General features: G+C 33.5%; 2 protein-coding genes across 3 annotated transcripts; one reads left to right on the top strand and one right to left on the bottom strand.

The window, feature by feature from the left end:
* Positions 1-20,038: 20,038 nt before the first annotated feature.
* LOC143255689 (trace amine-associated receptor 9-like) lies at positions 20,039-36,901 on the bottom strand. Of its 2 annotated transcripts, XM_076511746.1 has the most exons (5): positions 36,836-36,901; positions 36,198-36,459; positions 27,077-27,601; positions 25,654-25,950; positions 20,039-20,484 (listed from the first exon to the last, which is right to left on the bottom strand). In XM_076511746.1, the coding sequence occupies exons 3-5, from the start codon at positions 27,563-27,565 to the stop codon at positions 20,155-20,157; spliced, it is 1,116 nt and encodes a 371-aa protein (XP_076367861.1). In that variant the 5' UTR covers positions 27,566-27,601; positions 36,198-36,459; positions 36,836-36,901; the 3' UTR covers positions 20,039-20,154. The 2 variants fall into 2 exon arrangements, with proteins under 2 accessions (XP_076367861.1, XP_076367862.1); XM_076511747.1 differs by having other exon boundaries at positions 36,198-36,836.
* Positions 36,902-46,707: 9,806 nt separating this feature from the next.
* On the top strand, positions 46,708-69,882 carry LOC143257676 (uncharacterized). Its single transcript, XM_076516717.1, has 6 exons — positions 46,708-46,880; positions 47,016-47,256; positions 62,304-62,489; positions 64,741-64,781; positions 66,204-66,518; positions 68,308-69,882. The coding sequence occupies exons 1-6, from the start codon at positions 46,708-46,710 to the stop codon at positions 69,770-69,772; spliced, it is 2,421 nt and encodes an 806-aa protein (XP_076372832.1). The 3' UTR covers positions 69,773-69,882.
* The last annotated feature ends 2,207 nt before the right edge of the window (positions 69,883-72,089 follow it).

Raw genomic sequence — 72,089 nt, 5'->3', positions numbered from 1 at the left:
TTCCGACGCAAATCGTTTTCTTATTTATTTCTATGTACGTCTTTCTGGTTGATATTAAGACGACTAGAGTTTGTTTACTAGTCATGACACACAACTTGAAAGCTGGTCATACATCTTTTTAAATACTCCAAAACAATACAAGTTAGTCTGGACTTAAAAACAAACAAACTGGTCATACATCTTTTCAAGTATTCTACACAATGCAAATTTTCCATTTTCTTGAGCAAATTTAGTAAGTTAATTTTTGGCATTCTTTGTATTTTTGCAACTAGAGCTGAATAGGCGAACACTTTAGCTTTTATTATTTATGTATAGAGTCATTCAAGTTACGTAACGAGTAGCCACTGACTAGAAGTTAAGTGGGACAATAACTTGTTCGCTAAGTATATTTCTAATGAAAAACATGAGATTGTGTAGTCACAAACTGTTTTAATAAAAATTGTTTAGTTTTTTCTATATTTGTAAAAAATGGATATAGAATACTGATCGAAAACTATGAAATGGTCAAACTGAATTACGAACACACTTCACTATGATTGAAAGTTCTAAATGATATACTTAACAAAAAATTATTTCGAAATAAGACCTCAGTTCCTATTGCTTTGAAATTTACAGTATTCTTGATAAAACTACAAATATTTTCATTCGAATGATTTTTAAAGAGTGAAATTCTCCCTCTAAAATGTTAGAAATTAATTAATTACAAAACGTTATAATCTTTAATTTGTTAACTCAAAACATCAGTCACTTTTCTCAGACCTGAAATCTAAGACATTTTAAACTACTGCATTGAATATATTTATTTTTTATATTTATTGTTTTGTTAAAAAATCGTAACTATATATATATATATATATCTTAAAGCGTAGTTTAAATGTACTTAAATTCGTTTTCTTAATATAAGTTGTTCTGATTCATATATTACGAGTTTCTTTCAAACATTTATAACAAAGGAAAAGAAAGGCGATATATCGCATTACGTGTCTTATTTATGATCCTCTCCTAGTTTAATCCAGACGTCTAATTACACCGAGGTTAGGTTTCTTCACACAAATTATTTGGTATGTAAGGATACTAAATATGAGCGCAAAATAACTAGAAGTTTGTTTAGCGACGTTTTTCATTGCTTTATGTAACAAGTTGCATATATTACGTTTAAACACAGTCTGTTCGACTACAGAAAACACAGATTGTCAAAACGCTCTAGACACAGTGTTAACAGGTATCATCTGTACTTCTATTACAAGTCAATCAACATTTTACCAGCATCTGTTGGCCACACTTAAGGGGGCGTTTTCAGCTAATGGAAAGTGTTCTTAACGATAAACTAAGCACATATGGCTGTTTGTCATTTAAGTAGTTTCGTGTCTTCAAAGTGTGGATGTTTTAACTGTAATGTGTACTGATAAAATAAAGAGTTATTAAGGTTCAGTCAATTACGTGTAGAGATACTTGTTAGGTTGTTAATACTGACGTCAAAATATTAAAATTGAATGTTAATTCAACTCAGATTTCTACATAACATAAACTTTATTATTATCTTCGAATTAGTTTTATTAAACCTATATTTTTGAGCAGAGGTTTACGTTTTAATAATCGGTACAATATGTTGTACCTTTCTATCTACATTTAGCATGATTAAAACATATATAAACCATCTTCTCTGACTCTTATTTGGTTATTAGAATTGAATTTAAAAGATGATTTTATTTTGAGACATTACTGTACAACCATCATCTTATCTGGCATAAAATGAAGTGTATAACGGCAATTTGTCTCATTTGTTATCCATCAAGGCATTAGATTAAAAGATGAGTTCGAAATGTGAATCCGAGAAACCGCAGTTCACATCGTATTGCTACAAAAACGCGCTCCGTATTTCGGGACAATAAGAGTACATTATAAGAGAAATGAGCAAATTTCATTCTCTTCTATGGAACGGGCCTGGCATGGCCAAGCGCGTAAGGCGTGCGACTCGTAATCCGAGGGTCGCGGGTTCGCGCCCGCGTCGCGCTAAACATGCCGCCCTTTCAGCCGTGGGAGCGTTATAAAATGATAGTCAATCCGACTATTCGATGGTAAAAGAGTAGCCCAAGAGTTGGCGGTGGGTGTGATGACTAGCTGCCTTCCCTCTAGTCTTACTCTGCTAAATTAGGGACGGCTAGCACAGATAGCCCTCGTGTAGCTTTGTGCGAAATTACAAAACAAACAAACAATTTTATGGAACGTTGTTGTCTAGCTGTTTTCTCTTTAATCAGCCAGTTCAATATTGGGGTCAGCCAGCGCCCTTGGTGCATCTTTGTGCGTGTTTAGGGTGATTTTATATGAATTCTCTCGTTTCAGCAACTACACACAAATTTTCATTATTTAGTAGTTCACGTGATGGAATAACTGTAATGATTACCGGTTAAAACAACTTCTTTGCAATAAAAGTATTCGACCTCCTCAGAAATAAAATACTCAAAACACATTATAAAAGCTATAAATACGACCTACTATCACTACGTCCCAAATAAACTCTACAGAAATAGATATGAAGCTTAACGCCATTCATCTAATTAGTTCAGCCCAGTTTTCCAAAAAAAACAATATCCTTAAAATTAAACTGTCATATAAAAAATTTATAAATTCTGAACTAGATATTTTAAAGATATGTTCTCATAAGAACGCAGAGTCTAGACAAACTATGTGTAAAAAGTGGCATGAAAGAAATACACACAACTTATCAAAAATTATTTGATAAGCCAAATGCTCACTCTCATGGTCGTAAAGAGGCTCATAGGTCGATTTATTTCATTGAAAGGTATCACTGTAAGCTCTTGTTTTGTTTATACCTGAAATGAAATAAATATTTCAAATTATATTAAATTATAAAACATATCACTGCAACCAACCTAAGCAGACCGGTACAATTATCCAATTTGAAATCACACTGAATATCATCCAAGTGCATAACAAAAGGTATTATAGCAAAGCGTATCTCGTGGGAATCATTTCTGCTTGTCTAAATCGATCAGGTAATTTTGCGAAGGCTGCTAATGGACAGCAATACGTTATTAGCAATAACCATATTATATAGACCAGAAATCATCCTTCAAATCTATATTAATCAGAACGACGTCACTTGGATATCAATAAAGCTGATTCATAGAATGCACTGTTAAATCGAGAGTTTGTCATGACAAGATTAGCTTGTGATTAACGTTTGAACTCACGTAGAATTACCTAAACCTCAATCAGGTGTTTAACCTGATGAATCTCATAATTAATATTGTCAAGAGAGATTATCTGTTTAACAGCAAAGTCCAACAATAATGATATTATTTCGAAATAGTGATTTATTAAATACACTTGGTTTCAAATAACTTCATTAATTCTCAATGTTTTAAGTAGTTTTGTACTTCATCCTTGGTAATGCTCGTTATATAGTATTTTCCCTAAAGCACAACCATATAAATATGTATGTATGTATGTGTATACAGTAGTTGTTGTTGGATACAAAATTATTGATTTGGTTAGCTAACTTATCAGTTATTACTATTTAAGTCCAGACTTTCTCCGTTTTCTCCTACTGACTAAAATTTCCATGATAACTTTAGAGAAATTCTAATACCCTTAGCAAAATGGCCAGGTGGTTAAGGCACTCGACTCGAATCTCCATCACACCAAACATGCTCACCCTTTCAGCCGTGGAGGCGATATTATGTTACGGTCAATCCCACTATTCGTTGATAAAAGAGTAGCCCAAGAGTTGGTGGTGGGTGATGATGACCACCTGCCTTCCCTCTAGCCTTACACTGCAAAATTATGGACGGCTAGAGCAGATAGCCCTCGAGTAACTTTGTGCGAAATTCAAAAAACAAACAAAAACAAAAAACAAACAAACGTCTTTCTCTACTAACCGAGGTGGGTTCGTTTTCCCTTGGCGGACTCGGCAGATAGCCCGATGTGGCTTTGCTATAAGAAAATGCACACTAAATAAGGGACTGCTAGCACAATAAAACAAACAACCCTAAAGATGACGTCCTTAAAAGGATATTTTTGTACACATTGGTTATGTCGGGCGTTGTTCAACATGTGCTATAAAGTACTTCACGATTTTGAAACTATATAACACTAAAGAGTGGATGATCGTTGCCGCTTACACACACGAATCTTCTTGTCTGTTTTTTAACTGAAACATTTAAGTCGGAACAACTTTAGCATCGTTTAGTGCATTTTACACTTAGATGTGTTTCTGTGGCAGTCAAGGCAGAAATTAGGTATAATCTTCATAGCATTGATTTTCTGCGTTTGTCTGTATCAAACTAACGCAAAAAACATATTTGTAATTAATTTAGGCCAACATCTTGAGTTGCCGAATGAAACTCTAATAATTATCACCAAATATCCAGATACAGAAACTGAATGGAAGGGTTAAGCTCACCAGTGCTGTGGGTTATTTTAATGGTTCAACCCACACGTAACTCCTCCCTCGCTGGTCCTCTTTACATCGTGCAAGCTAGTCTTTAACAGAGCTATTAGAACTTGTACCACCTGCTGATGCGCGTGTAATTCGTTTTTATTGATCATTATGTTACACAGACTAACGCTAACTCCGTTATACTAGCGAAAACCTATTCCATTTCCGTGCTTTTACATCATAAAATTTTCTAACTCACTGCAACTCTTAAATTGAAACTTCAGCAAAAGCTCCACCTGTGGACGAAATAACTAATGAACGGTTAGTAAAACACATAATTAATGTAAATTGCAACTTGTAGACGGTACAAATAGAGTACTTCGATTATCACAGTTAGAATATTTTTAAACAACGTTTCAAACGAAGATTAATGAAAGGTATGATTATGAAAATTGTTAAAAACGTCCTAAAGGTAAAAGGAAAAAATAAAATAAAAGAACAAAGTTTCAGACAAACGTTTTTTGAACTGTTTGGTCAAAATCCTTTTTTCCTCTTTTGACGAACGTTTATTGTCCAATACAACATATTCACCAATTGCTTTTTTTTTCATTGTTTTTATCAGTTTTGTTCATCTTTATATTTTTAACTGTTTACAACACTCTCAGGGCTTTGACAATAACAAATTGTCAACATCCAGAAAAGAATATTGATCATGACATAATGTCAATGTATCGTTAATCCATTGTATTATTTAAAAGACTCCATGTTGAGAATAAAATGGAAAAACTATTCCAACTTTCATTTTTCACCGAAAGCCCAGCATGGTGGTTAGGATTACGGGTTCGAATATCTGCCTCAACAAAAATACTCGCCCTTTTCAGCTGTGGGGGCATTATTATGTCGAAATCAGTCCCATATTTTTTAAGAAAAGAGTAGCCCAAGAGTTTGCGGTGAGGACTAGTTGCCTCTTCTTTAGTCTTACACTGCTAAATTAGGGACGACTAGCGCAGTTAGCTCTCGTGTAGCTTTCGAGAAATTTAAAAACACACACCAAACATTCTTTACCAAATGCCAGGAACAAACAAAACATCTTTACACAAGTGTGAGTTTTTCTCATAACTAATTCACACCACTGATTTTAACATTATAAATCCGAAGACTTACAGCTGTCCCAGTGGAGGCCATTCTTATACAAATCAAGTTTTCAGTTGCTATTGTTGGGTACTGCGGCCAGTAAAAATTAAATGTTTATAAAACTGAAAAATATGAGTTTATTTACCGTCTATGTCTCTAGTTAAATATCAAGCAACCATGCTTCATTTAAGTGAAAAAGTAAGTGCATTGTTCATGACGTGTTCACAACGTCTTCTTGTTTATTTATTAAACCTAACCGTATTAAACTAAAAAGACGCTAAGATATATTAATTGAAAGTTTTTAAATGCAACTAGTTAATTAACTTGCTCTCTCTCTCGTTATTTGGGTATATTTGTGTGTGTATACCCAGGAGGATCAGGTACACTTGACCTGTTCCTTCTTCCTTTTCCTTATTAGTGTGAACTGCTTAGTATGTTAATAAGTATTACATTAGGGCCAGAGTAATTCACATTTACTCGGACCTCTTTCAGGGCAATGTCCATGTATATTGCACTACCAGTTCCTTCACTAATGTCTAGCTCATAGGTGGCTGGCCCGGCATGTCCAGTTGGGTCAAGGCGTTCGACTCGTAGTCTGAGGTATGCGGGTTCGAATCCCCGTCGCACCAAACATGCTTGCCCTTTCAGGCGTAGGAGCGTTATAATGTTACGGTCAATCCCACTATTCGTTAGTAAAAGAGTAGCCCAATAGTTGGCGGTGGGTGGTGATGACTAGCTGCCTGCAGATAGCCTTCAAGTAGCTTTGCGCGAAATTCAAAACAAACAAACATAGGTGGTCTGTTTTATTATAGCACTTAATAATAATATATGTATATATAATTTTAATTTATTTTATTGTTATTTTATAAATATTTTTATCTTAATGATCTAATGTATAAATTAATCAGGAAAATATATAATAATAATAATATATGTATATATAATTTTAATTTATTTTATTGTTATTTTTTAAATATTTTTATCTTAATGATCTAATGTATAAATTAATCAGGAAAAGGTGTTTAGGACTATCTTCATCATATATGCAGTATCTGTCGAGTTTGCATAATAGCTCATTTTTTCTCCAATTTTTATCAAAATATTTTATTGTACTATGTAGGAGTCTTTCTGCTATTGTTGATGTATTTGAATATTTATGCATAAAGTTTGAAGAGGTGGTTCTAGGTATTTATATGCTGTCGTAAGTAATGTATTTTGTAATGACTGTAATTTTGTTTTTACTTACGTTAATCCATGCTCAAGCTGCATAGTTTATTACAGGTCTTATATATGTTTTGTATATTTTAAGGATGTTTTCAGGTGTTGCTCCACTGTTTTTACCAGTTAGACTCCTAGCATAGTTTGTTCTTCGCTAAATTTTAGCTTTTATATCATTTACTTGGTTTGTCCATGTAAGTTTAGAATCATATGTTAATCCCAGATATTTTGCAGATGTAGCAGTTTGGAGAAGTGCTCCATTCATGTAAATCTGTGGCTGTACTTTCTGATGTTTTGTTGATTTTGAAAATATCACTAGTTGTGTTTTTGCTGTGTTTATTTTGATCCTATATTTTTGACAATGTTCGCATATTCTGTTTAGTTGCGGTTGTATGTTTGTGGCTGCAATTGCTGGTGTTGGGCATTTTTCCAGATTGCTACATCATCAGCGAACTGTGATGAGTATCCATCATTTGGATCTTTAAGTAGCATATTACTCATATACATGAAGAAGAGAATAGGGCTAACCACCCCTCCTTGAGAGACGCCAGCTTCTGGAGTGAAGAACTCCGAGAAAGTTCCCTCTACGTTTACTCTACATTGTCTGTTTTCCAAAAAGTTAGGTAACCAGCGAATAATACCACGCGATAGTCCCATTTCACTCTTATGGAACCGGAGACCATTGTGCTATACAGTGTCGAATACCTTCTTGATGTCGAGCAAGCATGCGACAGTGCATTCTTTCTTATTAAAGCTATCTATTATTGTTTCAGTTAACCTAACTAGATGATCTGTCGTTTGTCTAAATTATCCGAATCCGTTTTGTTCTTCAGGCTTTTTGATGTTATCTCCAAAAATGTGGAGAGTCTGTTACTTATTATTCCTTCAAGAATTTTGCCTACACAGCTGGTCAGGCTGATTGGTCAATAACTGGTTTATTAGCCGGCTGACCCTCTTTATGGAACATTAATATATTAGCTTGTTTCCAAGAAACTGACATGTAGCCAGAGTAAAGTGATAAATTAAAGATTGTTAACAGATGGTCAAATAATTTCGGAATGTCTTTTTTGATAAGAATTACTTGTATGCCGTCATTTCCTGTTTTTTTTTTTGTTTTTTTTTTTAGTTGTTAACTGCTTGTTTGAATTAACTAGCTATAGCGTTTTGCTTAAAACGTTAAAACTCCAGCGTGCGCAGGTAAGTAGTAGTACCATCTATGTAGAAGTCTTGGTTTGTTTTCAATTTCACGCAAAGCTACACGAAGACTATCTGCGTGGGCCATCCCTAATTTAGCAGTGTAAGACTAGAGGGAAAGCAGCTAGTCACCACCACCCACCGCCAATTCTGGGGCTACTCATTTACCAATGAATAGTGGGATTGACCGTCACATTATAATGCTTCCACGGCTGAAAGGGCAAGCATGTATGGTGTGATGGGGATTCGAACCCGTGACCTCAGATTACGACTCGAGTGCCTTAGCCACGTGGTCCATGCCAGTCCTCTATGTAGAAGTAGATATATTTTTTTAAATAAAGAACTTCCACAAACCAAAATTTTTCATGTATTCAGATATTAACAGCTTTATATTTTTCTTAATATTAGAATTTCGTTCTTCCATAAATATTTATAAAGATAATATTTATATTCAGTGTATTTAGTGAATTTTAGGAAAATGTCAAACAGGAAGCACTGCCTTACGAGTAGGTAACTTAAATCTTAATATGTTAGCAAATATTCATCCTAGAAAACATTAACAGCAGATTAGCCTGTTAAAGAAACTGTTCAAAATTTATCTTCCCACTCCATCTGACCTAACTATTCCCCACGACCTTTTTTTCACGCTTGTGCTTGGAATCATTATTTCTTAAAGGGTGAACATTTCGAACGCCCCTGTCTAAGGGAAGCGGAACTATACTTTTTTCAAACGGGCCCTTAATGGACGAGTGACGATGCCGCCTGTCACGATTTTGTGCAGAAAGAAAACGTTTCGAGACACTGCACGGTTGTTGAAGACACTTTAATGACTTACTATCAATTATCGTGTTGTCGATTATGAGGAACAGGGTGGAGGTAAGAATAGGGAGCATAGTACTTGTTATATCGAAAAATTATAAATGTAAAAACGCTACAAGTGGGTTTTCGCGTCATCACGGATTTGCTATATCGATTTTAATGGCTTAAAAGGTCTGCAATAATACGATTACTAATCCATTTTCTTATTGGTCTACGTGATTGAAAGATGTTATCATAACAGATTTTTACTTCGTATTATCATAAAAATTAATGTGTTTCTATCAAATCGGATCATGTGTTGCATAAACTATATTATTCCAATATCCTGGTGTTTGTATCCTTAACTTTAACTCACTTACCACCTGCTGAATACTGAAGTAGTCACGAAACAATTCATTATATTCTCGCGGCAACGGTAGAGGCGGTTCCACAAGTATTCATGTTGCAAGTAACTCACAAATAGGTTTGCAATTTAAAAGAATAAAGATAAATTGGCAGGTACCCGCGGTTACATTGTTACTAGCTGCTATTATTGCGACCACGTGATCGCTATGAGAGTTTTATTGTGTAATAAGAAATAGAGAATAATTAATAAAATCAGTCATACTTTTCTCTTATCATATTAATTATTTTGAATACGTTTTCTTTAACGACGTAGAAACATTTAAAAATAATATTTTATCAAAACAGTTTTACAGATATTTTTTTATAACACAAACCTATTTTTCCTAGAGAATTATTTATTGTTTAACAATAATGCTTTTTCCAAAAAATCTGGAGTGTTCTTCTCTTCATTGATTACTTACAAAAATATTACGTTGGTGAACAGGTTTATTTATGAACAAGTAAAACAATTTAATGTTCCAGTGAAACCTATTTTAATCCCTTCTGTATTCCCCCAGTGGCTTCGAAGTACCTTTTACCAAAAACACTGGGTTTCGATACCCGTGGTGGGCAGAGCCCGAATATTTTATTGCGTAACTTTAAGCTTCACAACAACCAAACCTTTCTCAAGATGGGGTTCATCTAAGATGAACAAAAGTGTCAGATAATTTTGAATAACACCTTCGGAAGTATTCAATAAATAAAGTATTTTATTTCGAAGATAATCTATAAACCTTTTTTATGATGTTTTTCAACAATTAATTCGAAATATAATTGATGTAAGCTGATATATAAATTTCAGTATTCAAGATTGGATGTTATACGTTGTAACCATTTATTCTATTCATGCTTCTATTTGTTAAACAGATAGCTTGAGGGCTTATACGGCTAGAGCTCGAAGCCTAATACCTGTGGTGGATAGCGCAGTAAGTCCATCGAGTAGTTTTACTCTTAAACACAAAATACACTCCAATTACTAGTATTTTTACCATAGCGCCATCTATTGGAACTTAAAGTATTGTCGAAGATCGTTCAACTTAATAGTACATAAGTAATCCATTATGTGTGTGGTGTGTATATGTATGTGCGTGTTAGCATCAATCACCCAGAGGTAGCTGGCTCAATTACAGTAATTTTCATCATGGTAACTGGAAACTATCCGACGGTGTAGAAGAGCTATCTTACTTGAGGATTTTTTGTCTGAGGAAAGTAAAAACCACCCTGAAATAGGACACATCTCCATTTTTTTGATAGACTTTTGGTTTCAAATTTATCCATTAAACGACAGCCATCATCAACGGATGTTGTTACCTACAACCTTTCCGCTGTTTAAGGGTTAAAGACGCAAACATTTAATCAGTTAAATGAGCACAGTACGAAAATAAGCAGCTAATAAGACCATTAGGGATGTAATAAAAAATAGGGAAGGGTAACAGTAAACATTGTTCTTTATATGTTTTATGTTTTGACACGTACACATGTATGTTTGACGAACATATGTTCAAAACTATGTATAGAGAATAGAATAACAACTCGTACGTTTTTGTTCGATCATACGTTAGCTTTTCTTCTACAACTCAGGCAATTACTCAATAACTACTTCATGCTTCTAGACAATAACATAAATATAGAACAGTATATGCAAACAGTTTGGCCAAGACTTTATAACCTAATACTAAAATGAGTGTCTGTGGATCTCTGTGTGTGAATGTCATAACTTCAAAAGGAAAAAACCTACAAACCTGAAAATTTGCACACAGTCTAAATTGACCCAGAGAATGTGCACTTAAGTATTATTATTTATCTAAGTGCGTGCACTTGTGCAGCATTTTGTGAGGTAATCAGATAAAAAAGCACATACCTCCAACAGGAAAGAAACCTAGAAACCTGAAAGTTGCAACCATACTTTGTGGATCTTGAGAATGTACACCTGGGTATTATTACTATTATTATTACTTATCTTATATAACAAATTCTAATATTCGATTTTGTCGATTCTTTGCATCCCCGAGTTTTAAAAATTTTTATTTATTAACAGCGCCTGGTTTATATGAAGTTTTAAATACTTTTATTCCATTTTCTTCATTACGAAACAAGAAGAGGATGCAACAGTCTGGTACAAGTCAATATAATTCGCTGCATTAAACCGATTGCTTAGTTGTTTGTTTTAGAGCAAACATACATAATGGACTATCTGTGCTTGGTCCGCCGGAAGAATCAAACTCAATATTTCAGTGTTGTTATTTATTGACATGAGAATGAGGTGAAGATGGTAATTTCATAAGTGTTCTTTTCTTATTTCATAGAACTAAAGCGTGGTACTATTTTATGTTTTATGTGTTAACTAATATTTGTATTACTTGTCTCTGATATATACAAGTATGTGTGCATATGAACCTAATCTCAAGCTTATTCTGCATGAATTTACTATGTTTAACTGCCGTTGTAATGGCTATTTACACTTAAAGCGTTATAAGAATAAAAGTATTTGTTACTGAAATGTATAGATCATTTGTCAGCACTGTAGAGCCTTGTATGTATAAAGGTGAGTAACAGATTACAAGCGTCTAATGTAAGCTTAAGGCTGAAAACAAAATCCAATACATCATTAAATACGTGAATAGGAACTCAGAAAAATCACCAAAGCACTTCATCATTTATTTATATATATAAAAATGTATGGGTTATTTAAGACATCTTCTTTTACTGGGTATTTTCCTGAACGACTATTTTCTCAAGTTCTTATTTTAACGATTTACATTTTTCGTGAGTTTAATTAAAGAAATGAAATCAAGTTGAGACGTATTGTATCGAGATATAATAAAACAATAACGATTAGTTTACAGGCAGGATTCACTCTCTCGTTTTCACTAGAACGATTAGAAACTTGAAAGATGAACATCACCAACCATAATAATGTTTTCTTGTCCAAAACACAATTTAACCCACAGAAGTACTGTACTTCTAGAACAAAGTATGGCGCTTCACTTTATTTTTAACTACTGTGTTATCAGCCATCTTATTTATAGGGTTAATTTTTTTGTAAAAAGCATTTTTGGCTAAGTCAGGGACACGGTGCTACAAAAAGATGTGCACATAAACCGAAGAGGCCTGATATGGCCTGGTGACTAAGGAACTTCAGTCGTAATCTGAGGGTCGCGGGTTCGAATCCCTATCACACCAAACATGCTCACCCTTTCATCAGCCGTGGATGCGTTATTATGTTACGATCAATCCCACTATTCTTTGGTAAAAGAGTAGCCCAAGAGTTGGCGGTGGGTGGTGATGACTATCTGCCTTCCCTTTAGTCTTACACTGCTAAATTAAGGACGGCTAGTGCAGATAGCCCTCGTGTAGCTTTGAGCAAAATTCGAAACAACTCAAGCCATAAACCTTAGAGGAGTTGTATGAATATACAAGTATATACAATTTGTTGAAGGATGACTTGTGTTTCCAAATATTTATTTATTTATATTGAATTAATAAAAGGCTACCTAATTCTCAAAAACAGTTTGCATAAACGGCATATTTGAACAATGTAATTTACTGAAATGTTTTACCTCTGGGACAAAGTATGTCGCATCGCTTTATTTTTAACTATGCAATTTTATTATCAACAGATAGCAATTTATAATTTTAATTACTGCGTGTTCACAATTATTCGGTTTTTCGATGGAATAGCGACAAATATATAGACTTAGAACGCTAAAATCCCGCTTGATATCTCACGGTGTAAACAGCAAATAGTCTAACATGGTTTTGCTCTAAAGCAAACAAAGTTGTTATACCTTTTTAGTTAAACAACAGTAACTCACGAGGTAGACTTGATTCTGGATTAGCTGACTTCATTCTGGTCTGAGAGTTCAAAATTAGAGACGACTGTGATAGATGATCGTTTGGGCAGATTTGTGCAAACATTTTATAAAAAGTAAATAAACTACCGTGAATATTTCACAGTGATCTATACTTATAAAAACATTTAATACAAGAACTACTCGTAATGATTAAAAAACTACAGTGGAGTGTTGTCCAACTCAAATTTTACTTTCCTTAAACGTTCCTCGCTGGGACAGCGATAAGTCTACGGATACATAACGTTAAAATCAGGCGTTCGATTCCCTTCGATGAACATAGCAGATAGCCCGATATGGCTTTGCTATAAGAAAAACACATGCATACTTTTCTTAAATATGTTTCGAAATATAACACGATAATTTTACAAAAATATTTTAATCCTATAATAATGTGACAAACTTACGGCAACTGTCATGTTCTAGTGATCATTTTGAACAAAGGAAAATAAGTAAACCACTTTCTGGTACCTTGCACTGTCTTAATGTTCGATCTCTTTCTTCTAAAGACACAATGAAACTCCCAATGTATTATTTTCATATCTAAGACACATTGCGCACTTAACAGAAGCAACAGCAAATCTTTTTTTTTTTCAAATATCTATTATGATTTTTCATTGGTTGAGGTCTAATCAGTCATATCCAATATTTTCTATCAGTTACTAAACGGCCTCATACAATGCAAATGGTTACAATGAGTAGAACATCAATCAGGAAGTGTAACCATCCAAAATGAACATGCTGCTCTTATCAGGGTTTGACAACAAAAGTCAAATTTATTCAAGAATATAGTACTACTTGAAAATAACCGTTTTTGAAAATAAAGAAAACACGGTTAAACAATCAAATGCCTAGCCAGAAATTCACACCAATTTAATAAACAATTTACATACAAAAAATCAGTATTATTTCTAATAATGTAATCAGGAAAAAGAAACAGTAAGAGAAAACATAAATCCAAGAAATATGAAGCAAATACAATATTCCTAAATTACTTTCAGTATCGAGTGACAAACTAATTATCTGCCTCTATCTCTGTCTCTCTCTGAGTGGAGTTTCTGATAGAGTATTTATTCATAGAGTAGGGTACGAAAACAGAACTGCATGTGGAAGTAAATTTATATGTGTCTACGCTACATTAATAATATTTGTAACTCACCACCAGGGAAGCTGGTGCCAATTTCATTATACACACACATATATTTACTCAAACTACAAAGGATTAGGTAGCAGGTGAGTTAGCGTTTTATGTAGTTAAAAATATAAGCTAAAAGATAGAAGGAAACAATAAATGAACCATAAACACAACTAATAAAAAACAAATTGCAATCTCACACTCCTTCTTCTTTGAAAAACGAAGTGACGACTTCGTATGAAATATCGTATTATTACATTACTTTTAATTCTTTATCTATGCTGAAATCATGAATCATTGATAGTTTAAGTTCAGATACCTTACAAGAAAAATACAGTTTATGTTTTTTAAACCTTCAGCTAAATCTTATGTTAGCTTCCGACTCTGGTTCGGCTTCCCAAAGTTTAACACTGAAAACCAGCTAACTATAGTAATTAACCCTGCGACGTTATGCCAATGACCTTTGCAGAGGAGATAGAGATAAATCGTCAGCGAGATCTGTTGAAGGATGAATTTGGTTTTAATTTCTCGCAAATTTACAAGAGGGGCTATCTGCGCTAGCCGTTCCTAATTTACCAGTGTAAAGACTAGAGGGAAGGTGGCTAGTCATCACCATTCACCACTATCTTTTGGGACAGTCTTTTACCAACGAATAGTGGGATTGATAATCACATAATAACGCCCACTTGGATGAAAGAGTGGACTTGTTTGGCGAGACCTCAGATTGTGAATGAGTGCCTTAGCCACTGGGCCATGCTGGGCCCATGAAGGATGAAAAGTGGACACATCAGTAGAAGCTCTTTTACTTTTGGGGGGAACTACCATCAGATCTGTTGTAATTGAAATTTTCGTCTTGCTGTAACTGCATAGAGCGATTACTATCCTCTTCACTGTCGAGAGAATAGGGAAATATATGTCTTAGAAATATGAAAGTATTGTATAATTGCACCTGATTTAAGATTTTTTATTTCATATACGTAATATGTATATATGTATATCACACACACAGGCACATAGAATTTTTGTTGTTGTTGTTATTATTAATGGTAAACATGTTATGCAAGTAGTTAAATATCTTAACTGTATTCCAACCAACAGATGGCACTACATATTTTCATAGAGACGCGACATTTTCGAAAATTGTAAAAGTTTGTTTTATAGTTAAGCACAAAGATACACCACGGGCTAATTGTTCTCTGCCAACTATAGGTATCTAAACTTGGATCATAATGTTGTAAGCTGGCAGACATACCGCTGTGCCACTAGTGGGCGAAAGCTAAAAATTAAACAAACAAAAGTATTAAAAATTATGTATTTTAAAAATGAAGTTGGAATCCTGCTACATAAAGTAATGAAACAAGAATTAAAGCCACATTCACAAATTTATAAAATTATGCTTTGATAGCTTTATATACTTATCTGTAGGCCAAAGTAAGAATTACATTTTATAGATGTGCGATTCTGTTTTTAATTATTGTAAAAAGTTATAGATATAAGAAATACGGATATACTAAAAGCTTATAGATGTTATGATTCTATGGACGTATGAAGTTGAACAGAGAAATAAAAAAATAAAATAATTTTAACAGAACGTAGAGCTGTGATACCATAAGTAACAAAAATACATTTAATATTGTATCCAAGTTATTACTAAATATATCTAGGAAAGCTTGCTTTGTTTTCAATTTCGCGTAAAACTGCGCGAGGGGCTATCTGCGCTAGTTGTTCTAATTTAGCAGTGAAAGATTAGAGGGAAGACAACTAATCACCACCCACAGCATCCTTTTAGGCTACTCAGTTACTAACGAATTAGGGAGACTGACTATCAAACTGTAGTACCCCCATGACTGAAAGGAGAATAATAGTTGGTAGGATGAAGATTCGAACCCGCGGTTCACAGAGTGAGGGGTGAGCACTCTAACCACGTGGCCATGCCAGGCCAGTAGTAATCATTGCTACAATAAAAGGTAAACAGGCAAGTTTTACTAGTTTGGTAGATTTTAAAACCAAATTAGGAATAGAAAATCGTTTTAAAAATCTATCCAACCGATATCGCTTTACTTGTTTCACTACTTTTTAGTGCAGCAGTGATCCACACTTTCCGTTAAAATGTTACTTACAGTACTAAATCACTTACTTTAAGTGAGTCTAGGTGTCTTTTGCAGTTGTAGGCTTGCCATTCTCACTTTCGAATATTTTCAATGTTGGATCTTGCCTTGTGTATGACATTTTGTAATTCTGTTGTTCGCTCATCAATTATTTTACGTATTGTTTGAGAATTTGTCAGTCCGTTCCAAGGAAGGAAGAACTCGCATTCAAAGTGAAGTTTGGCCAGCGTATAATCTGTAGAGTCATGAATAAAAGTTTTAGTGGCTTGAGAAAATTCAGATAAATGTATATTTGAAGCTCAATTAACACTTTATTTTGCTATAAACAGATATCTTTCTACCAATACTTCTATTTAATCTTTCAGTAATGTTAGATTGAGGACGACATGTAACTGTAAATGTGTTTAATTCACATAGTTTTACAAGTTTCATTCATTTAAAAGCAGAAATTGTAAGCTATTATCAGATACAGAAATCTTTCAAGTTTTGTTTAAATGTAATTGAAAACACTACAATATTATCAATATGGGCCTAGAAACATTCAGTTGTATCTGTTTAAAATCTGATCCATAAGTCTTTGGAAGGTGTCGAAGATGGCAGGTGCATTTTTAAGACCAAAAGGAATAACTTTAATTTCATAAAATCTGTTTTCTGTTATGTAGGCAGTTTCTTTTTGATCCTACATCTTAACAGATGTTTACCAATATACACTAGATACGTAATGTACTGATATGAGTTGCCCCTGACAACCATTCAACATATAACTTAAATGGGGGAATGGCTAAACTTGATCTAACTTCCTGCAGTCGCACAGAACCTAAAAAGACTGCTGGAAATGCCCAAGAAGAAATGGAGGACGCATTTAACTCATCACGAAGTACTCCACCTATTTAATCATGTAGTATTTGTAATTTAACGTGAGAATAACGATAAGGTTTACTAAGCATTAGTGTTTCTGTTGTGGTTACAATACTATGTTTAAACAAATCTGCGGGGCCAGGTTTATTATTAAGAAAATAGGCGTATTTCAGCACAAGTCTTTTTTGTTTAAATGCGAATATTGTACTTCAATCAGTACCTTTGAAGTCTCAAAGTCACGCCTCATATTTAATTCAAGAACAGTTGTGGTGAAGTTGAAGGATACTACGTTTTGTGACAGACGCCTAATCCAATAACACAAGATACAGCCGAATCTTTGACGACAACAAAACATTGGCCCACAATATTACTAGTTACTAATATTTTTATTACAAAATACCATAATGGTTAACAGTTTGTCATTCCATCTCCAAGACACATGGCACCTATACTCTAAGATTTTAGTTGGAGTGTTGGATCATTTGTCTTAATATGTTGCCATATATTTACATTTAGTACTGACTAATCCGACCCGGCATCTACATGACCTACTTTACTACTTCCACACCATTAATTTTTAGGGTTATGTGTGGTACATCTACGTTTGTTGTTGTTAAAAAGTTAATGAAGGGATTTACATTGATGGGATTCAAATCCTCCTTTGATTCATGTTCTCGTTTTTCAGCCGCTGTCCTTGATTTTTTTGTTCTCTGTTTACATATTTTACATTATTTGGACAATGCATAGATAAGTGACCTATATGATTACAAGTATAGCATCACATAGGTTTATTACGGTGCTCACTTTTAATCACTTCACTATTAAAAGTTTTATTTACTGTTCCTACGATACTCCTATTGTATAGTAAATTTAAACAGATCAGCAATAGATATAACAATTCAATACAAGCTTAAGAGTTCTTTAACCAATTCGATATTATCCAACGTATCTGGGTGCAAATTGGTTAATGTTTTTTTTTTAAATTCTCCCAAGTGTTTTAAAGCCATTTTTGACCCGAAAACCTTCCACCATTCTAGTGCCCCCCCCCAAACAAGAAGCCGAAGTTTTTACCAATTTATTATCAGGTACTTGTTACATATATAAATATCTTTTTAAACTTTTAAGATAATAAAATGCGACTTACCTCCAACTTCTCAACGAGCAGTGAAGGTGTGTTGACTGCAGTAATGTAAATCGATGAATTTTTCCAGGGGTCTATAGGTGTAGTAGACGTTTGTATTTAGGGGAGAGTGTGTGTGTGTGTTTTCTTATATCAAAGCCACATCGGGCTATCTGCCTAGTTCACCGAGAGTTGGGGGAGACTTAGGTTGTCTTGCTAGTATATCATTCACCATGAGTATTAGCATTCCCACCTGTTATGTCAATACCGACACAGACTACTGTAAGCTTACCACGTTAGACTCATTGATTTCCATCGTAACAATTATTTTCAAACGCTAGTTAACTTATACTTAACTAAGATTAACTTACTGGATGAATCGCTCGATACCAAATGGCAAAACAGAAAAAAATGTCAAACTAACATTTTTTACGAAAAAGGCCCCTGTCTAAAATGAGCACTTCGTTCCAGTCATGGTTCAATGACAAAAAAAAAACCAACATAGAACAAACAACAATTTATTCAACAATAAAAACACTAATCAACATATTCAACTCTACCAAAACACAGTTAACAAGCAAGTGTCCGGCCAGGTCTTCATGCTAATATTAAAAGCCAATTTATCAAAAATATTGATAAACCAAAATGTTATTTCAAGTAATTAAATCGGGAAAAGAGAACCAGAAAGAAGACAAAAATACAGCAAATACAACAGTCCAGCCATACTTTTGAATAACAATATCGAGTGATAAACGGCAATAAATACATAAATCTTTCCCACTTAAGCTTGTGGTAGAGTATTCATTAACATAACCTCCTGTGGTGATAAATTAAGTACATTAATAGTATATTTACTTCACCTTTAGGGAAGCTGGTGTCAGTTTCATCACAAGTGCATATTTACCCAAAGTACAAAGGATTAACTAGAAGGTGAATTAGCGTTTTAATGCAGCTTAAATTTATAGAGAATATAATATAATAAATGAAGATAAACACAACTGTAATAATAAAAATAATAACAAAGAATTTGCTACCTCACAAACAGATGAGCACAGATACATATGTTTGAGCGTTTTATTACTAATTACTGTTGAAATGCTACTAATTTCTACCACCAGTCGGACACTGTGATGACCAAAATGGTTTATATTTCCTATGTGATCAGCTCTCGACTTTAGGGATAAATGTTCTTACTTATTATGAATGTAACTGAAGAAGAATATATGCCAATCAAACTACGTCTGCAATAGCCAGTGCTGATAAAGCTTTTTGTGTGATACCAGACTAATCAGGTGAGCTGGGATAGGAGAGACATACTGGTAATCGTATCCCTTACATGTGTTATATGTGTATATACATATTATCAGTTGTCACGAACAACACTGTTATGGTGTGAAACAGATTAACAGAATAAATTGCAATTATTACACATTTCATTTAATTAATTTACAAATCAGATTTTAGGGTGACAATTAATGATACATTATTGTTATTGTATTTTAATTGTAATACATCATTTTATATTCTACCGCGTTAAATTAGTATTATTAGAAAAACATTTGGAAAGTTTTTGTTTGCTTTTTTGACATACTTCTAGCTTGCAATTATAATACGTAACATTAAGGTAAAAGGTAAGACATATCATTTTGTACGATAATGATCATTTTCCTTTTTAATCCACTCATTGCTTAGGTAGCCCATAAGAGAATGTGCAGTAAGAAAAATAGTTTTATACGATATGTTATATATTTTCCTTTATTTTGAAGAATAATAGCTTACAAAACATATCTATGTGTGGTACGAATATTTCTTCTCATGATCGCAGAATTTTATTTCATTTGTTTTATTTAATTTACAGCATAAAAAAAGATGCTGAAACAGTTAACAATGTTTAATAATTGTACTCATTGTGGTAAATTGCAAATAAAATATCATCTTCCATTTGTTTCCAGATGAGCATTGGTTGCAATGGCATTTGGATCAAAAGGACGCTGTGCCTTCCAAAATATTCTATATATGATATTGAAAGCTATTGACCTAAACGATTTGTTTAGTACACCGTAAATGATCGGATTCCAAAAACTGTTGCTGACAGCAATCCAAGTGACAGTAAACTCCAAGTCACTAGAGGGCGAGCTTTCAAGAACTGATGTAATGAGTTGTGTCATCGTCCAGGGAGTCACTCCAGCCACGAAACCTAAAGCTATCGCAGCCACTGTTAATGCTGATCGATAGTTTCTAATCTTCTCTTTCGTTTGAATCTACAAAATAATAAACAATAAACATACTAAATATCAGTATTGTGTTTAAGGCTTAGAGTTTTATAACAGAAACTTTAAGTAAGAATAAACCAGGCGTTAACGAAGTAGTTCTAGAAATTCTTTAATTATTGTGATGACAAATATTTGGTATTACTTCAAAAAATGTATCTTTTTACATTCCCCTGTGGGACAGAGTTAATTTTTAGGAACTTATAACGCTAAAATCTGTGGTTCGATTCTCCTCGATAGCTACAGCAGATATCCTAATGTGACTTTGCTTTAAAATAATCAAAAAAGCAATAATTTTACATTCCTTTTGGAACACAAACTGACCCCTGGTGGCTTAGTGGTAAAGCAGATGGTTTATAATGCTAAAATTCGATAATACACGTTGTGGGCAAAGAACAGATAACCCGTTTTGTATCTGTTTGCTTAATAACAAGCAAGCAAACAACCAGTAGAAATAAAAAAAAACACAAAACATTATCAAATATATAACCATTAAGTCTTCTGTCAGAGAAAACTGGAAATAGGATTGATATAATCCTTATCCGCGAAACAAGAATTAAATTAGTACAACGAATATTGTATTTTAATGACATATTCAAGTGATATGTTTGATATCGTTATTATATGGAAAACAGTTGTTGCACTCGTATTTGTTATTACTTCTTTGTAATTGAACATTCAATAAAAATATGTGATAAGCACTTCTACTAATGATGACTTTATTTATGATCCAAAAATACATGAAACTGTACGATTTAAAAAAAAGATAAAAATGCACTACTGTTATATTTAAATCAACATTTATTTAGAAAATGTTCTCTCTTTAATCATCTACAGTATTTCTCATGAATCAAATACATTTTATAATAGGTTTAATAACAAAGTCATTTTATTACTACCATCACGCAAAAGTAAACTTTCATTTTTTCAAATGGTTTGCTTTTGAAGCTTTCTTCTTCTACCAAATATGTTATCGAATAACTAACAAACAGATCCTAAAAAAGAACAACTGTTTTTTGTTATTGCTGATAAAAAGTGGACTATCTGCGGGAAATTTACCCTCGTATTAAGGTGGTTAAGGCACTTTGCTCGTAATCTGAAGGTCGCGGGTTCGAATTCCTGCCACACCAAACATGCTCTCCCTTTCAGCCTTGGAGATGTTATAATGTGACGATCAATCCCACTATTCGTTGGTAAAAGAGTAGCCTAAGAGTTGGCGGTGGGTGGTGATGACTAGCGACTTTTCCTCTAGTCATACAATGTTAAATTAGGGACTGCTAGAGCAGTTAGCCCTCTTGTAGCTTTGCAAGAAATCAAAACAAAACAAAACAAACCTTCGAATATTGGTAATGACGTAAAACAACAGAGTTGATCTTTACACAGCTATTCAATTGGGGGCGCTATAAATCAACTGGATTATGTGCTATAGTATAGTAATTGTAAGATAGAGCAAAATTTCACAACTTAAAGTGTTAAGTAGCCTAACAGCTGTATTATTTTTCGTTTTTTAAACACTCTACCATGTGTTTTGTACCAATCCGTAATAATATCAGTAGTCTTGTTTTCTAAGCTCAAAAAAGAAAAAAATAGTCTGAAATTTTAGATTCAAATTTCAAGGAGTCCGAACAGGGGAGGCGTAATACAACAAGGTATAATTATGAGTCAGAACTAGTCACTGAAATATTAACAATATTCTAAATATTACGTAATTTCAAACAGCGCATTGTAAAAAAAAACATTCACAAAATATGATTTGTAAACAGCTTTGTGAAACAGAAGTACTTAACGTTATTTTGACGTCAATTGTCATTGCTTTTATTTGGTAGAGGACATTTGGTCAAAATTATGCTCGCATATGTTCTAAGAGTTCCTATCTAAAGCAACAGATATAAAAAAGGTTTTCTTTATAAAAGTTACTTTTTTTCTCCAACACCTAATTAATCACTTCACCATTTCTGTGATTGAATACAATTTTAAAATCCTTCTTTTATAAACAACAAATTTAGTAATTTGTTCTTAGAAAACACAAAAGTTTACCTTAAATTTGGAAGTAGTAATAATGGTTGGGATCTAGCTGTAACATATTGTGTTCATCTAGTTTAATATAGCTTATAGAAGATGTTGTACTCTAAGGACATTTCGTGTCTAATAGGGTGTTGTTTTCAATCATTTGACCACATGTGGCAAGTAATTACGTGTACATTGTGTCAACAAAAGTTTCATGTCTTTGTTTTTACTCAAGTGGCTTTTTTATATTTGCCTAATAGAAAACTTTCATGCATTCTCCCGTACTGCCAAACCTGGTATCTAAACACTGTTGTTTTTGTTATCCTTTTTGTTATATTATATATATATCCTTAATGAATTTAAATATTTCACCGAAATTCCTAGCAATCAGTTTTCAGTTGTTTGCTGTGTCGGTTTGTAATTTGGCAGTTTTCAAGTAACATAGTTAAATTATTAAATACAGAGTTAACAATGTCAAGCACCCTAGTGACACAGTGGCATGTCTACAGATTCATATAGCCAGAAACCGGGTTTCGATACCCATGGTAAACAGAGTACGGGTGTAACTTTTGCTTAATTTTAAATAATCAATCAGAAACAATGTCAGTTTCCAACTCTACTACCGTCTGTAATTACTTTGAAAAAGAAAAACATTGATTCTACCAGCTCATTTTTCACCCACATAATTCTGATTCTCATTTCTTTAGTTATTTTCTCTGTTGAGATAGTCTATACTTGTCTTATTTTGCTATTTTCTTGTTCTAAAGCTCGATAAAGATGATATTTATGTTACCACTGTATCCTGGAATAACCCAGTTGCGTGCCAGAACCATCTGACGGAATAACCATGAATCTAAAGCAGTAGAATTACGATTTAAGAACGTAAAAAATATATATACAAGACAACTAAAAACACTAATGCTAATTGATTGTATTTAATAAATCGCTGGTTTGAGCCAAGAATAAAATTATAAAGATTAACAGAGAACAGATGTACGGTAAACTAATGGAAAACACATATTGGAAGTAACTTAAGTACGTGTTTATGATGATTGAAACTTCCCATACAACAAGTAACGCATATTATTTTATTTATTAAGAAAGCGAGTATTTGTAGCGAAGTAGTTTGGTTTTCTTTATAATTCAGCACACCTATTTCTAAATATGCTTGCTCTTTGAGTAGTGGAGGCATTATAATGTGACGGTAACTCAAACTATTGGACGATAAATATTAACCCAAGAGTTTGGTGTTCGTAGCGTCTTTACTCTAGTCTGTCTCTTCAAAATTAGAAACGACTAGCGCATTTAACTGTCGAGAAATTGCGCAAAATTTAACAAAAAAAAAAACAACAAGTCATTTCCTTTCAATACTCTAGGCAGGAGCATACCATAAGAATGACTATTCCTTTCTAGTAACGAAATACAATTTGTGTGTGTGGCATTTGAAATGTCTTTTACTAGTCACAAGAATAGTGATGTTTTGTATTTAACAGCAAAGCTGCACAATTGGATATCTGTACTATTCCTACCATTGGCATTGAACCCAGATTTTTTATTGCATAAGCTTTGAAGTTTGCCTCTGAGCTACTGAAGGGAGAAGAAATAGTAATACACTTTAAACGTTTATAGATTGCATTTTTTCGTTATCCTAATTTTGCTGTTTTTTGACCTGTTTATGTTTGGACTTTGAATATCATGATGGACTGGGACACATTTAGCAAAAAAAAAAAAAAACACGTAAATATTCATAAAATAATCGAACATTCCTTCAAAAATATGGAACTTGTAGTTAACAAATACAATATATTTTTGACAATATCGAATTAATATTGGTCCTCGCCATGTTTAACTAAACGTTTCTATTTGCTCTAGTTTAGCCAGTTTGAACAATATACTTAATTTATTTCTCCCTTAGAAAAGAACTTCTTCTTAATAACACTTTATCATAGTGAGCTACTACTAACATGTAACATTTGACCATACTTTTTCTCATGAAGTATACTTTATTGAACAGATTAAATATCATAAAAGTTCATATATTCTACAAAATATTCTTTGTGACTGAACAATAAAATTGATGACTTATAACGCTGATATTAGTGTTTCAATCCCTATTGTGGCCGCAAGTCAGATATCCTATTGTGAGGTGTTATGTTTAAAATATTTTATTTACTTGTTGTTAAATACAGAGCTACACAATGGGCTATCTCTGCTTTACCCAGTGGGATATCGAAATTCACTTTTTAATGTTATAAGCCTTTAGACTAACTGGTAAACCACCAGGAATGGGCACGTGCTTGAAATAAACCAAATAGTGTGTTGTTTCTGTTTGCATGAGAAAACATTAATGGTATGATTAAACAATACGAAGTGAAATGTTCTTCAATATACATGGAATTATTTTTATTGAAAAACTTTTAAATTTAGTTTTTTTCATACTTTTAGTTCTCACATGTTTGTTAGTTTAACTGGGTAAAAACTTTATTAAATCAGCATAAATTAAGTTTATTAGGAGTTATTGAATGCTTATAAGTTATATGGTAAATATTCGTAGGCTCCTTTGTTTGTTCTTTAAGCACAAAGCTACCCCATGAGTTACTTGTGCTCTGCTCATCCATTTAACGAAATTAAGTTTTAAGCGACTTACCTCTGAGCCAATAAGTATGGGGTACTATTTGTAGGTATTAGAAATGTACATTATTTCTATAAAATATAGAAGAGACAGCTTACATAAGTTTTAAAGTGTAATATTCGATAGGGGCATGGCTAGGGGGTTAAGGCACTCGACTCGTAATCTGAAGGTCGCGGGTATGAATCCCTGTCACACCAAACATGCTCGCTCTTTCAGTCGGGAGCGTTATAATGTGACGGGAAGTCCCACATTTCGTTGGTAAACGAGTAGCCCAAGAGGTGGCGACGGGTGGTGATGACTAGCTGCCTTCCCTTTAGTCTTACACTGCTAATTTAGGGACGGCTAGCGCAGATGACCCTCGTGTAGCTTTGCGCGAAATTCAAAACAAACCGCTATTCGATAAGCTTTTCTGATATATTTATTTTATTCATAGGTGAGTTAAATGAAAATTTAGAATGAAATGTATACAATCAGAGAGTAACCGTTTTAAACAAAACTCAAACTGCAAAATTTAAACTCACCTCTTGTACACAACTACACTGACGTATATTATCATCAATGGTAGATGGCGCCACATACACCGTCCTTATTTGCTTGCGTGCAATATATAAGATTACGACATAGCAAAACAAGATGATAATTAATGGAGGGAAAAAAAATAAGGTGCACGCTAGAATAATGATAGTTTTGTTGGCGTAGTACGGTTCACACACTTGAATTCCATCAGAGTCGAAGTAATAGTGACCAGAAGGATAAATCATTACACAATAAGCAGTTACCGAAAAAAACCATGAACTAAGAATCATTGTCAGACAGACCTGAAACAGAAAAAATATGTTCACAACAAATAAAGAAACGTACTCTGTTCAGTAAGAACAATATCAACAAATATTACTTCAATATCTCTTGACAAATTTAATATAGGTTATCTAGTTTTTATGTAGATACGGCTACTTGTTAGAAGAAATTATAAAAATTGCTGGTATTATATGTTTTCTAATCGTTTCAAGAATGTGTGATATACTGGTTTATATATAACTCGCATAACACTTTTACACAGTTCTCTTATCAAGACCTATTTTATCCCTGTTCAGTCATAGCCAGCAGTTTGTTGATGATACAAATGAAGTAGCTATGGCAGAAGTCGAACACATCATCAAATTGGAAACACAAGTCGGTAATAATTAGCAACTTATTAAAGTTGAAAATCAGTTACAATAAGCAGATTGCTGAAAATACAAGTCAATAATAACTAGCAACTTACTGCCGATACAAATATCATCAATAATTATTTGTTTGTTTATTGTAACTCCACAAAGCTACTCGATGACAACTTGTATTAACAGTCCCTAATTTAGAAGATATGTTAAACGGAAGGCAGTTATTCAATACCACCTATCACCAATTCTTGGAATGCTCTTGACCAACGAAAAATTGTATTTATCGCCACATTATAATGCATCTACGGCTGAAAGGGCAAGCATGTTCTATGTTTGAGACTTGTACTAGAAACCCACAGGTCGCAAGTCGACTACTATAACCAACATGCCGTGCTAGGCCATCATGTATAATTAGCAGCTTACTGAAGATAAACGATAGCCATTATCAACTAGTTGTTGGAAGTTTATATACAAAGTTTCTGATTAACAAATGAGTATAAATAATATTCGGGAACTATGTAGCAATTATGAATAAATTTGCTACTTTTAAGTATTCGATACACAAGTAATGTTTTAATATTTTTCTTCTAAAAGTAGCGCCTTAAATTTGGAAGTAGAAAAGTTTTTAACTACAACAACAAAACTGTAATCCGTTACTAAGATATTACTGTTACATCCCATATAAAATCACTTCGATCTCTTAACATCGTTTTATTAATGTTACACCAGTTAAACACGCTTTATTTGAAGTGTAGTTATTGTGACATAAGAAAGAGGTCAAAACCTTTCTGGTCATCCATGTGTGGTATTGCAAGGGAAAGGCGATACATATGTATCGGTCTATAGCTACACACATCAAAGCTAAAGTTGATTCGTGGAATAAGGCCGATATGAGCAAAGCTTCCATTGCACAAACAAAACGACCGAAAGGCCAGCATCGGTAGAGGGCAGGAAACACGCTGAAAGGTGTTACAAAAAGTCCAACAGCGAGGTCAGTACACGCTAATGATGTCATAAACATCCTGGGTTGTTGCCTAAGGTAACGAGAATGATGCTGACTGTGAAGCACAACAATCATTAGAATATTCAACGTCAGAATCGCCACGGTAACGAAAATAATCCAAACAGCTTTGGTGACTTCTAAAGCGCCCGGGGTAACGGTAACTAGCCAACCGGTATCATCCCAACAGGACTGGCCGAAAAACGGAAGATCGTTTGAGGAGTTCTGACCATTACATGTCGTTTGACCAGTTCCATCAAATAGGCTAGCCATTCGTTTTCATACTCTTTTCACTTCTTTTTCTTTTTTCTAAATGAGGTAAAAACAAACAAACAAACAATATCAGTTAAGCATTATAAAACTAGAACTTTATTATAAACAAGGTTTTGCCTATGGTAATTAAATCTACAATTGAACGCTAATTATTCAAACTAAGAACGTAAATTGTAAATTCCTTCTGATGATAAAGTATGGTTCGAATACAAATACATATATATAACATTTTTTATTTTGTAAGATACGTTAAAGTAAAAAAGTAACAACACAAAAAAGAACATTTTTAAGACACCTACTATATTAAAACTTTGCTTTAATCACGTATGATTTTATACATTAAGAAGAGGGCCCCCAGTGGCACAGCGGTATATCCGCGGACTTACAATGCTAGAAACCTGGTTTCGATACCCGTAGTGGGTAGAGCAAAAACAGCCCATTCTGTAGCTTTGTGCTTAACTATAAACAAACGTTAAGGAGAGAAGTGTAAGAATCATTTTATAAAAAAATTATGTGGTAAAGCAGAGAGCTCCAAAACTAGTTAATTTCATAAAGCAAGATATAACTACTTCAAACCCAAAACGTTCTCTAGCGTTAAAAAGTCACAGTTTTCTTGCTATATTGCTTAACACTGTATTAAGATGTTAGAAAGTCTTTAAGTACAAGTATACAATGGTATAAATTGTAAGTGTTTGAATCAAACTTGCGCGAAGAAGACTATGGAACATATAGCTAATCAAGGGGCATCTATATTTTGTGTTTATATAATTTAAGAACGTGTCCCTAGAAGACACGATAAAATTATTGTTTTAACTCCTGTAACTGACCGGATGTATTCCAGACATCCTAATTTAAAATATGAACATTTAAGAAAACAAAGATTCTTATTGCAAGTCATCAATTAATGTAATCTCTTTCTCGTCACCTACTCCTAGGCCATGGACATATAAGAAATAGTTAGTTAGTTAATTATCACCATTAGATTCCATCTAGGAACATAGGGCCGCAATCGCTTGCGGATTCTTCAACCAGTATTTAAGTGAGTAGGTTGTTAGCCCACTGCACCGAGCCATCCCTAATTTAGCAGTGTAAGACTAGAGGGAAGGCAGCTAGTCATCACCACCCACCGCCAACTCTTGGACTACTTTTTTACCAACGAATAGTGGGATTGACCGTTACATTATAACGCTTCCACGACTGGGAGGGCGAGCATGTTTGGCGCGACGCGGGCTCGAACCCGCGACCCTCGGATTACGAGTCGCACGCCTTACGCGCTTGGCCATGCCACGTCAGATAAGAAATAGTAGTGTAGGTTATTCCTGTAATAATATTGTTTATAAATAGCCATAAAGTTACTGAATTATAAGATGAGTAATCTTGAATTTCGGTCTATAAGACCAAACTAATCATGATTAATTTCTACTTCATGATATATTCATTACTAGAATGTAGCTTTAAGTTACATGCTGTGAATAAATGTTTTGGTCCTTGAGCTTAAGATATAGTTTTAATGAAAAATTATGGCTTTCATCAATCGTGACTGATAATGCTATCAACAAAAAATATTGGTTCAGGAAATGATGAGAAAGTAGGATTTATAATCTTCAAAATACAGGGAAATAACCGGATGATTGTTGAAAATGATTTGTGTTAATACCCTACACTAACAGCTTAACAAGCAAGCTAAGCACAACAGAATATTTTTACCATGGATGTTACTATTTCAAAATATCTCAGACAATTATATTTAAAAGCAGCAGGTGTATACAAACTAGAATATGGGAAAATAAATGTATTTATAAAATTTGGATCTATACAACTGTTGATATACATATATAGATCTAACCTTTAAATTCGTAAACCTAACACGTGGTTTAAAATGAGAATTTAAATAATTAGTAGACAGTAGGTCCTGGAGCTCCCACATCTAAAACTTCCATTTATTCTTCTACAAGGAAAGCAAGATAATAAAATCAGTATACTTATATAATAATATGTTACTACAAACACATCTCCAGAGTCACAGTTAAACTTAGCTCCAGAGGTTCGTATTCCAGATTCCATACTAGTCAAATACTTCTATATTCATTTATGGTTAGGAAAACTCTATCTTTCTCTTTCACTCTGTATTCGCCTATATCTGGTAAACTGATGGATAGAATGTCACCAAACCTGGTTTATGCGCTTAAAGCCTTTTGGATAGAGGTCGGCGTTCGGACCTGACCTCACTATTTCTTCTCCTAGTAATTATTATCCGAAAAATAGAAGTAACAATTACTTCTTAATCCCTGTTACAAGCTGTTATGAGCAGTTAGCTAGTTGTGTGAATTATTTTAAAATAATAAAACTGTTAACAGATCAACATGTTGAGACCATAAAGTTTAATTCCTGTGACTAAACACTTGAGATCAGAAATAAAATAGTTCAATTTGTTACAGATTCTTCAATATCCAAACACATGAGAAATGATAACATTTTAGCATAAAATAAGTAAATGTTACTATTAGGTAAAGAAAGATCACATATTTCCAAGAAATAAATCCTGGATGTTTACAAAACACACTTTAGAGAACCGTTGTTTTTATGTTAAAATTGGCTGATGCAGATTGTCAAATATTCCAATTAAGTGCGATGTATATATTCCAATAATCAAATTACTATTATTTTTTAAACTAATTGACGCATAAATGTATATCTTGACGTTAACATAAAACATTATTAATATAGTCCTTCTTTCGTAAATTAGTTTTTATAAAACATATCGACATGACTTAGTAATGTTGAGAATATGGTAAGTAACTATAAGGATATCCAAAGTTGATAAAGTATTTTGGGGCATTAAACTCGATTCCGATTTCTTAGATGTAAGCTCGAGGGCTAAATATCAAGGTTAAAGACACTGTAGTGGTCACATGAAAGACAATTCCTTGTGCAGCTGTGTACTTAATAAAAAGCAATAATCACAAGTTATCAATATAAAAACTAATAAGGCATTTTCTTATTAAAGTAAGAAATTCAACTAGCATATTGAGAAACGAATTTACTAGCTGAAAACTAATCCATGTTGTCTAAAGATATTCGTTTTACATAAAGTCATAAGATAAAGCAAGTACACACATATACACACGTATATATGTAAATACTATTTTTCTTGTTTCATTGCAAAGCCGCACAATAGGCTATCTACACTGTCGTTAGCAGGAATCGAAATGTGGATTTAAGCATTATAATCTACAGACTTACCGTTGACCCACCAAGGAATTATGTATACTAATAAAACATAATTTAAAGCTTATAAAGTGTGTAAAACATTTCGTAATTATTCTCCATTATTCACATATTTATCTATATATGAGAATAGATTTCTAGGTAGTTTTTGGTATAGTTGAAGGTAAATTGGCAATTATATAATAAACGGTGCTTATATAGAGTATATTATTTAAAAATAAAACGACAAGGTTCAGAAATAATGCAAAACTACACACTGAAATAAGGCTCTTAATATAGGTATAGCACTCGAAAACATTTTTACTTAGCAACTGCAAAACTAATTAGTTACAAAAAATCGCAGCCTGAGATCACAGTATTTGAGAATGTTTGTTCAACATTCTATGTAAATATGAAACTAGGCAGTTTTGCCAGCATTTATCGCTCTTACAGCAAATCATTTTATTATTATTATAAATAAAGTGTTCTATAGATGTTTCTTATCCCTTTTTCTGTTGCTAATCTGGTGATTACTAAACCCAGGAAGTAGAATAAATCGTTGTTATTGGCTAAACAGCAAAGCAAATACTTTATACTAAAACGTAGCATGCAGAGAAGCCTCTTTAAACTGAGTTAAACGTACAGAGATGAACGGCCATTATTAATAATTATGCTGCAAAATATTCATTTTGATTAATTAGGCAGTGAGAGAGATTATAATTATTAGCTAAGCAAAGAAAATAATTTTTCTTGGCTAATTTCATCTGAAATCTAAAATATTTGTTGATAAATGTAGAGAAGATTAATTATCGATAATATTTAGTCCTAGTGAAACCAAAGCAAAAACCGTATGCAAGTTACAGTGTTAATTTAGCTCTGTATCGAATAGTTGCTGTCTTTTGAATTTCGCGTAAAAGTACACAAGAGCTATCTGTGATAGCCGTCCCTAATTTATCAGTGTTAGATTAGACTAAAGAAAAAACAGCTAGTCATTATCACCCACTGCCAACTCTTGGGCTACTCTTTTACTAACAAATAGTGGGATTGACCGTTATATCATAATGCCCCACTCCTGATAGGGAGAGCATGATAGGGACGAGAATTCGACCATCAGATTGCGAGTCTAGAACTCCAACCATTCGGCCATGGCTCTTAAGCCTAAGACAATTTCGGTGTCTGTTATTAAAAGTATTTCGTATTATTATAGCTATCACGCATTTAACGAAATACTATTGTAATAAAGATATAAAGCTGACCGCGAAGGTACACTTAATATTAGATAAGGATTAAACCCGCGTTCTCTATCAACATTTTCTTTTAACTTACGAGCTACTATTCGAAGTTTAAATTTATAATTCATTTTCAAAAATTGTAGTTTATGCTAAAAGCTGAAAATGAGGTTCAATTTTTTTCTACACACCGTGCACATCCTGCTTCTATTCGCTGTTCTGTTTCCATTTGCATCAAAATATTTTTATTTGTTTTAAACAACGAGGAATACAAGTAAGTTATTGCACATTGCATTACTTACTGTTTAGAGGAAAAAAAAACAAAATTACACACTGCATGAATATATGCATATTTACACAACGTAAAAACGTTTAGTAACATAATGTAATGTCCTCACTCATTTTTTGTCTCTATTATCGCCATTACATAACACCTCTGCATCGTTGGTGTCATGCAAAGAGCAACAATTAATTTCTAGACAAGGAGAACGTAAATAAATATATTTACAAGCAAGAAGCAAAATTGTCACTGACACACAGTGAACTAAAATATAAATATTGTATAATTATTGCTTATTACAGCTATTTGAAACAATGGTACTGTCTCTAATGTTTTGTTAATCTGTGTTCTCGTTTTAAAATGTATTACATTTCCGAGGATCGGTTCTGTCGACAGACCTTCTGTTTTTTGTTTTGTTTCTAGTTAGACAAAAAACTATAGAAATAAATTACATAAAACATTATAAATAATATGAATTTATATCTTAATTATCATCTTAATTGTATTTAGTATCTTTATGACCTTTTAAATGATGAATTTTTCCAAATTTTATTAAAAATGTTATAATTTTGCTTTTCAGAAGTTTACTCTGGCTTATATTTTTTATTTTTTATGTTGTCAGCTTATACCCTGAAAAAATTGTCCAATAGAGTTTTTCTCAATAAAACTACAGGTTTTCGTATGATTATATACTGACGCGACCTGATATTGCGATAGAGCTGTAAGTTTCAGAGCTGATGAGTCATATTAGAATGTATGTGTACCACAAAATCGTCTCTGCGTTTCAACTTAAGTGGGTGCATTATGAGAGACAATCAATAACTTAGTTGTCTTGTTGCTTAGTTCTCTTTCTGGTCAGTTGTTTAATATAAAAACGGCGGCAGACCTCAGAAGTAGCTTTGACAAAATTGCCAAATGCGAATATAACGACTGATTTCATTCCAATAACACTATACGAAATTTATGAAAAGTACGTATGATCATTGACCTAAAAAAATTTAAAAACTGTAAGTAAATTATGAAACAGATATGTAAAAGTAGAATCTGATTATCTATTAATGATCTGAAAGTTATATTTTATATACCCTACCAATTTTGTCTAGTTTCGTATTCATTTACTTATTTATTTTTATTATTTTCTATTAGTTCGTATTTATTTAATTTTTTCCCACACTGAAACAATTACGTAGTTAAATAAAAATAACATAAAGTGTAATCAATCTATAACGATATAGATAAAACACCAGGTAAAATTTCCTTACCTGAGTTCTTGTTGTAGTTTTCGAAATGGAAAGGTAACACACAGATATAATATCAACAACAATTTCCACGTCTATAATAGTTTGTACACTATTTCTAAACATACTGAGTTCACTTTATTAATTAATATTTACAATACTACTTATTCAGAACTTGTAGGAATAGAAAACTTTATTTATAAGCAATTGGTAAATGATTAAAGTTTTTAATCTGATTAATCCTCCTTTCCTTTCATTGGTTGTTAGCTGAAAGGAGTGTCTTCTTTCAAACCTAGAGTAGATGCTTATTTGTCAAGACTTTCCATATGAAATACAGATATTCAAGTTCATCCAATCAAATCATAGAAACTTTAGAAATATATTAATATCTTTATAATTTATTCTTAGATACAATAAGCTAAAAAGATAAGACGAAAAAATATAACATGTTTTTTATTTTCACAATAAATAATAACAAATGGTCGAACGTTTTTAACGTTCGTTCTAAAATTAACTAGATAACATTTATAAAATATATTGACAATTTCCTACACTATTTTATGGCTCAGAATTATTGAAATAGATGAGATTTGTATATATGGGTAAAATTGGCACTCGAAATCATCTAAGGTGACTGCGGTCTACAGATGGTTAAGTGACATCTCCTCATGTCTCGAGACGATGCGCTGCTTTTAAGAACCGGCTTACTTTACAAGAACCATATTTGAAAAGCTACTCCTTCTAAGTGAAATTTTCCTAGGTTGCATTTTACGCCTTTTACACCCTTATGATTCATTTATGTTATATTTGCTTTTTCAGTTAACAACTGTTTGAAAAATGTATTGCGAACCCGAAATTCGTTAAAGATATGGTGAACCTTTCTTACCTTAATTTATTATTTATACCTTGTGACTTGTCCCTAATTGCGCTAGCCGTCCCTAGTTTAGCACTAATATTAGAGGGAAGACAGCTAGTCACCACCACCCACCGCCAACTCTTGGGCTACTCTTTTACCAACGAATAATGGGATTGGCCGTCACATTATAACGCCCCCACAGCTAAAACGGGCGATCATGTTTGGCGCGACGGGGATGCGAACCCGCGACCCTCGAATAGATTAATAGTAGTAGCTTAGCGTCGGATACTGCTAATTAGCTGTCCTTGGTTCATTCAGCAGTTTCCAAATTAAGAATAGCTTTGTTTGAGCCTCCGGGATTCTTGACCAAGATGTTTACTTCATGTGCCACGTAAGTGCCGTGCAAGTTGAAGATACTTCAATATCAATATTTTGTAGAGTATAACAAATACATAATTTTCCAGAAGCTGTGACATCAATAAACTTGACAACTAATTGTCATAGTGGCTAAAAACGTCACGAATATAGCTTAATCTGCAGTTTACATGAGCTATTTTAATGCCAATTAATTTTTACAATGTTTTACACACTAATCAGGTCAGTGATAAATCTATTTATTCAATGTATATAATTCGGACCAATGAACAAACATAATGATTTAAGGAATTGTAGAAAAAGATATGCTGCTCACTATAAAGGTTTTTCTTAAATTTCAAGTGGCTGGCCTTAATACTAACTTTAGCATCTCATACGCTATGAAATTTTTTATGCAGTTAGTTATTGGCAGTGGTACTTATGCTGATTTACTATCAGTTAAACCATATCCTGAGTTTTTGATGACGAGAAAACCCACTTAGAGAGAAAATATATATGCAAGCACCATACCAGCCGTTTTTACATATATACATATCCTGAGTTGTTTTCTAAAGAGGATGGCTAACGCTACTCGTTTTGATCAGTGCTTATCACTTGAGTAAATGGTTCACTCAGGGATTAATGAAATTAGTAGTTAATACGTGTTGTCTTTGTTTTCAGACTGGGATGAGTGAACTGTTGTGAAAAGCCTTATGGGGGTGAATGACATCGCAAAACGTTGAGAAACACTAGACTATGTATACATTTAAATAATATATAACCAGTTAACAATAACTTAGCTATAACTAGATACTACTTTAATTAAAAACTGGACTATATATAAATTTAAATGATAACCAGTTAATAATAACTTAGCTGGGCCTGACATGGCCAAGCGCGTAAGGCGTGCGACTCGTAATCCGAGGGTCGCGGGTTCGCACCCGTGTCGCGCCAAACATGCTCGCCCTCCCAGCCGTGGGGGCGTTATAATGTGACGTCAATCCCACTATTCGTTGGTAAAAGAGTAGCCCAAGAGTTGGCGGTGGGTGGTGATGACTAGCTGCCTTCCCTCTAGTCTTACACTGCTAAATTAGGGACGGCTAGCACAGATAGCCCTCGAGTAGCTTTGTGCGAAATTCCAAAAACAAACAAACAAACAGGCAATAACTTAGCTATGTATAACCAGGTACTACTTTCATTAAACACTGAACTATATATAAATTTAAATGATAACAAGTTAATAATAACTTAGCTATGACTAGGTACTACTTTCATTAAACACTGGACTAGATATAAATTTAAATAACCAGTTAACAATAACTCAGCTTTGACAAGGTACTACAAGGTGGATATTGTTACTAAATCCAGTTAAACACTGTTGAAGATGAATATTATTACTGTTGGAGATGAATACTGTTGCTATCTGTACCTAAGCTCTGCTGTGGGTAAATATTATTACTGCCTCTACCTGAACACTGTTGAAGATGAAAATTGTTGCTGTCTATACTTAAACACTGCTGGAGGGGAATAATGTTACTGCCTGTACTTAAACACTGCTGGAGGGGAATAATGTTACTGCCTGTACTTAAACACTGCTGGAGGGGAATAATGTTACTGCCTGTACTTAAACACTGCTGGAGGGGAATAATGTTACTGCCAAGCGTCTTCCATCACATTTGTACTTTCCAATGTGGCGACGTGCTGATTTCCAGTCTCTTCCGCATCATTATCTATTCCCAGAAAAAAAAAACACGAAAAAACTTCCACATTAGAATGCTAGAGAGTCTTGTCAATAAGATAACAAAACTAGAACTTAATCAGAAGACGAAAACGCTGTCGCTGCATTTTCAGTTACGAAAATAAAAAGCAACAAAACAGAACGTGAACTTCGATCGGTGAATATGAAGTAGACAAAACATTTGAAATGGTTTGTTTTAACATTTCAACAGCTGCAAAAACAACAACAACAGACAAACACGATTACATTTCTTCTTAACGTTGTGGAAATAATAGGAAATTTATACTTAACACTGTGTATTTGTTGGCGAATTGTATAACTATAATACATCATTTTCCAAAAAAAACGTCAAGTCATGCAATTCTTACGTCAAGAGTTACGACACAAAACAAACACTCAACTAATGTGAGGCATAATTCATGCTAACACGAAACAGTTTCCTGTAAACCTTATTAGTGGTAGCTCGCTGCCGTATCTGAGCTCTGGGTTGTCTAATTTAATTGAAAGCACACACATATATGTGGTGTGTATGTTTGTTGTCAACTTGCTATAGTAAAACTTATACTTTCAATAAATGCTTTATTGAACAGCCTCATGATCTGCGTTGTCAGCACAATATTCATAATGTTTACATTCCACTTAAGATTAGTAGAGTACTATCATAAAGCCATAGTTTTCCGATAAGAAGAAGTGATAACACTTTAGTATAAATAGCGTACTGTGACCTCTTGATTAGCGTCCTTACAGTTTAATTCACCCTGTTTAAAATTGAGCCGTTTATTGTTTCTAGAACATTCTGCATAGTAGAAAATATCATATATCACTAATATTTTCGTTAATTAAATTAAAAACAAGTTTGTTTTATTTTAATCGTTTAGTTTTCTTACGTATTCAGTCCGCCACTATAGTGAAAAATTCCACAACAAGAAAATTCGAATGCCTACACAAAAAATGTACTTATGTTTGATTGTTTTTCGAATTTTGCACAAAGCTATCTGTGCTAGCCGTCCCTAATTTAGCAATGTAAGACAAGAGGGAAGGCAGCTAGTCATCACCACCCACCGCCAACTCTTGGACTACTCTTTTACCAACGAATAATGGGATTGACCGTAACATTATAATGCCCCACCGCTGACATGGCGAGTATATTTGGTGTGAAGGGTTTCGAACCCGCGACCCTTAGATTCCGAGTAGAGTTTCTTAACCATCTGGTCATGCTGGGCCCTGCCAATTTATAAATTCATATGTCGGCCACACAGGGCCAATCCGCACTCCTCACTAGAAGGAAAGCATTTATAAAAGTCCCTGAAGAACCTATTTCTAACCACAAGTATTAATAAAGTAAATAACACAAACTACAGAAGAGAGCAGAGGTTGAAAAGTTGAGTTCTTATAGACTGTTGAATGTTGTTTATTATTACCATTATTATTTGTAGTAATTTGGGTTAAATAACAAAATAATAACAAGGCTTAGTAAGATTGATAAATAAGAATAGTAGGGTTAAAAGTTTAACTTACAGCTTAGCTTAGTGATGCAGCCTGTACTATACGGTTAAAAAAGGCTTAGGACTTGAATCAACACTTTAGGTTTAGCCATAATTTAACTTAATGGTAAATCGTTAAACAGGTTAAATACATTGTTTTATTAAACAAATACAATATGAAAACTATCAAATTGTATTTCCGTGTTTTAAGGATTAACTGATTTATTTGACCTCAGATCCATTAGTTTAAATCCAGCTTAAAAGTAGGTTATAAATCAGACGAATACAAAGTGGTATTTGTATCACGTAAACATCAGATAAAGTAAAGAAAAGTTATTTGTTACTTCTCTATAATTAATGATACATTTAATTACTTTAGTGCGAACATAAAGCAGTAACAAAAAATTTGATATATTTTATTCTCAAACATTAGGTTTAACGTGATTAGCAATGGGTTAGTGATATTCAGAAATGAGTATTTATTTCCAGGTTATAAATATGACAGTTAAGACTAGTGCAGTAGCGTTTACAGTTTGTTGAATTAAGCGTGGTCGGTACAATGAGTGGGATTTATTTGGGAACTCGGAGACTGGTATGTTTACTTACGGAAGCTAGTGCTAGGGAAGATGTGCAATTTGTTTGTAGATTTTGTAGGTTGAATAAAAAGTTGGAGGCTATCTAATTAAAGTAGAGACAATAGATAAAGAAAAGTGTATACTGTGGTAAATGACAAAAGGGTTTCCATAGAAACTTAAGCCTTCTCATGCAAGGACTACATCAGCTAACATTGATTTTAAGGAAGTTAGAAAGAGATAATTATAATGATCTTATTTTATTGAGCAACGGATGTCAGTCCTTGGTTTGTGCAGAAGAAGAACTATCAGAAGGAATGGTCAGAGAAAGATGTGGATGATAAACTTAAGGTGTTTGTATCTACAGATGAATCCTTGATCAAACTTGTGGATAAAATGGTCTGTACGATAAATAAAGAAAATAAAAGTATTAGATTATGTTATCTCGGGGCACGTAAAGGAGATATCTGACAGAGCAAAAGATATAATAAGGGGGTTAGCAATGATGTAGTTTTTGTTGTGTACACAGAGGCAAATGATGTAGAGACAGGTAGGTCAGAAGTTGATAAAGGTATTTAAAAAAAGGGCTGTAACTTAATTTTGTTGGGGATGTTGTCCAGAATTAACTGTGTAAATAACTTTATAAGTAGGTCATGGGAGCTAAATGCTAGTCTTAGATTAATATATAAGGATGAATTGACTGGCTTGTTGGACTTGCGGAATCAGTTCAATAGGAGAAGGGAGCTTTCAGAATGGATGGTTTACTTGTAAATAGGGTGGGGTCGGGTTTGTCTGTAAACGCTATTAAATTCAGCTGTAAAATGAACTTTAAACCTGGACTAGGCAGTAATGAAAGCCAGAAAAAACTGAATGAAGGCTGGATAATATCTAGAGAAATAGTTAGCAAACGAACTCAGTATAGAAGTGGTTCTAAGAATAGGCTTAATTATTACTAATGTAATGCTAAAAGTATAAAAATAAAACAGATAATTTTAGGGCACTGGTAGGAATGGGATATTTTTATGTAATAAGAATAACTGTAACATAGTTAGAGGTAGATTATTTTGATGGCTGAAATTTCTTTAAAATACAGGGTTATACGTTACTTAACAGTGGTAAAGTACTAAAGGGAGGAAGAGTAGCTTTATATGTAAAATATGAAGTACATTCTGTTGAAGTGTAGGAGGTATTTGAGTTTCTATTAGTGGTTTAAAGGGGAAAAAGCTTTTAGCAGGAATTTGTTATACACCACCAGATGATACTGATGAAATATATTGAGAAACACTACAAAGAGATTTAGACTTCAAATATAAGTATTTTTAAAAATAGAAGACAGCAGAAAGCTAAGTTACGATAAAATTGTATATTTTGGAATGTTATCTGGTTTTATTATTTTAGCTTTACAAACTAGAGTTGAATAACGAAGAATAATTAGATTTAGTAAGATTTAGGTTTTAGTAGTGTAATGTGTAGTATAACGTTAGATTAGGCTTAGTAAGCGTAACTGTTCTTTATGCTTAGTCATAATCCAATTTGCAGTGAGAATATAAGACACATTAAATACATTGTTTTATTTAATAAATACAGTATAAAAATAACATAACTGTAAACTTAGGCTTATCAGTGTTAAGAACGGGCAACTGGTACTTAATTATAATATCGGATCTTTGTTTTAATTCTATAAATAATACAATGGTTGAGACTACTTAAGTAGCTAAGTTATCCCAGTTTGTTAGGGACAATAAGTGCAGTGAATGACTTTATTTGAAAACTCTGAACTACTGTGCACTTTTAAGAAAACTAGTAGTGGAGATGTTAAATTTATTCGTAGTTCTTGCAGGTTGGAGGAAAATTAGAAGGTGATCCTAATTAAAACTGTGTAAAATTACAGCAGGAATTCAAGAGGAGCTTAACTTTTATATGAAAGGTCGGCATCAGCTATGATTAACAATGACATTCAGAAAATTAGAAAGAGCAACATTAGGGTTAAAACTAGTAGACTTAATTGTAAAGACCCTAATTTGCCGAGCGACAGATTTCAACTACTGGATTATGTAGACGAGGAACTATTAAAAAGAGGGAAAGTAGAAAGATGTGGATTACGAACTTAAAGAGGTTGTAGTTAAAGGTGATTAACTGATACGACATGTGGACAGAATAGTCTGTGGGCTAAATGTGGAGAAAATTAGATTATGTTATCCTGAGGCACAGGATTTGTTGTGCATGTTTGGGCTAACGATGTAAAGAAAAGTAAGTCAGATGAGATAATTAATAAGTACATGGAGTTGATAAAAGCATTAAAAGATAAAGGTCATAGATTAATTATGTGAGGGCTAGATTTAATTGTGAAGATGAAATTTTGAGTAGAACACTAGGGCTAAATGCTTGGTTGAAATTAATATGTAAGGATGATTTGTTTTTTGTTTTTGAATTTTGCGCAAAGCTACACGAGGGCTATCTGCGCTAGCCGTCTCTAGTTTAGCAACGTAAGACTAGAGGGAAGCCAGCTAGTCATCACCACCCACCGCCAACTCTTGGTCTACTCTTTTACCAACGAATAGTATGATTGACCGAAACATTATAACGCCTCGCTGAAAGAGCGAGCATGTTTGGTGTGACGGGGATTCGAACGTCTTAACCCGCCTGGACATGCCAGGCCAATGTGAGATTAATATTTTAGCTCTTAATGATGCAATAATTATAGCTTATTTTATCTTCAGACATACTAATTAGGAAATACTAGAGTCGAACTATGAATGAGAAAGGTTTCTAGAAACTGTTCAAGACGGATGTCTTCACCTGTTGACCAAGGCTCCCATTTGAAATAATGCTATTTTAGATTTATTCCAAGAAAAATTATCTGTTGTGAATTGGACAGCTGAATTATTTTGCGACACTGAGAAAAGTTTTGAAGAAAAAAATTCAATATTCAAAATAAATGTATTACTTACATAAAGAAAAGTGTAGCTGCAAGGTAAAAACCAGGTTGCCTCACAAAGGGTATAAGAGATAAACTTAAAGATAAGCATCACACATTTAAAAAATTTAAATTGACTGGAACTATAGAATATTTAGAATATTACAAAAGATCAAGGAAGTTGGGCAAACAGGAAATTAAGACATCTAAAAGGATACATGAAAACATTTTGGCTGAAAACTTAAAATTAACAGCAAGGATTTTAAAGTAAAGTACATTAGGAATAATGCAAATATTCGAATGGGGATAATACCATTAAGGTTAGGTTATTAAATTCTGATTTTTTCCAGTTTTTACTAATAAAAACTTAAGCATTGTTCCTCATCTCGAACGATTGGTAGATGAAAACAAAGTTGAACAAGACAACTTCATAAATTCTGAGCTTGTTAAAATAAAATTGGAAAGTTTAAAGAATAATAAGGATCTTGGGCCAGATAATACTTCCCCAAGGGTTTTAAAGGAAGTCGAGGACTGTATATTTGAGACACTCTCAACAATTTTTTTGTAATTCCTTGAATAGTCTGGATATTAGCTAATGTCACTTTCAACTTCAATTAAGATAACAGTTGTCTTCAGTAATTATATGTCTATTTGTCTTACATAAGTCGTGGGAAAAGTTTTGGAAAATCTGATGAAAGCTACTTTGAAAAGTCATTTAACAAAGTTTAATATTTTATCGGATAGTCAACATGGTTTCACTAAGAAAAAATATTGACTTGTAAATATTTTGACATTCTCTGGATAGGTTACAGCTTTGTAGATGAGGGTAAGAGTGTAGATTTGATATATCTGAACTTTCAGAAATCAAATGGTGAGGTGCCATATGAAAGACCTACAAAAAAGTATCTCTTTAAGTGTAGAGAATAATTAGAGTTGCTGAATAGAAAAAAAAGCATAGGGTTGTTACAAATGGGGTTCAGTCAAACTGGTTTCATATCACAACTTTGTTTCCTCAGAGCTCAGTGTTAGAACTTTTCCACTTTTTGATTTACGTTAATGAAATAGATGAAGAAATAATTAATAAATTAGTTAAATTGTTCATTGTGGACCTTGGATAAGAGATGAAGGAACTTATAGACTTGATAAAATACTCATTATATTTTGTGAAACTTCTGTATATGGATCATTATTTGTAATGACTGTTATTGTAAATTGTGTTATTGTTTGTATATTAAATATATTTGTATTAAATAAGGAAACTGTGTGTATCAATTTTGTTGGCAGGTATAAATTGGATACATATCGAAATTTATTTAACTTATAAATTATCATTTAACTCGGTTTCAGGCAAATTCGTTACGTAATAATGGGTAAGGGCAAAAACAGCAGGACTAGGGGAAGCAAATATAAATTTTGACACGGTAGGAGTCATCTTCAGCTAAGAATTATATTTTGCTAACAGGATAGTTGGATTTTGGAATGAGTTGCCTTTGGATGTTATAGAGGCAGTAAATTTAACTGAGTTTAAGATAAAGTTTAATAACTACATGAATAGAAATAGCTGACTTTAAGATTTTTTTAAATCTACTTATTTAGTAGTTTTAGTTTAGTTTAGGAATTGCTTGACACATGAGTTACCAATTGATCCGCTGCAATGATATGGCCGATTCACCAAAAGCTGGCTTCACCGTTACAACCCGTGATGGTACAATCATTGCTTAGTTTAAACTTCTTGGCTGTGTGAGAAGAAGTAAGATATTAAAGGAAATAGGTGAAAGAGTCATAACTACAGAAAATTTTAAGGTCAATTTAGGGAAAAATATTCAAGCTAGTCGAATTATTATTTTTGTTTCTTGTATGTTAATAAACATACACATTTAAATACATGTACCAGTATTAAGAATCATATGACTCTCACTGACCCAACACAGTGCTAAACATTTAAAAAAAACGTAATTGATCCGCGATCAAAATAAAAGTTGCTGATTACTGATTTAGAGGATGGGACAACTAAGATGATCTACTTTGATCTATTGATCTAATAGGTCCCTTTTTGTCTCTAAACATTATATTAGCTGACACTTGAGATACACACAGGGAAAAAAATTTAAACTGAGAATCAATAAAAAGATTAGATCCCAGTCTAAAGAAAACTAGAATAATATTTGTACTAATTTGCATAATGATAAACACCTGGTGTATGATATATGAAACATTTTTCGTGACGCGTTTGTTATGATGTGCAAAATATAATTTTTCCTCAGAAACTCATGTTTAAAACAGAGAAATACCATGTGCACTTTTATATATTACTTCAGTTTTTAACCTAATTTTAGAAAACTGACACAATATTGCTCAAAAGGCGATACACATTAATATTGCAATTGATAAATAAATTTGTTCAATGTTTAATGTCTAGAAAAGTACTATCTACAGTATTAGTTTATAAATGTTACTAATATTTGAACGCATAGCTATTCATAAAGTGATAACTGGTCTTAAAGCCCCTTACAGCAAACTCTAATACATTCACTTGTGAGAATGTGTTTTAACTCTCTATGTAAAGAACAGTGTTTTATCTTTGTGGTTTTAATAAATATCCAGAAAATGCGTTGTCACACAAAGTGTAGTAAGGGCCTCATTTTAACAGATATATTTACTAAAGTCTAATCTCGCAAATAGTTTTGTTCGTTTATGTGTTTCTTTGTAGCCTAAAGCAATGGACTACCTCGACTTTATCCATAGTAAAAAATCGAACCCTGTTTTTAGCATTGTAAGTCACTAAACATACTGTTGGCCCAGATACTGATATAAATAAGTATTGTATTATACTATAGTTTTTCAAAGAGTTTCCAATATTATTGTAGTACAGAGCAAATAACATATCTATCTTTCTACAGCACCAGAAAGGTGGCGTGTTCACATTTACGAAATACCGATCAAATACTACATGTACATTTGTATAGCAAGTGATACATCCTTGTTTACACAACACAGAGAAGTAATACAACCTTGATCCCATATCTTCAGCAGAGACTAAATGACTGGTATAAGTTCATTATAAATTGCCCAAATGCGTGTTGTATAATTTTATTTACTCACATGATATTTTAAAAATTGAGAAAAATCAGTGATTGTCACTTCAGAAAAAAAACAAAAAACTTTTGTGTCAGATACAGCATATACTGTCGTAACTAATAGGAAAATATAGATCTCATGGAGTAATTTTGTGTCAAATACAGAACATACATTGTAAAGAAACATCTAGCCTGAGACAGTGACATATTTCAGTATGTATATTCTTTATATAAATCTTTTCCATTCAAGTCTTATTGTTTCTAAATAAATATTTTTGTGGCTTATATTACTCTCTATTGGTAAAGTTTACTTAGTTTCAATTTGTGAAGCGAACTAAAGTTTTTGCAATTGATGAAGAAAGATCAACTTAGGTTACAGAGGTTTTTATATTACGTCTTTAATTGATATGTTAAGATTAATGTTGCAGTCAAGAAATTAATATGAAATAATTTACAAAAGACGTTTATCTTTCTCTCTCTTAAGTATTCATTAAATATGTTCTAAAATATATAATAGTAGTAAGTAATTTAAATTTTTCTGCTTCTAGCACGAATTAATTCGCTTAGATTGGCAGATGGCATATTGTGTAGTACGAAACATTTGAACGGTTGCATTGAAAAGCCGATCCACAAATCGTGTGTGTGTGTTTTTCCTTATAGCAAAGCCACATGGGGCTATTTTCTGAGTCCATCGAGGGGATCGAACTCCTGATTTTAGCGTTGTACTAACAGGAAACTCAAAACAGCGTATAAATATTTCCCGGTTGTTAAGGTCTTTACCATAAATGCGTGACGTTATAACTTTGAGCACAGTGAAAATACGTTGGTTCATTTGAGTCCAATTACAAATAATTTGTTCCCACCCATAAAATGAATAAGGAAGTATCCTATGGCGAAAATGTTATTTACAGATGAAAAGTTGCAAAGTTTGTTGCAAAAAAAGACAGTAAGAGTACTAATACATAACCAAAAGAGCTATAAGAACAATCCAGTAATACTACACTGCACGGAGGATGACTGTAAGAGACAACACAGGAAAGCTAACCAGTATTTTATGCAAATTGTATGCTAAAATTAGCTACGTTTTAACGTTCATTTCCATTTATTAACACGTGAAGGTACAATCTTTTTTTGCGATTTGTTATTCATTGAAAAACCTGTTAAAGTAGTATGGCCCAATCCTCGATTACGCTAATTATTTCTTATATAAATATAACCATCTAAAAATAGGCCATGTTACTACTGGTAACATGTTTAAACGATTGAACCTACGTGCTGAAACTGCTTTTAGAAAAGATATTGTTTAATTATAATTAATATCGATTCTTAAAGTGAAATCAAAATCTTAAATGGAATGTTGAAGTTTTGATTTAATGTACGTATTACAGTTTCACATCTATGTCTAATTTGCATCACATAACATTTTCATTTTCTGATGTTTTATACGTAAAATACTTATTTTTAATTCACTTCTATAATTAATATATTGTATAACAGTTTGTTTATTTAAAGTTTAAAGGATCTACGTAAATAGTTATGTTTAATCATTACTAGAAAATTATAATCTTACCTTTTATCAGAAATGTTCACACATCTTTGTCTAGAGCTCATTTCTTTCTGCATTGGAACTTTATGCATACAGGCTTAATAAAGAATATTCCTATCAGTTTTCTGTTATACGTTTGACATTGAATAGTTACTAGATACTTAACGACCTGCGCATTTTGAAGTAGCACCTAGGTCTCACCTAAAGAGGAAGTCGTGGCTTGAAGTAACTGCACTGTCTTGCAAGAAGATCTGCAATTTATATTCCCTTCCCAACCAACCTCCATGGCTTTGGTCTGCAGAAGAGGAATGGCCGTGCCAACCTGCAGTGATTGCCAAGTTCAACAGAGGTTGTAGAGAGCGGTCTCAAGGTGCAGCTGAAGTGGCATGCCAGGAGATGTTCCAGGAACTTAGCCAGAGAGAAATTGCATTATTGCAACATACGGCTCGTTCTCACCAGAAATCATGAAAGCAGGTTATGGATTTGCTGCGTTTCTGAATAGCACACCAATAACTGAGAAGTCTGGAGCATACACCCTGTACACAAGTAGCACCAGGATGGAACTTGAGGCTGTCAAACAATCTCTTGGATAGCTTGTCCGAGAATCCCCTGATGTCACCACAGTTATGATTGCCAGCGACGCCATGGCAATGTTGCAGAGAATCCAAAGTGGCTGGGTACGTGATGGGTGGAGAGAGGCTGCACCTCATCTCCATGATAAACCTCCCACCTTTGTGTATGTCCCAGGCCACGCTGGTGTCAAGTACAATGATAAAGCTGACCAAGTTGCAGCAGCAGCAGAACCAATGGACCAGATGTCACTATTTCCTCAAGATATAACACTCTTATGCTAGCAGTCAGCACGCCAAACTATCAGAGAGTCTCTCATGCACTCAGAATAGAGAGATAAAATTCTCAGCCTCAGGAACCCTTTTGGCATCTCTCATGTCAGCTACATCAAAGGCCTTGACAAATGTTACAGGAAGCAGCTGATCACCGGCAACATTAGCAGAAGTGCACTCGACCTCCTGTTGACCGGAAGGGTCAAGGCGGAGAGGATTTGTGACTCGCTGGACACACCTCCGGAATGCCCACCGGCCAACCCAAGTTTTAACACAATTACAAATGATGTTGACTTTTTTCATCTCTGTTGGATTTCACCTGATGACAACTTGAGAAAGCTTGACCCTTGTGTAAAACCAAGTTACGTGTTAGTTTAAGGCTAAAAGAAGTAATGTTTTTTTTTAATATAAAACTGACAGACAAACCAGAAATTCTATTTATTAATCTTTCAAAACTTTATTTTATGTACATTATAACATTTAAACTCGTTAGTCAGGCAAAGCATTAAATGCATTTTTCACAAATTAACATAGCTTAAAACTGAAATCAGTAGTTGATTGGCAATTATATTTTTTAAAGGACCTTTAATTTTAATTCAAGTATTTATTCTTTCACATTTTATAAATCAAACACATATACTGTTTATCTATCCAGAATGTACTTTAGAACATCAATGTGAAACTACGGACTTGACAATTATCGCAAATACTGAAGCATTTATTTAAAAAACCCTTCAAGATACACTAATATACAATGCACATAAACATCTTAGAGGAATAGCTTTCATAAAAATGTGTTCTACATTATATTCATGTTGTTATTTCATTTAGAGTTTATATGTTTTTATTTCTGTGACATTATGGGAAAAAAACACTGACTTTATCACGAGACGTTTTGATATATCGTACAAAAGTTATGTTACTACATAAATAAATTGTGGAGTTGTTAAAAGATATCTTAGAAATAAGAAAACTGATGTTGTGCAATGGTCAGGTGAATCACCTGATACCAAACAGATTGAAAATTTATGTCCTAAATTAAATCGATTAAAGAAAGATCTTAAGCAAAACGCGAAAGATGAACTTTTTGAAGTACTTAAAGAAGGATGACAATCAATCACTTTGTAACATCTGTACAAACTCATTGAAATCATGCGACGTCGACATGAAACAGTACAAAATGCAAAGGAATGCTGACTAAATATTAACTTGTGAAACTAGTTTGTTTTATTTTGAGTTTCATATTTAAGTTAGGTTATTGCAGAGGAACTTGTTTGATCATTTTGTAGGTTAATTGGAATAAGAAGATATAACAAACTACAACAGATGCATAACACTTTTAATGAGATTGTGCAACTCAAATTATGAAAGGTTCTGATATTTACAAAAGCTAGTGTTAAAATTAATTTGTTAGATTATATTTGAACATATTTCGTGTCTTCTAAAAACATATAGTTTTACATATTTTTCTGTTATTTAAAAATATATATAACAAATTAAGAACATTTTCAAAGAGGTTCACTTTTTGTCCACCCCTCTATGGCCATTAGTCACAAGGCAATCAATGGTATCAACTTCTTTTGTCATCAAAAGCATAATATAGAAAAAGAACTGATATATTTGTCTGATATTTAACAACGCAGAACACTTACTGTAACTGTAAAAAGTAGATTTTTCTCACCTAGATATTAAGAACTATCAAGCGTTATCATATTTACGGAAACATTAATAAAAATATGTATTATCGTTCTTTTATATTTTTGTAAAAAATTTCAAAGGGTCTTAATAATAAAAAATACGTAACTCACTTGATTGTAAACTTTCCTGTTATTGTTCTGGCGATTGATTCTGTATTATCTCCATAGTCATTTCCTTATAATTAGATCAAGGAGTCGATCTTGGTCCTGTGGCTAGCATGGTTGGTTTGGTTTGTGAACCTGAGAATTTATGGATAGAGATCCGTTGTCACAGAAACATGGTCAGCACTTTTGAGCTGTTGGTGCACAATAAAAATGACAATTAAATCCTAATATTTGATGAAACAAGAATAACTCAAAAGATGAGTGACGTTCACTCAATGCTTTCCCTTTTATAGTTTATTAACGTACAATAAGGGATGACATACGTAGATGATCATTTGTGCAGTTTTTTTGAGAAAATTCTAAAGAAACAGCTGTGATGTTGGTTAGGTTTTAGAATAAATTCACCCTGGTCTTACTCCTTGTGGTTCAAGTTTACCATTTCTAAAACCAGCTTTCCCTGATGAAAGCTGGTTGCCAGTGATAATACGTTATGTACGTCGACTACAAGTTTTCTCTGTTTTTGGATTTATTATACATTAGGACACTTGAAATATATATAGTGAGAAATTAGTGACTAGTTATGACGCATCAATAAAATTGTTGTGTTAAAGTATCAGTAAATAATCGTTCATTCTTCCCCCATCCTTTATATTTAGCGTACATCTCTTGGCCTAGGTGTTAATCTTAAAGTTTAACAATCCATTTAAGATTTTGATCTCATTTAAAAATCAATATTGGTTATAATTAAATAACGTTTAATTGTCTCGCTAAATGCAATGTCAATTCGTTTAAATATGTTAATATGTAGCATGGTTATGAAGGCAAAAACCAATTTTTTAGATGGTTATATTAATGAGAAATAATTAGCATAATCAAGAATTGGACCACACTAATGTCATGTGTTTACATATTAAAAGAAACGTATGAAACGTAACTAATTTTAGCATAAATTTTGCATAGAATACTGCTCAGCTTTCTAATATTGTTACTCTCCATACAGTGGAGTATTATTCAAATACTCTTTTATTTCTTTTGTTCATGTTTTCAGTACTGCTACTAATCGCTTCTGCAGCTACATTCTACAGCTCTTTTCTGTAACAATTACACCATACGGTATTTTCATATTCATTTTATGAATGTGAACAAATTGTTTCTAAATAGAACTAATTTGTAGCTGCAATATAGTATTTTTTGACACTGGTGTAGAAGCTGATCAGGTCCAGGTCCTTTTCATATTTAACAATGTATTCCTTGGCAGCATTTCCAATAGAAACTGCCTCATCAGATTTGTGTAAAGATTCATTGTTGTAGTCAAGTTCAATGATGTTGCCTTCAAGATATTCTGACTTGATGTATCTGACAAGTATATTTTCAATTTGTGTAATCAAAGTTCTATGCATAATGTGTATGCAAGGTTCTTCTCTTTGCAATATCAAATTGGCTTGCTCAAATAAAGGAATTGTAGGCTGAAGAAAAAGACAAAATCGAAAGTTCATTTTGTTGTCCAAGAAAACTTAACTTATCTAACTTACTCTGCCATAACTTTTCTTGGTTACTTTCTTGCTAGCTTTCGTTTTCTTCTCTCTTTTTTCATTATTGTTTCTTCTTTAGTTCAAGGTCAGACTGCCTAAACATATATTGAGTTACATCAAATGTTTCTTTGTCTGCTTTTGGAGACTGTTGTCTTGTGTCCCTGAGTGGCTGAGAGGATGTCTTGACTGTGTCCCTGTGCGGCTGAGAGGATATCCTGAGTGCTAAAGTTTTGCTGCCTGACTGAGCTGTACGTTTAGATTCTTTTAAATCTAGTTTTTCCTTTTCACAGTGAAAATACTTCTTCAATGGCTTCCACATGTCCAATATTCTGTTGAGGCACACCCCAGTTGATAGTCATCTTGTGTTAACAAGTTATAGAATTTTTCTTGTTTCTTTGTCATACAATCCTCGAAACTCTTCGAAGTGTTGTATTCTGCTAGCACTTTTGTCCAGAAAATAGTAAATATCTATCAATATATCAGAAACTGGGCAGGTCAGTTCTCTGGAAGCTTTCTGGGCAGCAATATTCATGAGGTGACAAGCACAGCCCATGAAGTAAATGCTAGGCTGTCGTCTTGAGATGTGTCCCATGACACCTTTACCTATACCAGACATAACTGAGACATTGTCTGAAAAAAAAACTAAAAAAACAATTTTCCCATGGAATTTTCATCTTTGTCAGTTCGTGGTCCAAACGTTTGAAAATATTCTCTCCCGTTGAAGCTTCTTTTCATTCCACCATTGTCAAAAGAGTTTGTTTGTTTGTTTTTCAATTTCGCACAAAGCTACTCGAGGGCTATCTGTGCTAGCCGTTCCTAAATTAGCAGTGTAAGACTAGATGGAAGGTAGCTAGTCATCACCACCCACCGCCAACTCTTGAGCTACTCTTTTACCAACGAATAGTGGGATTGACCGTCACATTATAACTCCCCCACGGCTGATAGGGCGAGCATGTTTGGCGCCACGGGGATGCGAACCTGCGATCCTCAGATGACGAGTCGCACGCCTTAACACGCTTGGCCATGCCGGGCCTGCCAAAAGAAAACAAACAAATTTTCCAAGCAAAGGGTCAAGATATCGTACAACCACTGGATACAGTTTTGAGTCATCCATGTCTGTAGATCCATCTGTGGCTAAACTGTAAAGTATGCTTGAAATCATTTTGTCATCTTCACAACCCAACATTTGTACAATGGCTGTAGTTTTGATTCTAGCACAGCCATATTTTTTCGCTATATCAGAGTCTAGGAACATTTTTCTGAATAGATGTCCTGCATGATCGGCTACAGCTAGAGGTAAATTATGAGCAATGACGAATTGCGTGAACATCACTTCTGCATTTATGGTTTCATATTCTGAATTCTTACTCATAAATGTCGTTATTTGCATCTTTTTTGTCTTTGCCTCAGCCTTTTGTTGGTGAGATACCGATTTTGTATGTCTGGAACAATCGTTTATCCCGCCATGCGCCACAGAAAAATCGATGTGACAAACTGTACAAAACGCATAACTATAACTGACTTTTGATGCAATGACCGGATATTTTGCACTATACTCTTTCCTAAATTTGTGATTCACAGTTTTAATCCTTTTAGATTTGCTAGAAACAAATCCATCTTGTGAACGATCGCATTGGTGTTTCTATGCCGCTTAGAAAACGAGAAATACCCATTTAGTGCTGATTGGCTGACAATCACTGATGACGTAACTATGGATTTTCCCACGTACCCAGTATAGAGAAGCACCGCACTCAAACCATTGGTAGACATCGGAGATACAAATATTTTTTATTATTTCAAACATAAGCATGATTATTGCAAGTAGCCATTTGGACTATATCTTTTATTTATTATCAAAATTTATTTGTATCCCACTAGAAATTTTCTTTTCACCCCCTTCAAGCCCTGGGTGAACAATTTATCACTTTATTTTATAGGCCTATATAATATATAATAATTTGGGAGTTGCAACAAATCGTAATATTTGTCTGTATGAGCGTATAGTCGTAATGTATACACCAAAATCGTGATGATTACGCTCAAATCGTAATGGCTGGCATCTCTGCAGTACACATTCATGGCCAAGACCTTGACAAATAACAAACATTTACAGGATATGTTGATCATCTTTTCAAGACAACCGTTCAAATGTTTTAAACCATATACGTAATACGTTCTTGGCCAATTACAGCAAATTATTTTGTGTTAGAGGTAGAATAACTTAAATTATTTGTTTCTACTATACATTTCAGTACATATAACATGATGTTAAGGAACAACAAGGGACTTGTTGGTCTATCTCGGCAACCCTCTCCTTCAAGCCAAACTATTACCATTAAGATCTCGGCAACTCCATCCTTCAAGCCAAACTATTACCATTAAAAAAAATTTAAAGCTCGCTCTTGTCATTTACATGTCTGTCAAGTTTTATTTTAAACTCACTCAAATTTACTGTCTTTATAACATCCGAAGGCAATCTATTCCATAGGCGATTCATCTTATTTAAAAATATAATTGCCTCAGCTGAAGACGGCTTCTACTTTGCCTAAATCTGTACTTGTGTACCTTAGTTCTATAATTCTCGCAGTTAAATATGAAAAATATCAATGCTTCAGCATTATCAATTTTGTTTAAATCTTAAATACCTTAATCAAGTACCTTAATCTCTCCTCATATGACAATAGCTCCATCCAAGATACCATTTTAGTGGCACTACTCTAAACCCTCTCCAACAATTCAACGTCTTTCCTAAAATAAGGAGTTCAAGACTGGAAACAATATTTTAAATGTGGTCTAACCAGTTATGTCGAGAAATCCCACTTGTAGAGAAATATATATGTAAAAACGGCTCGTTTGGGTTGAGAACATTTTTTTACGTAGAGGAGTGAAGGTCGAAACGTTGTTCACTCCTCTACATAAAAAAATTTCTCAACCCAAACGAGCCGTTTTTACATATATAGTGGTTTAACCAGTGACCTATACAATGAAATTAAAACCTCTTTATTCTTGTATTCAGTATCTCTGTAGATTAAACCAACTAGCAAGAGCACAGTACATGAATAGCTTAAGAGACTGATCAACCATTATACCAAGATCCTTTTCTTTCATGACACTTTGAAGGTTATTTCCATCCAAATGATACCTATAATTCAAATTATGATAACCCACATGCAATATCTTGTATTTATCATAAGTGAAACCCATCCTCCATTCATTTGCCCATCTCAATAAATGATCTAAATCCTTCCGTAAAGCAACAGCATCCTCTTCAAAGCTAGCAACACCCAAGACCTTAATATCACCTGCAACTTTAAATACTTTATTGACCATTCCTCCATCTTTGTCATTAATGTAAATCATAAAAAGCAATGGTCCTAAGATTGAACCTTGAGGAACGCCACTCGCAACATTAATCCAGTTTGACTGAACTGCATTTATAATAACCTTCTGCTTTCTTCCATCAAGCTACTCTTCAATCTAATGAGTTAATTTATCCCCCACACCCATGGAGGTAAGTTTCTTTATAAGTATTTTATGTGGCAATTTATTAAATGCGTTATAAAAATCCAGATAGAATTTATATTTTCACGCTTACTCTCATTTGCATAAGCAGTAATATTTCCAAAGCATGCCAAAATATTGTAAGACAAACTTTTCTCTTACTGAAACTATATTGACTGTTTGATAAAATTCTAAACTTTCTTAAATAACTTTGCAAAATATCATTTACCAGGCTTTCCACTATTCTCATCTACAAAACACACATTTAATTTTTTAAACCATGTTAACTCTGTACACTCCAACATTAAGTTCACCAGCGAACAGGAATAAACTAACTAACTAACATTTCTCAACCTAATGACCGTTGAAAAAATTATACGCACACACCTAGATCAACAACAAACAAACGACAATAAATTTCAAGATACAACAAACTACAAAACCTTATACTGCTGCATACCATATGTTCCCGACATCAGCGAAAAAATAACAAAATAACTAAGATTTGGAAAAAAAAGTATAACAAAACACAACATTCTAGTAGACACTAAATTTATTCAAAAACCAGGTACAAAACTAAAGTCCATACTGTGTAAAAACTACAGTAACAAGTAACACTAGCATTATTTATAAAATGCAATGCAACAACTGCTACGACTTTTATATTGGAGAAACAAGCAGAAAAATGGAAACTAGATTCAAAGAACACCAAAAACACCTTCACACGTTTTTGAACACTGCAAATCAAATTAACAAAACATAACCATTGAAATTTCCAGATACTTAGTAGGAAAACAAATATAAACACACAAAATCAAAGAAGCTTTACTTGTACGACAACTGAAACCAAAATTAAACCAATTACCTATACTAATTAATAACCTATCATCTTACTGCAACGCTCCTACAATCCCTTACCTGTTTACATTCTCGTCAGTTGCAAACTCTCTCTTTGTTAATCTAAAGATTACCTGAGAAAGTCGAAACATTGTTCTCTGCTTTATTAGTAAAAGTGAAAATACCCATACCAACCATTCTGAGATATATTCAGACTTTCCACTATTTTTCTCACAACTTATGTAAGACTAATAGGCCTAATAATTATTGCAACAATTTCTATTTCCTACACTGCAGCTAATTTCCAATATGTTGGTACTTGTTCAAAGGATTGACAAAAAATTAGGGCAAGTGGCTCACATGTGTAATCCATGACCTCCTTTAAAATTCTCGGAGAAATATTATCTGGCCCAGGATCCTTATCATTCTTTAAACTCTCCAATTTTATTTCATCAAGTTAAAATTTATATAGTTGTCTTGTTCAACTTTGTTTTCATCTATCAGTTGTTCAAGATGAGGAATACTGCTTAAATTTTTATTAATTAAAACTGAAGACAAAGCAAATTTTAACAACCTAACTATTTCATAATCTTAGATACAAGCCTTCCTTCACTATCCCTCGAGGGTTCTCTCTCCATCCTAACATTTTGTTTACATCTAATGTATTAAAATTTCCCTGTTGTTAATTTTATATTTTCAGCCAAGTATTATCACACATCCTTTTTCTTGATCTTCTATACTTTTCCAAATCTTAATTTTAAATCTAAATTTCTTTAATTTGTGATGTTTCTCTAATTTTATCTGATATATATTTCGTGAGGCGACCTAGTTTTTACTTGCATCTGCCCTTTACTTTAAGCAAGGAATGCATTGGATTTGAATATTGAAAAATGTTTCTTTGAGCATTTTAAACATTTGCTCAGTGTCTCCAAGTACCGCAGCTGCTCAATTAACAACTGATAATTTTTGTTGAATCCTGTCTAAATTTATTTTTTTTTAAATTTGTAATCAAAATATCATTATTCCTGATTTCCATATGCAGCAAAGTGTGAAACCTAATACACTAATGATAACTAGTACTTAGGTATTTCCCAATTTTCACACTCTCAACCATTTCTAAACTAGAAGTTAACAATAAATCTAAAATATCATTATTTCTAATAGGTTTCTCGACCAATCGGTGAAGATATCTGTCTTGAACAGTTTCTAGAAACCTCTCTCCTTCATGATTCGACTCAATCATTTCCTAATCAATACGTCTGAAGTTAAAATCACCTATAATTATGACTTCAGTAACAGCTGAAATATTAATCTCACTGAAAAATTTCTCGCTGATTTCACCAATTTCATTTGGAGGTCCGTAACACATTTCTACTAAGAGCTTTTCCCCTTGATATCCCTTAAGATAAACCTAAATGGATTCAGTCTCCTTGTTATTAATCTTAATATTCTCAACTTCAACAGAATGTAACTCATACTTTACATACAGAGCCGCTCATTCCCCTCTCTTTATTACTCTGTGTCTATTAAATAACCTATAACCACGTATTTCAAAGAAATTTCTGTCGTCAAAATCATCTACATTTAACCATGTTTCAATTATTTTTATTTTATCAAAGTCCTCTGTTCCTACCAGTGCCCCAGGTCATTTATTTTACTTCTTATACTTCTATCATTAGAATAGTAACAACTAAGCCTATTTTTTACTGATTTCTTTGCTAAACCTTCCTCTACGTTTTAATTTTGTTTCATTCAGTTTATCTTTTCCTTTACCACTAGTTCTAGTGTAAAACTTTCGTGACAGTTGAGTTAATAGCTGTTGAAAACAGAAATGTTCGCTCTTCTCACTGAACTAATCACACAAGTGCAACCACCTAACCTAATCATCCTTACATATTAATTTCAGCTTAGCATTTAACTCTGGTAACTTTCTCAAAATTTTATTTCCACAATTATTTCTTAGCAGTAGTCCTGATACAATTTATTTATGGCCTTTATCTTATTAATTATCTCATCTGACTTACTTTTTTTTACATCGTTAGCCCAAACATGCACAACAAAGATTGCATCGTTGCCAATTTCCTTCATTAAATCTCTTGCTCTGACAGTTATGACTTCTACCTGTGCCTCAGGATAACATAATCTAATTTTCTCCACATTTAGCCCACAGACTATTCTGTCCACATGTCGTATCAGTTAATCACCTTTAACTACAACCTTTTAAGCTCGTAATCCACATCTTTCTGCTTTCCCTCTTTTTAATAGTTCCTCGTCTGCATAATCCAGTGGTTGAAATCTGTTGCTCGGCAAAATAGGGTCTTTACAATTAAGTCTACTAGTTTTAACCCTAATGTTGCTCTTTCTAATTTTCTGAATGTTATTGTTAATCATAGCTGATGCCGCCCTTTCATATAAGAGTTTAAGCTCCTCTTAAGATCCTGCTGTTATTTTGCATATTTTATACTTTTCTTTATCTATTTATTCAACTTTAGTTAGGATAGCCTTCAACTTTTCTCCAACTTATAAATTCTACACAGAAGCCGGACATTCTCGCTATTAGCTTTCTTTGAAATACATAGTAGTTCAGAGATCCCAAATAAAACCCATTTATTGACCTATCGTACGTAATGAACTGAGAATGCTTAACACTCGAACTAGTCTTAAGCACTGTGTTATTTATAGAATTATGTGTGTGTTTCTTATAGTAAAGCCAGATAGGGCTATCTGCTCAGCCCACCGAGGGGATTCGAACCCCTGATTTTAGCGTTGTAAATCCGAAGACATACCGCTGTACTAGCGGGGTCATTTATAGAATTAAAATAAATACTCGATACTATAATTAAACACCAGTAGTCTGTTGTTAACACCATTAAGCCTAAGTTTGACAATTAAATTATTTTTATACTGTATTTATTAAGTAAAACAATGTATTTAATTTGTCTTAATTCTCACTGCAAGTAGGATTATAGCTAAGTCTAAACAACCGTTACGCGTACTAAGCGTTATGTGACTTTACACTACGAAAATCTAAGTTAAATCTTGTACCTGTTATCTTACTAAATTTAGTTATTTTATATTATTCAACTGTTGTTTTTAAAAATATAAAAATAATAAAATCAAATATCATTCAAATATCCACAATATTATCAGAACTTAGTTTTCAACGTCTTCCCTTTTCAAATAGCGTCCTCTGAAACTGTAAGAACTATGTTACGTGTTCTCTTTATCGGATATAGACCGTTCTTAATAGAGGCTTGGCTAGTGTTAGGCCTAATAATAGTGGACTTACATATTTCGGTATGCGCGATTATAATGCTTTTGTATCTTTCTATAAATCCTGTGTCTAAAGACGTATGGTTGGAATAAAGATAATAATCGGACCTCAAATGTTTTGTGGATTTCTGCTAGTTTCAAGAAAATTTTAACTCTTTCAAACAGCAGTTAAGCATTATTTATGTATGTATAATCAAATGTAATTTTTAAACATGTTTTGTTGAAAATAAACTATTACAGTTTTACGTCAAATTTAGTAGAATTGTTTACTTTTTCACCTTAGTTTTACTAAATATCTTTGCATTTTTTGTTGTAAAATAGTGAAAGATGTCGTTTTCCTGTAATTAAAACTATTTTAAAATCCATTGCTGTCGCATCTTCCAATATTAGGAAAAACAGTTAAGATGAGAAACATGATTTTTGTAAAACACAAACATGGAATTGCGTTACATTAACATAATAAGTGTAATATTTTTATTTCGACCCTGCATGACCAAGTTGTTAAGACACTCAACAAGTAACCCGAGGGTAGCGGGTTTGAATCCCCGTCGCACCACACATTCTCGCTGTTTCAGCCATGTAGGCGTTATAATGTGACTGAAAATCCAACTATTCGTTGATAAAAGAGTAGCCTGAGAGTTGGTAGTGGGTGGTGATAACTAGTTGCTCTCACTCTGGTCTTACAGTGCTATATTAGGGGCAGATAGCCTTCATATATCTTTGCGCGAAATTCAAACCAATATTTTTTGTTTTTTGGTATGAAAGAGAAACTTGTATTCTAAATACGGCTGATACTGGTGTCAAAACTTTAATTAAAATAAAGTCCAACCAGTTTCTGATATTAATACCAATATCAACCGTCTTTAAAATACATTTTCGCTTTAAGTGGGTTTCTCACCATAATGAGAGGGAAACTCCATTACTCTACAACACAAAAAGAGCATGGGTTGTGTAATGTTTCAAATAGCGCATACGCCATCTGCTGTTGTAGAATTAAAGTGTTTGACAAATTGTTACTTGTTTTGTTAGTAGTCCCCAAGGGACATGGCAATTTCACGGACTAAAATCTGAGGATCAATTCCTCTCAGTATACACAGTAAGTGAAACAATATATTTTAATATAAGATAAAGAAAGAAAAGCGTTCTATTGAATTACATTTTTCCTTTGTTGTTACGAGAGGAGTGGAAGATTCTTATACGCGTTTTTGACTCCATTATTCTAACTCTTAGCTCAAGCATTTGAATTTTGACTTGCTTTTTGCTATAGTTAGTGTTACTAGTCTTATTCCTAGAACTAGTGCAACATTTAACATTATGTCTGTCTTATATCTCGAGTAATTTTCTTCTAAATGGCAAGTTTATTAAAGTTGGACAAAGCATTGTCATCTGTGTTTAAATAAGTTACTTGAAATAATTAATGTTTGTGTGCTGGCCTTACCTTGTCGGCTCACTGGATTAGTATTGTAGACTGTTGACATTTGTTTATTACAAGTCTGTCTTATTTTATGTTATTCAAATCGTTTTTAACTTCGTTAACTAGTATTTTTAAAGATTAGGGAGAAATATATTTAAATTTGCATCAGTAGATGTTTATTTGATATACGCTTCAATGAGAGTATCTAACAGTGAACTTGCAAAAGGAAGCAGATGTCCACAGGGGGCTTTATTTTGTTATTTTAGGAAGCATTGTTGCAACTTCTCTCAGGAGGTCTCAAACTAAAAGATGTTCACCTAAAATTACAATGAGGAGACTGTTATGGTGCTATTTTCTGAATTACAGTTTATAACAGCATGAAGTCTGGAAGCAGTAGGACTCATACGTTTACAGAGTGTTTTCTCACGTTGTATATTGTAAAAATTACGTCATGGAGGATCTTATTGGCAGATAAATTAGAGGATTAAATTTGTTCTTACATTCGTCATTAAATTTTATTTTATGTTTCCTTGAGATTTGGGTTTGGTTGAGGGACTACTTTTTATTCTCTTTCTCATTTTGTTGGACTGGGTTCTTCGAAGCCAGGTTTAAAATCTGAACCTTATAATACAACCATTACGAAAAATATACAATCCAGAAGTCTTTAAGAATTTGTAAGATAATACTGAAACACTCAAAATCGAGAAGACAGTATTACGTTAATCATAAAAATTGCAATTTAACGCTTTACATCTTTACTTCCCCATATTATACAATTAGCAGTAATTAAACAAACACAGGTATCCCAGATCACAGGTACACAGCTACAATAACCGTATTAATTAATACACAATCAGAAACAATAAACTGAAATAGCCATAAAAAGGAAAGTAAAAACAAAGTCACCAAACAAAAAGATCAACAAATAATGAGAGTTCAGGAGAGATATAACATGAAAAAGAATAATGAACTGAATTTAACATATTGTAAATAAAACAGCATTATAACAACGGTTACTAGCTAGAAATTTGTAACCGCGTAAATAAAATAACAATTCGTGAGAAGAAGAAAGAGGTCAATGTTGAGCATGATCCTCCTTGGTCCAAAACACGGACCAGAAGAAAAAAGAAGAGACTATTATGAATTACCTTATGTTAAGTATAACATCAGAAGAGCAAGAAAAGAAAGATGATGTAGATAATAAGACAATCATAGTGCAAGAATTCAAAAATTACCACTGATAAAGAACTACATTCGTGGGCTTTAGCATTTAAAGTAGTTTTCATATTTCATATCAACTATTTTCATTTATTCGTCATTGTAAAACATTTCTGAAACCTGCCGCTACAGTCACCTTTGGCAGTTTTCTTTATACAGAAATGACAGGTCATGTGATGGACAAGTGCGTGGAAGGGTAGCACTGTTAGTCGATCAGCATGTGTCCACCCTGTCTTTGTCACTCGACACACCCTTGGAGGCCGTACCATTACGTGTTTCCTTGGGTTGCACCATCACTGGTTGTTTTCTATACCTGTCGCCTGGAGAGACCTATGATCAATAAGATCTTGATGCTCTCGTTGAATAGTTGCTGTCCTCCTTTGTAATCCTGGGGTACTTTAATGAGCCTCAACCCTCATGGGGAAGTGCTGATATTAATAGGAGGGGTCACTCTGTAGAGCGTATGCTCTCTGATCACAACCTTTCTCTTTTCAATACTGGTTCTTCTACTTATTTCCATGCACTTAGTCAGTCTTTTACTGCTATTGATCTCTCAATTTGCTACTCTTCACTGTTCTCCCATTTCTCATGGAGGGTTTACAGTAACCCACAGAGCAGTGATCATTTACCTATAATTTTGAGAGAGACTGGCCGTGGTCGATGCCACTCAATCCGCGTGCCCCGGTGGAAGCTGGATCAAGCCAACTGGCTCTCTTTCACTGCTCTATCAGAACTTGATCTTGCCATCACCTGTGTCACAACTGTGTCATAGCAGTGACTGAGTGTATTATCTAGTCAATATATTCCTGAAACTTTGACAAATTTTCCACGGTATCCTCATCTGTGGTGGAATCCTACCTGCCACATGGCACGGAAGGATTAAAATCAGACTTAGGATACCTTTCGTAGGTATTCCACACTCTCGAACCACATCGCTTCTCAGCGAGCACATGCACATGCTCGGCAGGTAAGAAGTCAAAGCCAGAATGAATCTTGGATTAAACTCACAACCAGCATCTTTTCTGCCACCAGTTCCAAAGTCATATGGGACAAGATTCGGAAGTTCAGTGGGCAGTATAATTCTGCCCCCTTTCGATCTTGCTCTCTGATGATGGTCAGGAAATAGTTAAAATCTGGAGCATTGCCGATATTCTCGGTGAAAGCTTTTTCTGGGTATCTAGCACTTCTACTGCAACCTCCACCTTTTAACCATCAGTACTCAGACAGAACGGTCACTTATTTCCTTACGGGTTGATCATCTCTATGACTATAACCGCTCCTTTACACTGGTAGAACTCAAACTGGCTCTTCATCGGTTTTAACATCTCTCTCTCTCTAAAACCGTTTACATGCACTTTTGCCGCCAGTGGAGTGCTCACTCCGATCCTAAACTCTGTAAGGGCGAAGTTGTTCTCCTCATAGTCCCTGAAACAAAGTTTTTGGGGCTTATCTTTGACCGTAAGCTGACCTTCATGCCACACATCAAGCAGCTACGGGTCAAATTTACAAGAGAACTGAACATTCTCGTTGTCCTCTCTTCCACCACTTGGGGAACAGATCGACGTTCTATGCTAAAAAAACTATACTATGGATCACTAATCTATGGCTCTGCCCAAACCTCGGCCTTGTAAATGCTGGACCTCGTCCATCATCAGGGACTTCGGCTTTGCATTGGGGCTTTCCGCACTTCCCCAGTTCAGAGCTTATACATAGAGTCACATAAGCCTTCTTTGCACCTCTTTGCAACTGTCTTTATTATATGCTTCGAAGCTTTGTTCCTTACCAAAGCATCTCACTTAGGGTTGTATTTTCCTTCTTCAGTGGGCCGACACTGCAGCTAAGTTTGTCTGCTCCGGTAGTATCACTACTGTGTCTGTCCCATACATGGACTATAGTCCTATATTCAAGACTCGGATCCGTGACAGTTACCAGTCGACTTGGAGTGAGCAACGTGAAAAACAAGCTTTTTCAGAAAAAGCCTGCTATTGGACTTTGGACCTTGTTTCCGTAAGGATAGGAGAGAAGAAGTTGTCCTAACTAGACTACGTTTGGTCACAGTTTCTTAACTCATGGTTTTCTTTTATCTGGGACTGATGCATCAATATGTGGTCTGTGTAATTTTTAGGTCACAATAGTTCACATTTTACTGTCATATCGTCGTTACGACTCTCAACGTCAGCACCATTTTAAACATGTTTTGTCCTAAGATTTATCCCTGATGCTGGACAGTGTCATTGGTGACACTGTTCACCTTACAAATGTTTTTTTAGTTTATAAAGGTCATTAGCCTTTTTAATGGTATTTCAGTTTTTAATTAAAAAATTGGACTTTGCTTTGTTTTAACATGATTCCTTATTACGAAATAAAGTAAAATTAGTTCGATAAAATTAGAAAATCATCATGACGTCAAATAACTTGAAACCACGACTGGAAAAGCCAACTTCAGGTGACTAACACTAATGTTTGATGTTGTTGTAGTTGTTTTGAATTAAGCACAAAGCTACATAATGAGCTCTCTGTGCTCTGCCCACCATGGGTATCCAAACCCGGTTTTTAGCGTTGTAAGTCCACAGACATACCGCTGAGCTACTGTGGGGCTCTAATGTTTGAACCTATCCGTTAATCATCCTGGAGAGTTGTAATAATTAAAATTATCCTACAGAAAGTCTTTTAAAACTTGTATTACTTTATTTTATCTCTTACTGCTGTAAACTAGATTTAAAAATTGAACTTAACGCTGTTTAAGTTTTTAATTCAAAAATATACTTTTTTGGTTTTAATATGATTCCTTTTACGCATTTTAATACTTTTACTTTGGCGCAGATATCCTAGTAGCTTAGCGCCCTAAAACGCCAACCAACCAACCATACTATGCTCGAGATAATTTTTTCGTAAGTTAGGTTGAACAGAGAAATAAAATGTTCACGTGTTTCCACAGTGTCTTTTGTTTATATATAAGAAGTGATACGTAGGCACCACTACATCCAATGAATTTTTTTTCGCTTTATAAGTTATTTTTTGTTATTACTTGACACCCTGGAATTGCAATAAAAACCCTCAGGACACTTGGGAACAGGGTATGGCGCAAATGATGGGGAAATCAGGCTTAGCATAACTACAGAGTAACAGTAAGTTTTGTTTAATTTCGATTTTTAATGTAGCTTAATATAGTACAGAAAATTAATTAGATTAAAAAATGTACTGGTGCAATATGTTTTTAGGAAGAACAAGCCTGACTTTCTTACAGAAATCTATTTCTAAAATAATGTTTAATTTTTTATATCAACCAAGTATGGCTATTGTGCAGTGGCTAATGTACGGATTTAGAATGATTAATTAAATCCAAGGTTTAATTCACTGCAGTGGTCAGAGTGTAGAGTTTTACGCTGAGAGGAACAGTAACATCTATCAAACTTATTTTACATAATTCAGTTCTCATTGAGTTTAAATTCACCTGAGACAAAATATTATTTGTTACTGTTAACATATTTTAAGCATCAATGTGGTGTTACATGCAAACTGGCACTGATGTTACATACAAACTAATGCAACATAGAGATCGCGTATTAGAAATCTTTAACACTAAAAATGACATCACATGGAGTTGTAAAATGATACTAAACCATTCATTTGGCCTCTCAACTAATTAGATTAGTACCTGAACCAAAATCAAGGTGAACAGTTAATGTTTAGTTGAAAAATAAAGACAATAAAATTGTTTTACGTAGTGACCAAGCAATTTCTAAACAGACAATATGGTAGTTAATTTGGTTTAGATGAGTAACACTGCACAACAAGTTTTTGAAAAGTTTTTGCTGATTGTTACAGGTACCTGGTGGGTATGCACAAATATAGTTTTGGTTTTGCTTCATCACGTAGAAACTCTGAGAAATAGACAGTTAACTGTTTACCGGCAATAACGTATTTAATTGCGTTTATGTTTCTAATACGCTAATAAGTTCAACATAATTAAAAGTATTTTGCTTCTGATTTTCGTTTGTATTCAATGTCTGATGCATCACGTTGCAGTGTACAACAGTAGTCAGCAAACATTGACGGATTCCAGTTGCCCTGATATCGTTTTTCCATTGTAGTAATGTTCTGGTAAAACCAAAATTTAGATAAAACGGTACGTGGTGGGCAAATTTGAATGTGGTTTTCGTGATCAGCAGCCACAAATCTATAAGGAACACCCAACAGTGTTCAAGGAGCAAAAACTGTGTTGTGCAGTGTTATTTTTTGCTTCTTCTTTTTATAGATCCCTCACTGGCAGAGTGGTATGATTGCAAACTTACAAAGGTAGATACCGGGTTTTGATACCCGTGGTAGACAAAGCAGAGGTATCCTTTGTACTGAATTACAAACAAACAATCTTTCTAAAGAAGGTACCGCTAGGAAAATAAATAAAAACTGGTCAAGAAAATATTAAATTATTATAACCAAGAAAACAGTATTCAAAACTAATGTATCATATATTACCATTAAATAAATCGTAATTTTAAATAAGCAGTCTCGATTAATGCTAAGTGAGTCGGAACCCAAGCTACAAGTGTTAAAAATTAAAATTTGTGTTTGATTCTTAACGCATAATAAAAGTTAAATATATATTTGTTAACAAACAATTTTTCACTGATTTAAAACTAAATTATCATATTTATCTAATTTCATGAATGACACGTTTTATTTTCTACATGGAAAGTAATTATTTTCATATTTAAATCTGTAAATTAAGTTATTAAGTTGAATTATAACATCCTTCTTCAATATGTATTTGAACACGATATTTACCTTTGTAGTAAATAGATGTCGCTTTCAACAACTTCTTGGCGTCTATACACCGTATATCTATTAATAACAGCCAATCAAGATACGCCTTCTGTTGTGCCACATTTACAACACAACTGTTACAACGGGAATGGAATTAATATTTCAAAGGTCATATCATAGAAGAATTTATATAAAGAAGCAATGATTATAACATTTCATCTTGAGTAGTATTAGTTATCTTTCGAGGAAATATCAATTTAAACCTGCTGGGTTTCACTTTAAACAATTTCAAGCACTCGTACTAGATACGCACATAAATACAATAAAAAAAACACCATATCCACCGTTTACAATCTTTGTTTAATGAAATTTTTTGAACTTTTTTAAAGTTTATATGTAAATTTATAAATGCAAACTATAAATTAAACATTTTACAGACTGTTATTAAGAAATTTAAAACCTATTTGGGACGTGCAAAAATAAAAAAATAAGCGTGAAACGACCTAAGAAACATCGAGAAAGAAAGTTGTTAACTGTGTTCGTCTCAGATTCCCCTCTCTCATGTGCTTCAAACATTTCTCATCAGTTATAAAAACTCTTATTCAAACCGAAGGGCTTATGTTCGTCAAGTTCTTTGAAGTTACATCAAGTAAAGGTATTTTATCCCAAATAGCTGTTCAGTATTGTTTAAGATTTTCTTACACAACCCTTTTCCTTATTTGGCAAGCTCTATGTTTAAAAGTTGAAATCACTCAGCAAAATTAGACCTAACATAAAGCATTTTCATGTATCCAGAAAACCAATAATTAAAAAGAGTAATGAGGAATCTTTTTACAATAGTCTCTATCTTTAAGTTAGAAACCTTTGCTTTCAACTGTTTTCAGTAGAGTATAAAAATATCTTCTTGCAAGTGTAGATTTGACGTACTGTTCTATAAATAAACGCATTTGTCAGTACACCAGTCTATACAACACGAAATAACCATGTGGCGTCTCGAAAAAGGTGGTCATTTGGCGCTCCAAATCGTCCAGCTCAAGGCATGTTTTCTCAGGTTTCTATAAACCGCGATCGTTTCTTTCGGAATGTCGAAGAACTTCGGGATAAGTGTTCTCAAATTTTTAAAGATGTTCGTAACCGACTTTTTTTTATTTTCAAACTGATCCGTGATCGTTTAACACAGGCTCGCTTGGGCCTTTGCGATCGCTACACTCGGGTATTTCAAAAATTTGATGATCGTTTGAGTATTGTGAAAAACAGCCGTAATATTTCGTAAGTATATTTTATAAATCGAACACAGAATGGTACACAGATTGTAAATAAAACAATAAACAGGAAAAATCAAGTAAATCAAAAGTGTATTTAGAACTTAAAAAAATGAAATAAATTATTTTAGTTTACAGACATAGAAATCTAAAATTCATAATTTGATTACCCTCCGTAGTCATAGTATATATAGCCCATATTTTATCGTTGCGCTTAAACTACTGAAGAGTAAATCCATTGTCTTTATCAAATTTTATTGTTGTAACAAAAGAGCAAAACTGAGTAGAATCGAAACGATAACTAGAGATATAAAAAAAACAGAAAATAATTCCTTAATTCCAAATTGTGTTATTGTTAAAAGTTGAATACAGTAAGTTAGTGTGAATATGTTAAATAATTCATTTTTCCTTACAATATATGACTGAGGTGTGCTCTCTTCCATTGGATCAATGGTAAATTTACAAACTTATAACTCCAAAATCCATAGTCTGATTCCTACTGTGAACTTAGCATATCTGGCCCATTGTGTACTACTACGCTTAAACATCAACGCTTAAACATGCATCTCTGTCTTTAACAGGCTTAAATGTTGGACTATTATTTTGTTCTGTTGTATTTTGGGCAAAGGAATGAATATTTATAGAAAAGAAAGTGTATTTATGCTATCATAGTTCTTCAGTAGGCCTGGCATAGACAAGTAGATAGGGTGCTAGACTCACAATCTTAGGGTCGCCCTTTCAGCCATAAGGGTGCGTCAACTTGTAACGGTCAATCCCACTATTCGTTGGTAAACGAGTATCCCAGTGTTGACAGTTGGTGGTGATTCATACTGAATTATGCGATAATGTATTCTACTTAATCTTATGTTTGTTGTTCCAGTGTCAAAAACAGTTTTATCTTCTCAGTAAAATTCATAAATATCTTTAGAGGATTGTGCGTGTCCTAAATGTAATCTTTCTCGAACTGAGAATTCGAGGATTTGCGGTTCGCAGTCTGTTGTCACAGAAACGTGCTCATCACCCTGAGGCCGTGGGTGCACGATATAAAGTGACAATCAAATCACACTAGTGGTTAAACAAAAGTTGCCTAACAGCTGACGGTAGGTGCTTTATATGTCTTCCCTCTAGTCTAAGAATTCTACATTTTAGACGACTATGCACAGACAACCCTTTGTTCAGCTTTGAGCTGAAATAAAAAAAAAAAAAAACCGGTATCGTCAATAATATTTTCAGACGAATATTCTTGAATCTGATTATCTTTTTGGTTAAACAGTAACTAAACATATTGAAGGTGTTAACAGATTTGTTAGCTACTAATTTTGTATAAACCTAAAAATATATTGAAAATCAACTGTCTTCTTGGACTTTCATCATTTAGTTAGTGTTTTTACTAACTATGTTGAAATAAACGTATGCTTGTATAAACCTAGCTTTTGACGATTCTTATTTGTATCGTTCATATCATTTAAGTTCAATAGCTGTGAGAGAAAAGCCAAGAAATAATTTTTTTAAAGCTGTATTGTTTTATCTATATATTTGTCCCATGAGTGGCTCAGCGGTATATCTACGGACTTACAACGCTAAACACCGGCTTTCAATACCCGTGGTGGGTAGAGCACATATAGCCCATTGTATAGCTTTGTGCTTAATTCAAAACAACAACAACCGTATATTTGTATTATTTAGACTACAAGATTTTATCGTAGGATATAAAAAAAATAGTAATTAATTTCTAAATTGTTTATTTTGGTAAGTTATATATATATATATATGTATTGTTTTCTTCTTTGAACCAGACAAAGATTCGAATTCCGGCAACTGAAACGGGTTATTAGTCCATATATGTTTGCTTACCCATTTCGAATAGCAAAAGCTGTCATAATTTCACTTGTATGTATTTCTGTGCTTCTAATAACGTCGAGTAGCTTTCTGTCTTCTGAGCCCAATGTTCGGATTGAAAAATCTGCTCCCTCAGAGGAGAATGAGTCTCGTTTAATAGCTAACCTAATGACCCCACAGCCTCCTCCTCCCCAGGTAGAGCCTGAGATCTCAGTGAAGTCCAATTGGATTGGGGTCCAGGAACCCGAAAGCTGGACCGATAATTGGATTAATATAAACGCAGACCTCGATGTTTATTCAGCGTATTTTGATAAACGTGCCAGTTTACGCGAGGGACCGGTCATTAGGATAATTGGCAAAACCGAAAGAAAACCTACGATTTTAGCAGCATACATTGAGTGTTGGGTTAAATTAATATCATCTGAAGGAGAAGAAAATATTTTGAAAATCAAAATGAGGGATTTGGATATTGACAAGCTGCACAATTCTTGCATTTTGAAATGTTCCCATGGAGATTTTACTACAAATGTACCTACGCATGTGGGCGTAAAGCTTACTTCGTCGTCAGAAGACCCAACGTGGATCAAAATACACCAAATTCCTCAGCCTAAAATGGATTCAGAAATAAACATTGCTGTATGTGTTCTACCGTTTTCTGGTCCTATGAACAAAACTCAATTATTAGCTGAGTTCATAGCATTTTATTCTGTTCTTGGTGTTCGCCATTTTTCGTTTTACGACTACGACACAACGACAAGCTTTCGGAGACTGTTAGATGTTATAGCTCAATCTGAAGACATGTCAGTAGATATTCTTCCATGGAAGCTCACGTGGGAAAAGAGTGACGATAGTGATAAAAAAGCGGGATCTAGTTTCGCCTACTTCTCCGGATTTCAAGACTGTGGCTATCGGCACATGCATCACTATTCTCACGTGTTGTTCTTGGACATTGATAATTTTTTGACCCCTTCTAGTCGCAACCACACAACCCTAGTGGAGCTAATTCAGAATCTTGATGCCAGTGAGAACGGACTGTGCTGTGATATCTACAGGTTCACCCAGGCCATTTTTTGCCTAAAATTTCCCTCCTTCGTATCCCCGTACCCAAACACATCTAACTTTATTACATTTGCGAAACGCATAGCCCGACCAGCAATTGTCCTGTCTTCTCATTGGCCAGGCTTTTTCAGATATTTTGTTCGACCAGAAAAGGCTTATATGTTCGGACCACATGACAGCTTTATGCTTCCACAGACCACAAGAAAAAGTATGGCCAAACCAGCTTTGATTCATCATTATCTCGATTTACAAGTATGCGATTTTAATAAGGAAAGACAAAAAGTAATATATGTTGATCTAATACCTTATCTGTATGGCAAAGAGATGCTGAAAATAGTGACTCCCTGGATCCATTACATTTGATGATGTTTTACAGGTTATTTGGAATATCACTTATTCTTATGTCATGAAAACGTAAGTTTAAATAAGTATAAATAAATACAAAAATGCTGAATAAACTTATTATATTAGTCACGTTAGAGAATACATTTCTTGCGTTCTAAGTATATTTAGTTGATTTTATCGATGTTAAAATTTTAAAGAATTTTTTGAAACGATTTGTGTAATTTAATGATCTTTGTTAATCAACTGAACCCGAAAACACAAAAAGAGACTTTGTACAAATTAAAACTCGAATCTAACTCTGATTAAAGAAAGTATCGGTAACATATCGATAGTTTGCGTAACAAGGAGTGGGAAATTTCCACCATAAAACAAAGTAGTTAACATGCATAGTACTGAATATACAGTGAAAGCAAAAAAGGATTCCATAGGACAGAACACAAAGTAGAAGATGAACATTATACTGCATAATATGTGATAGAGTAAAAGGTTATTCCACTTTATACAATAGGATATAAAAAGTCTTTAATAATTTTAAGTTATGAGGTTTGCCAAATTGAACACAAAAGAACCACGAATATTTCTTCATGTAGAACATAATGTCGTTCTGTTGGGTTGAGGAATAATTCGTGAGCGTTTTTTCAAGTTAACAAAATATATTCATAAATGAAACGCTTTCGCAAAATATTTCATGTCATTTGGTAGATAATTTTTTGCTCTAATAGATGGTGTGTTTGATTTTCATATGCCTTTAATTTTTGCTTTCATTTTCAGCTCATTAAATGGAATGTCAAGTGGACAAAATCGAGTATTTTCGACACCATCGGCTTTTCGCATTTAATTTCTTGCAATTTCGTTTAAAACAATGCAAACTATATACCTAGGTATTACATGAAATAAAGTATCATAATAAATGTTTTGGGTGTAATGTGTTCATGCATTGAAGTATTGTATAGTCTTGCATGTAATGCTTGAATGAAATTATTTAAAAACGCTCACGAATTATTCCTCAACCTAATAGATGACTCACGGTTAAGCGTCTTCAGGAATAATTAAATAATATAAGAAAAGTAACCATAACATTTTGTGCAGAAGGCAATTTAAACCACAGGACTTAATGAATTCAATAAATATTGTTTTCTTAGCTTCTTCTACCGAAACAGGTTGTTCAACACAACACTACTTAAAACATTTCGCATATCATTGTTAATTAAGCGCATTTCCCAGATTACCAGACTCATGACACACAAAGCTGATGAACACAAAAAATTCAGTTTATTCCACCTAACATTATTGACTAATATTCTTCTACTAAATTGTAGGATTCGTGATATAAAAATATGTTTAAACCACAGGTATCGATAAGGTTTCGTAAATTTGTTCATTTCATTTGATGTACCGAAGTACTGTAATCACAGGAATCAAGAAATTCAAGTAATCCTTTTGACTGAGCATCTTTGACCAATCTATCAGTTCATGGTATATATATAGATATATGCATAAACTGAGGCATTCAACACATAGTACTCAATAAATTATGATAATTTTTTTAAACAAACTTATTTTATCAAACTACCAGATTCCTGGTATACCTGAGTGTTGTAATCGTAAGGCTCAATACACTGGAATCAGTTTGTTAAACTAAACAAATCAATAGATTCTTGGTATGTTCAGGTGTTCGACACACAAGAATCGAGGAATTCCAAGTAACTAATATTCTTTAATAACTGATGTAAATATGCAACATTAAAACGATTCTAGAGTCTTTTCACGTCATTACAGCTCATGTTTTTGTATTGTAGCAACCTTTGCAAGTTCTTAATAATTATGCTATCATGTCTAAAACACACTACCCTTCAGTGCATGCTTTACATAATATATATATATATATAGCATACGAGGATGACGGTATCCCAGCGGTTGCTTCAACAGTACTATTGTGCAGAAATCCATCGATACTGCACCCGACAACGTGATCTGTATGATATCGTACCATATAGCATAGATATCCGTTTCACTCTTCATCTGCTTGAGGAATCAGATTACTTGAACAATATTTTATTGCAGTATTTTATGTACTCGTGCATTGTGTCGTTTTTCCAAATGTAAACTCTTCTTCATTATACTACATACTGTTATCTGAGGCACATGGATGGCTTTTTCACTGAGATTTGTGTTCGTGAATTTTCCTTTGCCTTTGGATTAACCCAACTGGTGCCCCAAGTTGATCCATATCTCTTTGTTTTACAATGTAATTTATTACAGGTCTTAAAAATTTAAACCCCCAACATGAACACATATTTACAATCTGAGTGCATGAATATGTTGTTGGAAAGAA

This window comes from Tachypleus tridentatus, chromosome 7 (genome assembly GCF_004210375.1).
Source record: "Tachypleus tridentatus isolate NWPU-2018 chromosome 7, ASM421037v1, whole genome shotgun sequence".
NCBI classification, from domain to species: Eukaryota; Metazoa; Arthropoda; class Merostomata; order Xiphosura; family Limulidae; genus Tachypleus; species Tachypleus tridentatus.
The sequence above is the reverse complement of the archived record's forward strand: the minus strand, read 5'-3'. Positions and strand labels throughout refer to the sequence as shown.

Excerpts from the sequence above, each read along its gene's own strand:
- LOC143255689 (XM_076511746.1), bottom strand. The coding sequence starts at position 27,565 with ATGGCTAGCCTATTTGATGGAACTGGTCAAACGACATGTAATGGTCAG. Across the intron at positions 25,951-27,076 it reads ACACATGGATGACCAGAAAG|GTCTGTCTGACAATGATTCT; the intron begins GTTTTGACCTCT and ends TTTCTGTTTCAG. Across the intron at positions 20,485-25,653 it reads AGTGTAGTTGTGTACAAGAG|ATTCAAACGAAAGAGAAGAT; the intron begins GTGAGTTTAAAT and ends ATTATTTTGTAG.
- LOC143257676 (XM_076516717.1), top strand. The coding sequence starts at position 46,708 with ATGGCAATGTTGCAGAGAATCCAAAGTGGCTGGGTACGTGATGGGTGG. Across the intron at positions 46,881-47,015 it reads GCAGAACCAATGGACCAGAT|CTACATCAAAGGCCTTGACA; the intron begins GTCACTATTTCC and ends CTCTCATGTCAG. Across the intron at positions 66,519-68,307 it reads AAAAACAGCCGTAATATTTC|ACAAAGATTCGAATTCCGGC; the intron begins GTAAGTATATTT and ends TCTTTGAACCAG.